This window comes from Triticum aestivum, chromosome 3B (genome assembly GCF_018294505.1).
Source record: "Triticum aestivum cultivar Chinese Spring chromosome 3B, IWGSC CS RefSeq v2.1, whole genome shotgun sequence".
Classification (NCBI taxonomy): domain Eukaryota; kingdom Viridiplantae; phylum Streptophyta; class Magnoliopsida; order Poales; family Poaceae; genus Triticum; species Triticum aestivum.
This window is the reverse complement of record NC_057801.1, coordinates 781093416-781165504: the sequence shown is the minus strand read 5'-3', so window position 1 is coordinate 781165504 and position 72089 is coordinate 781093416. Positions and strand designations below refer to the sequence as shown.

At 44.7% G+C, this 72089-nt stretch overlaps 1 protein-coding gene across 1 annotated transcript in view; it reads left to right on the top strand.

The window, feature by feature from the left end:
• The first annotated feature begins 71169 nt into the window (after positions 1-71169).
• LOC123072381 (protein ACCELERATED CELL DEATH 6) overlaps positions 71170-72089 on the top strand; it is a 3167-nt gene continuing 2247 nt past the window's right edge. Inside the window, exon 1 of the mRNA XM_044495940.1 lies at positions 71170-71988. Within this exon, the coding sequence (XP_044351875.1) occupies positions 71313-71988 (676 nt within the window). The 5' untranslated portion in view covers positions 71170-71312. The remainder of the gene's footprint in view (positions 71989-72089) is intronic.

The window sequence follows — 72089 nt, the reverse complement described above, 5'->3', positions numbered from 1 at the left end:
GGCCACCGTAGCCTCCCGGTGCCGGGTGGTCCGTAGTGGGCCCTGCCCGCCTATTTGACTGGTGTGTGCATCACACCGACGCTCGATGGTAGTTCCAGCGTCTTCAAGGGCTCGCTCCCGAAGAACTTGACGCTGGTCGCGGTGGGTCCACGGATAGGACAACGCTACGGAGATATCATCACGAGCGTCATTGCAACGGATCGACACCCGCGGTGGCTGGCGTGGGGGAGGAGAATGCACCGTGGCTGCATCGCTCCCGGCCCTTCCACCGCTGGCTTGCGGTGGCCCGATGGAACGACGGCCTATGGGCCCCGCTGGTCGCGGCTTGTCTTTGTTGGCGATGCCGACAAGGCTCCGGATAGTGGCTCTCCATTCGTCGAGCCTCTCCGCAGCAGGAGGAAAGTCGAGGAGCAGTTGCGCGCGCGCCAGAGCTTCTGCTGGTGTGGGTGGCGGCAAAGGCTGTGTGGGCCTTGACGCGCTTCGACTTCTAACTATGTTAGAAGGAGCTCTACCACGGCCCTGCGGCTGTCCGCCATTTTCGCCAGCACCTCGGCGTGCATGATGGCCTTCCTCGTCCCGTGAAGGACGCGCGGGACTCTTCCTAGGGCGGCGCCCAGGGTCACCAGTGGGGTGGCACTGCTCATCGCGCACAACTTGGGAAGAGCGCGCCGTGGGTGCCGGTGTGGGTGTCTTGGCGGCTGCCGCGCCATCGTAGGGAGGCATGGAGACGCCCCTGGAGGGCCCCGTACCACCTGCGGGGGCCCCAACTCCGTCTCTGGAGTTTGCGGCGTGCGTCCCATCGCACGGCGCACGTACGACGCCGCTCGCCAGGTCTGGACTGCCTAGGTGATGTGGGTGTTCGCGGGCCACACCACGGGTTCTTTCCGCGACCGGCCCGCTACTGGTCCGCACAGGTACCGGCAGTCCGGTTCTAAACGAACCAATCACCGTGGTCGTCTTCCTCTTGGGAGCCATGGCGGCGAAGAGCCTTTCGGTTCCCAGCTAAACCAGATTCTCACAACTGCGCCCCCTACCTGGCACGCCAAAGATGTCGGTGGAAAATACACCTATGGGATCACAAGAATCCCTAGTACGGTTGCGGGGCGCGGGGTCATGAGAAGAGCGGGATCAGCAGTCAGCACAAGCACTCGGGTTGTTTACCCAGGTTCGGGCCGCAAGGATGCGCAATACCCTAGTCCTGCTTTGGTGTGTATATCAGTGTTCTTGGAATTCTTGAGCTAGCTATGATGGGTGTAACTTGTCCCAGGGTCATAATCCTTCTCCTGGACGCCTTGGCCCTCCTTTTGTAGTCAAGGGGATCGCCACAGTGGCACACAGGAGGTGGCATCGGTGTACTGCGGCTAAGCTTATCGTTTAGCCATTACGGGAAAAGACGCATTTAATGCGCCCCTTATGTGTCCCCCTTACTTTACCGCCGCCTTTCCCTACTTCGACACGCACCCGGGCCAGCGAGGTGGTCAGCACCGTGTAGAATGGCAGGCTGCTGAGGTGGTGCGGTGGTAGGGCCTTCACAAAGATTTGCATGCCACCACGTAGGCATGCACTGAGTTGGCTTGGAAGCCTCACGTCGACACGCAGGTGCCTGCCTAGCTGGTGGGCTGGTAGCTGCATGGGAGCGGTGGTGGAAACTTGGCGGGCGTGGGCCTGGCTGTGGCCCCGCGGATGTCCTTGGCAAGGGCCTTGTCGGGGCCCCGGCAAGGGTCTTGCCGTGGCGTTGTGGTCTTCCCCGGCAAGGATCTTGCCGGAGGTCTTGTGGGTTTTCTCGGCAGGGATCTCGCCGAGGTTCGTCGTCTTCTAATCCTCATCTGACTTGGAGTGTTTCTGATCTTCACAAACATCTGCATGCCATCACGGAGGCGCCTCCTGAGCCTTGGTCCCAATGTGGTTGGTGGTGTTGGAAATCCAAGGGCTCAAGGGTGGCGCGTTCTGCTGGCATTGGGCAAGCCGCCCCGGCATGGTTCTTGCCGTGGCTGCGAAGGCTGCCCCGGCAAGGGTCTTGCCGGGGGCGTCCACCTCGCCCTCTTGCTCTTTGTGTATCTGTCTTGGCGTTGCTTTGACCATATCGCGGCTTTGACCCCTCCCTCTGCCCTGCTAAGCATGGCTGCAGGCGCGGCTCTGACTGCCCGTGCACAAGTAAGGGGTACAAAGGAGTGCTCCTACTTTAGTACACCGACAAAGTAATCATGTGAACTTGATATGTATTCGATATTTTGATGATATGTATGTTGCCATTCTCTTAGTGGTGTCATGTGAACGTCGACTACATGACACTTCACCATATCATCTTTGGGCCTATGTGAATGCATTGTGGAGTAGTTATTAGATGGTGGTTTGCAAGAGTGACAGAAGCTTAAACCCCAGTTTATGCGCTATTCCGTAAGGGACCGATTGGATCCAACAATTTAATGCTATGGTTAGAATTTATTCTTAATATTTTTCTTGTAGTTGCGGATGCTTGCGAGAGGGTTAATCATAAGTAGGAGGTTTGTTCAAGTAAGAACAACACCTAAGCACCGGTCCACCCACATATCAAATTATCAAAGTACTGAACACGAATTAAGCCAACATGATGAAAGTGACTAGAGGAAATTCCCGTGTACCCTCAAGAACACTTTGCTTATCATAAGAAATCGTTTTGGCATTTCCTTTGCCTCAAAAGGATTGGGCTATCTTGCTGCACTTTTGTTACTACTATCGTTACTTGCATGTTACAAATTATCTTGGTATCAAACTACTACGCTACTTACAATTTTAGCACTTGTAGACAATACCTTGCTGAAACCACTTGCCATTTCCTTCTGCTCCTCGTCGGGTTCCACATTCTTACTTACCGAAAAGGCTACAATTGACCCCATATACTTGTGGGTCATCAATGGACAAGACCCATCCGTTAGCTTAGCATAATGACCGTTCAGCTTTATTGCTACTGCTTTCTTCATGTCAAATACATATTCCTCCGGCTATGAGATTATGCAACTCCCAGACACCGGAGGAATGCCTTGTGTGCTATCAAACATCACAACGTAACTGGGTGATTATAAAGATGCTCTACAGGTATCTCCGAAGGTGTTTGTTGGGTTAGCATAGATCAAGATTAGGATTTGTCACTCCAAGTATCGGAGAGGTATCTCTGGGCCCTCTTGGCAATGCACATCATGTGAAGCCTTGCAAGCAATGTGACTAATGAGTTAGTCACAGGGTGATGCATTATGGACGAGTTAAGAGACTTGCCGGTAACGAGATTGAACTAGGTATGGAGATACCGACGATCGAATCTCGGGCAAGTAACATACCGATGACAAAGGGAATAACATATGTTGACATTGTGGTTCGCCCGATAAAGATCTTCGTAGAATATGCGGGAATCAATATGAGCATCCATGTTACGCTATTGGTTATTGAACAGAGAGGTGTTTCGGTCATGTTTATATAGTTCTCGAACCCATAGGATCCGCACGCTTAACATTTGGTGACGATATGTATTATATAAGTTATGTGTTTTGGTGACCAAAGGTTGTTCAGAGTCCCGGATGAGATCACAGACATGACGAGGAGTCTCGAAATGATCGAGAGGTAAAGATTGATATATTGGAAGGTGGCATGCGGATACCGAAAGGGTTCCGGAGTGTATCGGGTACAAACCGGAGTACCGGAGGGGTTACCGGAACCTCCCGTTGGAAGATATGGGCCATTTGGGCCATAAGATGGAGGCTAACCAGCCCACAAGGGGCTGGTGCGCCCCCCCACAAGGGAGGAGGCCGAATTGGACTAGGGAAGGGGGCGCCACCCCCTTTCCTTCTCCCTCTCCCTCTCCTCCCCCCTTTTCCCCTTCGTTAGAAGGAAGGGGGCGACTAGGACTAGGAATCCTAGTAGAACTCGCCACCATTGCGCGCGCCCTAGGGTCGGCCTCCTCCCCTTTCCCTCCTTTATATACGGGGGCGGGGGGGGGGGGGGCACCTCTAGGCACAATAGTTGTTTCTTAGCCGTGTGCGGTGCCCCCCTCCACCGTTTACTCCTCCGATCATATTGTCGTAGTGCTTAGGCGAAGCTCTGCGTGGATCACTTCACCAACACCATCACCACGCCGTCGTGCTGACGGAACTCATCGACTCCTTCGTACCTCTACTGGATCAGGAGTTCGAGGGACTTCATTGAGCTAAACGTGTGCAGAACTCGGAGGTGTCGTATGTTCAGTACTTGATCGGTTGATTCGAGAAGACGTTCGACTACATCAACCACGTTAAGTTAAGGCTTCCGCTTTCGGTCTACGAGGGTACGTGGACACACTCTCCCCCTCTCATTCCTATGCATCTCCTAGGTAGATCTTGCGTGAGCGTACGATTTTTTTTTGAAATTGCATGCTATGTTTCCCAACAATGACAATCAAAGATTGGAAAAAATGTATGGTCATTCATAGGGAGCTACTTGGAAGCAACATTGTGCGAAGCGCAAGAATTGGAGACATGATAATCTCCATTCTCCATAATGGTGAGTCATGGCCTATCTTGTTTTATGCTATTTTACCTAAGAGAGGGTAGTAGGTCATATGAGAGAGGAGTAGGTCCTAGGTACAATGTGTTATTATGTGCTACAATGTGTTAGAGTTGATGATGATGAGGAGGAGGAGTTGTGATTATGACTAGTGACCAACTTGCTATATGATGTCTCATTGACGAAAATGATGATCATGAGGAGTTGTTATATGACAATGATGTATTATGATGATAAGTTGTTAATGATATGATGATGATGATGATTTATTATATCATTGGGTAGTGATGTAATAACTCATTATGATGTAAAAACAATCTCTAAATTGTTACTGTATGAAAACTTGTATAATGGTGTATGAATACGACATAAAATGAAAAATAAATAGAATACACAATAATAGTAGTAGCATGGGCACAGAGGCGCGTTGCTAGTATTTACCAGTAGCGCTTCCTACGAAACACGCTACTACTAAATGCGTATAGAAGTAGCGTGTTTAAACCAATGCTACTGCTAACCTTTAGTTGTGGTGCCGTATCAGTAGCCCAGCACCCCGCGCTACTGATAGGCCAAAAACCAGCGCTATTGCTAGGCTTTTCCCTAATAGTATTCTGTGAGTCCACGACCAATGGAGTTGAGCAAAGCATGCCATTGGTCCTTTGTTTATATGTGATGATTATTAGCCAGAAGACGTGCTATAGTAATAATAGCTAATGGTATGCCGCCTCATTTCCTTAGAATGTCTTCACATACTTGCAACAATTCTTGGGGACACCCTTCCTCTTGGGAAAATACTCTTTTCAAGAAGAGTCTTCTTGATACAACATCAGAAAGGGGTTCCATTCTGTAAATATCATTCCGAGAAGAGCAACATGCTTCAGAGACAATAACAATGCGGGTTGTCATGACTAGTCGACTTCCAGGACTTCTCTTGGAGAAAGCACACTTAATTAACTCCCACACTTTTCATTCCATACATTATCAATTACGATGACGTATCTTCATGAATACATTTCGTCATAATTAACAAATCAATCGATGAAGATATATAAAATAAGATTATTATATTAGTATGGGTAAAATATTTGTAAGCAAACTCGACCAAAGTGCATACTCTGAGACCCCCCCCCCCTCAAAAAAAACATCCCCAACACACAAAGACACACAATTGATATCGTCGACTTAGAATAAGAATTTCTTAGTTGCCTTAAATATTTGCACTACCTAGCTAGTTTTTAAACACTTCTGCTTCGGTACACCCTCCTTAAACACATCAAGGGCTGAGATCTGCCCATACCCCTTCGTTGTCAGGGGCATGATCGTCTTATGTAAAAAATCCCCCCCCCCCGCGCGTCCACGCTGATACCCCCCGCGCGCCTGTGTATACGGGGCTGCCGCACGAGCCGAGCCGCTTGGCAGCGAGGACGCGAGCCGAGCCGAGCCGTTAGCATCCATGGGCCCACAATGTCAGATGCAGGGCGTGTCGGTGGGGGCGTACGTGCGATCGTGGCGCGGTCGTGCAGTTAACTACGCACTAATTGCGGCGCTAACTGCTCGCGGCCGATCTCCTGCCGCCAGCCTTCTGCCGTCGTAGTCCGTGCCCTCCATTGCCGCGCGTGCGGCGACCGGGCGCCTTCCACCTCGGGCCGGCAGCTGACGCGACCGGTCGGCTGGCGCCGCCGCAGCGACCGCCCGCCCGCCTTCAGATGCCACCAGCGCTTCGACTGCCGCGCGTGCCGTCCCCGCACCTTCCCACACCACCGATGCCTCGCCTGCCGCGTCGCGCCGCCTTCACACGCCACTGATGCCTCGCCTGCCGCGTCGCACCTTCACACGCCGCCGCTGCCTCGCTTTCACACGGCACCGCTGTCGCGCGTGCCGCCAGCCGCCCGCCTCTCCCTCGGGGCGTGCACCACCGACGGCTCGCCCGCCTACCTCCCTCCCCCGCCATCTATAAAAGTCCGCACCAGCCCTGAGCAGGCCATGCCATCTCCCTCGCCCCGCCCATCTCTCTTCCTCTCCTCACACGCCCATCTCCCTCTCCTCGCCGGTAATATCTTCCAGTGACTCCGACGAGGGCGCGTGGCCGACCGGCGTTTGGCCGCTAAGCCTCACCGTCGGCGACACGGAGGATCTGGCCCGGTACGGCGTGATGGTGCCGCCGGCAGCCAAAGTGCCGCGGCCGTGGCGGATCGGGGCGGACAGCATCCCCACCATGGGACCGCCGCCGACGAGGCAGCAACTCCACGCGTTCCCTGGCGGCCGCTACAACCGGAGGGCCCGGTGCAGGTTCTGGCGCGGAAAGAACTTCGACATCGTCCTCGGCGCGTTCAGGGACGCGCCGGCCGGCCGCACCGTCGGGGGCATTACCGGCGAGGCCGACACTTCCTGTGGTCGCCGCCGCCACGACCCACCTCCAGCCGCCCCCACTGCCCCGGCAAAGCAGGCGCCCCCTGACCCGACGCTGGTCGAGATCCCGCCGGCGCAGGCCGCCCTCGCGCAAGACGGAGACCCCGATGACACGCCGGGGCTACTTGCGGTGCTGGCCCAGTCGGCAGAGGAGGCGGCGGCGGCCACTCGTGAGGAACGAGAGCGGCTGGCGGCCATAGCGGCGGTGCAGGAGCAGCAGGCGCGGGAAGACAACTGGTGGGATTTCAGCGACGACGACGACGAAGATGACGGTGGCGACGATGGCGGCGACGGCGGCAAAGGAGAGGCCGGCGGTATGGCGCCAGTCGTCGACCGCACCGGCGCCAGCGACGACGAGTAGTCTAGTTTTAGGGTTTTTATTTAAAGTTCGGTCTAAGTTATGTAAGAGCAGTGCTCGGTTATGTTTAGTGTTATGTAAGGTAGTTTGAATTATGAATGAACTCGGAATGGCTTATCTAAAAAAAACCGTATGTTTAATTTGATATTAGTCGTGCAACTTCAAAAAATAAACGGAAACATGCATTTCAACGTTACGAGAAAAATCAGTGCTCGGTTACGCATGCATGGGGCCTTCACTCGTACTCGAACGGTCTCTCTGAAGAATTCTTAAAGCGATAAAAAAGCCAGAAAACTTTTCATGCATCCTAATGATGATGGTGGAACACTATAAAAAATGTGGGTACATTTGAAGGTTGTCGGAAAAAACTCCTTTCAGACGGGGCCTTCGGTCCTGCCCAAACGGGGTCTGGAGAAGGAGGCCAACTTGTTGACATATTCGGAGAAATTATAGAACATTCATAAAGCGATGAAAAATACAAAAAACTTGGCATGCATCCTACTAATAATGGTGGAACACTATAAGAAAAATTTATAGAAGGAAAAAAAACAATTATAAGAAAAATTTATAGAAGAAAAAAAAACAATGATAAAAAAATTGCCTCCTGTGCTTGCAGGCCACAACTGCGCTTAATCGGTCCGGCCAGATCAAGCCGGGCGGCGAAACGGCCGGCCTTTCGGCCCAGCTACGGCCTGCAGCACAGTCAATCGGGGCAGTGGCAGGACGGGGCGGGAATCAGAGGAGTTCGAAAGGGAGGTGGGAGGCAGGTATATAAGGCGGTCGCGGCATCGTTCGGCGGGCGAGGTGGGACTAAACTTTAGTCCTCACACCCGCCGACCCTGCCCCCGCACCGCGCGCAGAGTCAATGGGCCGGCCCACGCGCGTCGTCGCGCATTGTCACTGTGCCGGCCGATGCACGCTGTCGAAGACTTTTTTGTTTTTTGTTTTAAAAATAATATTAATAAAAATCCATACATAATATAGAATTGTCAACTATATTTATTATAATAATAATGAGTTCTTTATTAAAATTTATACGAAAAACTAATGAGTTTTTATAATTAATTGCTAAAACAATAATGAGTTTTTTGATAATTAATTGATAATGAGTTTTTTTGTAATGAATATTTTAATCAGTTATTTCTGTCAATTAGTAATTACATTTTTAATATTTATGTAAGGTTAATTAATGTCTAAATAATATTTAAAATATATGCAAAGTTTAGTACTGTAATGTGTTGCATTAACGGCTAAATGTGTTTACATAATAATAATGTGTTGTTTTTTTAATTTATAAGTAAGAATAATGAGTTTTTATTACAATTTATAGGTAAAAATAATCAGTATCTTTTTAATTTTTTATGAGTTTTGTGTAAATGCCTAACATTTTGCAGCTTATTAAAAATTATTAATTAGTTTATTGATATAACTAATAATTTGGAAACGACCGTTCCTAAAAAACTGTATTTGACATAGAATTTATTAAGTAGTTAAATTAAAAACAGTACTTCATACAAAATTTATTAAGTAATTATATTAAAAAGAGTACTTAATAGGGAATTTATTTCGTGTTGAAAAATATACATATGAAAAATTTAATATTGTTATTTCTGCACGAATTGACAAGCTTATATTAAAAAATAAGATAGTAATAATGTCAGTTGACTTTAGTTAAAGTCACATGGCATTATTACTACCTATTTCAATAAATATCTCAAAGGCGGCTATATAAGCCAGTCCTGGCGTCCCTCGGCGCGCGAGGTTGGACAAAAAAGTGCCCCTTCCACCTCTCCCCGCGCCGTGAGTCGTAGAAGGAAAAAAAATATTGATGCAAAAAAAAGCCCACCTGTGCTTGCACGCCACAACTGCGCTTAATCGGTCCGGCCCGATCAAGCCGGGTAGCGAAAGGGCCGGCCTTTCGGCCCAACTACGGCCTGCAGCACAGACAAACGAGGTAGAGGCGGGGCGGGGCGGGAACCAGAGGACTTCGAAACGGTGGTGGAGCTTGGTATATAAGCCGGTCGCGGCGTCGTTCGGCGGGCGAGGTGGGACTAAACTTTAGTCCTCACCCCCTGACCCTGCCCCCGCACCGCGCGCACACTCAATGGGCCAGCCCACGCGCGACGTCGCGCACTGTCACTGGGCCATGGCGCACAGTCAACACTTTTTTAGTTATTTATGCCTGGCTTATAGTATACAGAAATTCTATAATTAATAAAAAACCATACATAATATAGAATTGTAACTATATTACTTATAATAATAATGAGTTGTTTATTTAAATTTATACGAAAAACTAATGAGTATTTTATAAGTAATTGCTAAAACAATAATGAGTTTTTTGATAATTGATTGATAATGAGTTTTTTTGTAATGAATTTTGTAATAAGTTATTTGTGTAGATTAGTAATTACATTGTTAATATTTATGTAATGTTAATTAATGTCTAAAATATATTTAAAATATATGCAAAGTTTAGTACTGTAATGTGTTGCATTAAGGGCTAAATGTGTTTACATAATAATAATGCGTTGTTTTTTCAATTTATAAGTAAGAATAATGAGTTTTTTGTAATGTGTTTTCGTGCGTTTCACGGAGACCAAACGCACGTTGCGTCACGCCCGGTCAGTGTTTTCGGTGCGTTTCACGGAGAAACCATAGAAAATTCATACGGTGCCGGAAAATTATGAAAACTTGCAGGCATGATGGCCCTGCCGATGAGTGCGTGTGGAAAAAGTTAGAGGTCCACCGGCTGAGTAAGAAAAAAGAACGCAGTTCGGGGCTGACATCGTTCATATTCGATCAGTGCCGGTTGCATGGGAGGTACGAGGTGCACACATGAAACGTCACCAAAATTTGGGATGCAGTGGGCATGCCCATCTTAGGGCCCCACGCAAAAGTTGAATGAATTCAGACACCAACAGCACGTTGCGTCACGCCCGGTCAGTGTTTTCGGTGCGTTTCACGGAGAAAACCATAGGAAATTCATACGGTGCCAAAAATTATGAAAACTTGCAGGCATGATGGCCCTGCCGATGAGTGCGTGTGGAAAAAGTTAGGGGTCCACCGGCTGAGTAAGAAAAGAGAACGCAGTTCGGGGCTGACATCGTTCATATCCGATCAGTGTCGGTTGCATGGGAGGTATGAGGTGGCACGCACGAAACATCACCCAAATTTGGGATGCAGTGGGCATGACCATCTTAGGGCCCCACGCAAAAGTTGAACCAATTCGGACACCAAGCGCACGTTGCGTCACGCCCAGTCAGTCTTTTCGGTGCGTTTCATGGAGAAAACCATAGGAAATTCATACGGTGCCGGAAAATTATGAAAACTTGCAGGCATGATGGCCCTGCCGATGAGTGCATGTGGAAAAAGTTAGGGATCAACCGGCTGAGTAAGAAAAGAGAACGCAGTTCGGGGCTGACATCGTTCATATCCGATCAGTGCCGTTTGCATGGGAGGTACGAGGTGGCACCCACGAAACGTCACCCAAATTTGGGATGCAGTGGGCATGCCCATCTTAGGGACCCACACAAAAGTTGAACGAATTCGGACACCAAACACACGTTGCGTCACGCCCGGTCAGTGTTTTCGGTGCGTTTCGTGGAGAAAACCATAGGAAATTCATACGGTGCTGGAAAATTATGAAAACTTGCAGGCATGATGGCCCTGCCGATGAGTGCGTGTGGAAAAAGTTAGGGGTCCACCGGCTGAGTAAGAAAAGAGAACGCAGTTCGGGGCTGACATCGTTCATATCCGATCAGTGTCGGTTGCATGGGAGGTATGAGGTGGCACTCACGAAACATCACCCAAATTTGGGATGCAGTGGGCATGACCATCTTAGGGCCCCACGCAAAAGTTGAACCAATTCGGACACCAAGCGCACGTTGCGTCACGCCCGGTCAGTGTTTTCGGTGCGTTTCACGGAGAAAACCATAGGAAATTCCTACGGCGCCGGAAAATTATGAAAACTTGCAGGCATGATGGCCCTGCCAATGAGTGCGTGTGGAAAAAGTTAGGGGTCCACCGGCTGAGTAAGAAAAGAGAACGCAGTTCGGGGCTGACATCGTTCATATCCGATCAGTGCAGGTTGCATGGGAGGTACGAGGTGGCACGCACGAAACGTCACCCATATTTGGAAGGCAGTGAGCATGCCCATCTTAGGGCCCCACACAAAAGTTGAACGAATTCAAACACCAAACGCACGTTGCGTCACGCCCGATCAGTGTTTTCAGTGCGTTTCACGAAAACAACCATAGGAAATTCATACGGTGCCGGAAAATTATGAAAACTTGCAGGCATGATGGCCCTGCCGATGAGTGCATGTGGAAAAGTTAGGGGCCCACCGGCTGAGTAAGAAAAGAAATCATAGGAAATTCAAACCATAGGAAAATAATGAATGTTGCATTAAAAAATGCACAAATATTTTTTGAAATGTCAAAGTAGAATGCATGTTTTTAATAAATGCACCGTGGGCCAGCTGGCAGTAGTTATACGGGACGGGCGTAGTGGCCCACTATGACCGTGACCACGTATATGACGACGTACGTGCGTGCATAGCATGGAAACCACGCCGCCATTACCTTTCCCCAGGACCGCCTAACCCCGCCGCTTTCACGCACGCCCTCCCCCCGATCCGACGGTGACACCGCCGTGGCCGTCCCAACTCCCGTCCCTACCGGCCTGACGGCGGCCATACAGTCCGGCATCTGCGCGTGCGACTTGGATCTCAGTCCCGGCCGTGCCGTCTCGGCAAAGTCGCCCGCACCCAAAACCCTAGGACGGGCCGTCGGCCAGTGCGCTGGTGTGGGCAGAGGGCGCGTGGCTGCCAGGAGTAACCCACACCGGGTGGGGTTAGGCAACGTGGGCTGCCGGTGCTCGTCGAGACGTAGGAAGGTATGGTATTAAACCATCACTTCTGTAATGTTTTTTGAATCTCGTAACTAGTTAGGTCACTGTCATCTTATGTAGAATGCAAGAATTGGGAGATGTGTACTGCTCGGTTGATAAGTGGTGCGAATTGGTGGGAAAATTCACACCCAGACAGCGCATGATGCTACGTGGCACAAATTTGGACTGTATGTTGAGAATTCCTTCAGTGAAAATGAGGAAAAATTTATTGGAATTTATGATTACAACTTATGATAGTAGTAGAAAGCGATTTATCATTCGTCCAAATACTGACGACATCAGTGTTCTTAATGAAGATGTCTATGACATATTCGGGCTACGTAACGAGGGTGATGATGTCATTAGCATGATAGCAACAGTACAACTAGGGATGGCAACGGGTCGGGTTTGGGGCGGGTGGAGCTGGTCCAAATCCAACCCATGATCCATCTTCCTACTCTTTGTCCATCCACCAAATTATCCATGGGCACAACTTGTGCCCATGCCCAAACCCGCTGGATACCCACATACCCATGGAGCTCCATGGGCATAGAAAAGTCAGCATGAAGCCTTCCCAAAGATCAAATTAGCTCATCATCATTCACTCACAAATGACAACATAAGCTACATGCATAAGTAGGCAACAAGTAATACGATGAGTCCTTAAGTGTGACACACTAGAGGTTGAATATAGCTTATGGCACCAGTTGCATATTGCCTGCCATTTCCCATTGGTTCGCTCTTTCTACTGTCACTGGCATATGGCCCCACATGTCATGCGGGTATCCATTGGATATCCATGGAGCACAAATTATAACCGTGCCCAACCCGACTGTTCATGTGTATTCATATCCACAGACCCATGGGCAGAAATGCGCTCCATACCCTTGCCCAACCGGGTCGAGTATCCATGGGTATCCAGATCCATGGATAAAATTGCAATCCCTAATTACAACTAGATGCCAAAAAATTATTCCGAATCGGTTTCTAGACAAAAGAACAGGCCCAATCCTCATCGATGATTTGGTAAAAAATATTGTTGATACTCAGTCATATGATGATGATTTTGTGAGAAGGGTCGTACTGGTTCTTTTGGGTACAGTCTTAGCACCACAATCCACCAAGTTTGTTCCTTATCGTTATTACAAAATGGTGGAGGACGTGAACGCTATCAAGTCATACAATTGGAACGATTTCATGTTGGGGGTGTGCATGGATGCTATTAAAAAATCAGTCGAAGATCTTGAAAAATTCAAGTGGCCTATCGGGAACTTGGCTCTTCTTCAGGTACAAGTCATTTCGTAAAAGTTGTATGTACATATAATTTTTATGTGATCTATGTGTCTGACTAATTGTGTTTACAATCTTGCAATATATATACTGGGAAAAAGTTGAGCCAATTGGTGTGGATACATTTGATCCATTGTCTCGTGAATACCCACTAATGCTTAATTGGCCAGAAACGGAAGGGAAAAAGCGAGACGACTATGACAACATGCACGGGCGTGGCACCGGCAATGTGAGTCAATAAGTATAGTCCTTATTGGTTGCACATACTAATTAAGTATATTTGGTATTTAATTTATTTTTTTGTTTGTTGTACAGATTGAAAACTGCGTTAGCAAAGAGTACAGACGTGCTAAGGTAGCACGTGAAGGGACCCTGAGGAAGAAACGAAGAAACCTAAACGGAAAGGTGGTGGCAGGAGTAGAAAGCCAAGCACGTGCGCGGTTTCCTCGAGCACGACTTATAGTATGGACCGTGTGATGACATACATAAAGCTACTTCACAAGGAGGTTCTAAATATACCCGAAAGATGTGCACAGGTAATTTAGAAGTTGTATTGAACATGTTATAATTGTTCAACTACTTATCGTGTTTCTTTTGTGTTTGCGGATGGTAATGGAAAGGTTGAACACGGATGGTGTGCTGTACAAACCCAATAAGAGGGACAACAATGACGAATTTGATAATGTAGGTGAAAGAGTTGGGATGGAGAATGGCCAGTACAAGTCATTAAAATATTGGCCAGATATTGATTCACCTACCGATGTAAAGATAGAAACATCTTTCACAGGTATCAATGATACATCCGTGCCCGTTGATGACACGGGTGCTCCGGCGACGACACCGGGTAAAGGTGAAGCTACTGATCATTTCATTATAGACGATAATGGAAACTCTCCATCTTTGGCATCAACTGTACGTACAAAAGACTGTCCTTCTTTGTCCCGAACCCCGCAGAATGCTGATATTTCTGGTGAGTCTATGGATGCTTTGTCACCAACTAAGTCTGAAGACACGTTCGAGAGTTACCCGGCAGAGAGCAACATAGGTAATGGTGAAGGCAGTCAGGAAAATGATGGTAAGCGCAAAAGAAAAAAGTCGAAATATTGCCAATCCCCCTACGACATTCTCGTTACCCGCAAGAAACGTGTTAAAAAAGTAAGTCAAGTACTATTTTATAATTCGTTCACGCGTTATGTAAATTTTGTTATTATTTTAAATGACTGCAGCTGCATTGTTTTAGATCTCTTTGCATCGTCATCACATTCAATTCTAGCAAGTTCTCTTAATATGACTCCGGATCACATAGAGGCAGCCAGAGTTTTTGTTGACACTCTCGCATCGTCAAAGAAGCATGCACACCGAACCGTGGTCGATGTGCCGCCACCAGATGGGGACATATGCACGCCAGCTATGCTTCACGATGTCCTCACGTTTAAATGGTTGGATGGCGCTGTAAGTATGAGTTTGGTTTTAACAAAACTCTCATTTGTACTTCACAACTTGATAGAATTTTTTTGTTTATGTATGCAGATCATCAATGCATATTTTAAACACCTGCAACACCGTGATTTTTCTGATCGTTACATATCAACAACGTGGTTCCCCAAATTTATGTTGAGTAGGGCAAGGGGAAAGACCAAGTCAGTAAATGATTTAGACTCAGAACATGTTACAAAGAAAACAAAATTCATCACAAGAGTAATGGATGAGTATTTTAGACGGGACAAGGTATTGCTTTCACATTTATTTGTTTTTATTAGTCATTGCAATTTAATTCAAATAACGTCATTTGGTTACTATGTAGGCGTATTTTCCTATGGACGTTAATGATAATCATTGGATAACCATAGTGATGCACACCGTCAAAGAGGAGTTTCAAGTTCTTGACTCAAATTCTAAAGGCGCAATTAGCCAAAGAATTCGCAATATGATTACCACCCTGGTACGCTATATTTTCCACACTCGTATTCAGAAAAATATTGAGGCATACATTAAATTCTGGTTTTGTTATTTTGTTTCAAAGAGCTGAAATATCTAAGGATATTATGGAGGCCAACTCAACTCTTGAATCAAAAAAAATTCCAGATGTCTCAACGTGGCCAATTAATGAGTATAAAATGCCGAGACAAAAAGATGGGTAAGTTAAACGAGTACAAGCAAGTGCATTCTATATCGTAAGTTGATCACACATGTTTATTGCAGAGTGTCTTGTGGACTTTTTGTGATGTGGTGCATAAAATACTGGGACGGAGATCGCTGGACACATGAATTTGACCAGGAACAGATTAATGAGTCAAGGCCACGTATTGTCGCGGAAATCATTTTTTCAGAGGTGAATAAATTAGAGAAGGTCAAGATGAAGATTGTTAAAATCATGGAGAAGGAATAGGTATTAGCATTGGTAGGGTTTTAGTCCCGTAGAAGGTTTCCCTACCTTTGTTGGATACTTTGATCAATTGTAATGCGACATGGCACTCCGACAGATTTCGACAATTTTTCACGTTTTATTTATCGCTTTCATGTGAGACTAAACATTTAAATGCGTGTGGGCAAGTAATATTATTGCTGTCCTAAAATGTATCACTTTGCGGCTGCGATGCTATATGTATTTTTGTTGTTTCAACTCATGGCGGTCATTTATTTAATAAAAAATATCCCCGCTGTCCTGACTTGGCGTGATGTGGACAAAACCTGCACAAATTCCCACGTCGATTCTGGTGGCAGCAGCGGCGCTGGATCCGACTAATATTCTAGCCCAGCCCGTGCGGTCGCCGACAGCCGAGGCAGTGGCGGGCCCGCGCACTCCAGCTAGTGCGGGCTGGCGTGATTCAGCGGGCGCCACGCGCGGGTCTGCTGGCCCAGCAGCCGACCGACCGACAGCCGCACGCCCGGTGGAATACGTCTCGTCCCGCCCCACCCAGCGGGCAACGATCCCGAGGGGGAATATGGCGATCTGTCGGGTCTTAAACGACGCGCCTCGGGCTCGTGGGCCGATCCTCTTCGTGTGCGGATGGGGACGCTGGCGCCTGTGCCGACTAGGTTTTGTCCCACCTTGCCCGCGGAGAGACGTGCCGATCGGTTTATATTCCCGTGTCGTCGCCTTCTCATAAGCTCACTACAGGAATATATGACGCCGTGCGCCCGCCCTGTTGTACGCCATGCCCTCCCCGCTCGGTGGCCTAAACGCCCCCCAGGAAGGCGTTGTAGTATATGACGCCGTGCGCCCGCCCGGCCACGGAGTGGCCTTTTTTTCAAATAGTTTTTACACTTACATTAAATTTTACAAATGTAAATCAGTTGACAAATTCATGTTTCACACATAATAATAAAAATCTGAGGCATGTCTCATAACATCGAACAAGGTGGCATAAAGATTAACTCATAATGCCACGTCTCTTATGCAAAGAAACAAATAAACTGAAAGTGCCAGTGCCTTCCATCGAACAAGTTGGCTTAAAGAATAAACTCAAAGTGCCATGTCTCTTATCCTTAAACAAATAAACTAAAATTGCCAGTGCCTTCAATTGATTATGAATACTTCATCTTTATGCCCGATTCCTACATAATAAATTGTAAACAACTCATCATACAATTGTAAATAGAGAAACAAAAAATAATTAAAATAATGTAAAACTTACTTTTCATTCTCAGGGCACGTTTGCCGTCTATGCCCCTCGTTCTTACAAATGCCACAAAGAGGACCGGGTTTTTTCCTCAGAAAATGATTTTGGTCTTCCATTTTTTGTAACATTTGGATCTTTCTTTGCCCGCCCTGTCATGTTCTGTTTAGGGGCGCCCTTCATGGAAACTTTCACGGGATCACCTATGACATCAACATGTTGTTCCGGCTGACGTGGCTCTTCATGCACATTTCTTCTACTACCAACAACATCATTTTCAGGGACCTTTTTCTTCGCTATTATATTATGCAGACACTGCATCAACCCATCAAAGACGAATGGATCATTTGAAGCAACATGAAAAGCTTCAGCTCCTGTTATACTGAGTTGACTATAGGGAGCACGCTGCTCTTCCCCTGTCCAACCCCAGCCAAACATGTCACTCTTCCGTTGTGCAGGCAATCCACCTCTCGCAACTTTTGACATCCTCTTAAGGATGCAACACTTAGGTATTTTAGATATTTTCAGATGAACCAACACATACAGAATGTGTTTGCAAGGCAATCCTTTCCGAAGCATTCGTCCACAACTGCAGTCTATCGTATTCTTAGAGTTTTCAGCTCGATAATTCACGCTGAACTGAAATTTGCGGTTATTTCTCCATGTCACGATGAAGGTGTGGCAGTCAACTCCCACTAGCGTCTCAAAAATCTCAATCTCTCCCATCTTCTTCAGATCTTGTTGAAGAATATAAAAATTGGAATGAGTGAATACTTTGGCAGCATGCTTCTCAATATCCTTATATTCTGTGACTGATGGTGGCAAAGACTGATTTGAAACACAATCATCATGCGCCTCGTTCTCACGTAGTTGAACTATGCAATTCTCATAATGCACAACTAGGTTAACAATAGTCATACCGCCGTCCAGGTGAATGTGAAGACAAGAGTTAAGGCTTTCACTCGTCTGATTACTGCGCATACCCAGAAAAAAACCATCTGACAGATATGATGCTGCCCACAGACTCCTCTTCATGTACATCCTATTCAGCCACTCTTCTGTTTTATCAGTCTTCCATTTACGGACAAAAGCGTGCCATCTCGCCTCAAAGTTAGCTGGAGAGGTGGAGTAGTACAAGAGTGACCTGAACTCATTTAGCGATTTGTAATTAAGGTGCTTCTGCATGTTTTTTTCAATGTGCCATGAGTAGAGACGGTGCAACACATCAACCAAAACCAACAGAATGGCTCGTATCATTGCAGCATCTCCATCTGTGATGATTGACCTTGGCTTTTTCTGACAATTGGCCTTCAGGAATGTCTGGAGCAGCCACACGTACGTCGCTTCGGTCTCGTCGGACACAATGGCACAACCGAAAACTGTGGTGCAACAGTGGTTATTTACACCAACAAAGGGGATGAACGGCATACCATATCTGTTCATCTTATACGTGTTGTCGAACGCAGTCACATCTCCATACAACTGATAGTCCCGCCGCGACTGTGCATCACACCAGAACATGCTCTTCAGACGACCCTCCTTATCGAGCACATACTCAAAGAAAAAGTCTGGATCCTTCTCCTTTCTGCTCCTCATAATACCGATTGCTGTGTTAGCATCACCCTTCGCAATCAACTTCATTTTTTCTCGGCAACATAGGTTGTACACGTCTCGTCTCAGAAACCCACACTTATCATACCAGCCATACCTGCTAATGAAGTTGTCGACGATGATATGCTTTCTGATCCCAGCTCCTTCCATCGCCAAGATCTCAGCTATCTGGTGATCTCCCATCACTCGATGGGACCGCAGAAATACCACCTCATCTGGTCTAACCAACAAATGGTTGTGATCATCCATAAAATCTGCCACGAACCAAACTCCACGTCCTTTGTCCAACTTCACAACTAAATGTGCGCCACACTCGCAACGAGTCTCAGGTCTTAGCCTGCGGGTACGGCCCTCCTGGTCGTTTCACCTTATCTTTTCTAATACTGAATCCACGGTCTTTGGCGTAGTTATTAAAGACCATGTAGGCCTCCCATTGTGATGCAAATGTCATACCCATAATCTTCAACTGTGTCTCCAGCGCACATTGCTGGATTTCAGCTTCCTCAATGTCCATATTCGCTCCATCCTCATGCTCATATCCATCATCACCACTACAACCATCAAAGTTAGCCTATAATATTCCACATAAGCAAGTGTAAGTTGTCATTAACAAGTTTTTATTATTCAATGACATCTTAAATTTTGGACCGAACCTGACTTATGTTATCCGTGAAAGATTCAACACCATGATTTGTCTCGTTCTGGACGTCAATATCCTCCTGCACATAAAAAAAAATCATATACACATGTAAGTACCATATGGATCTTCATCCGACGAAAAGAATGTACACGTCACTTACGTTTTCACTACAAGCACCCTCCTCATTCTTTTGAAAATCCTCCTCAGGTAAATTATCGTACGACGACCAGGATTCATTGTCGCTGCTATCATCATCATTTTTACTATCATCACCATTAGTACGATCAACAGTATCGCTACCATCGCACTCACTCGTGTCCAAAAACAGATCCGTAAATGCAGTTTCTTTATCCATTGAATGATCTCACAACCAACACTGCAATATCATAATAAAAAATGATCTATCAATTTTAAATCAAATTAAATGTACTACGATCATACAGATGAGAACTTCTTATCTAACAAGTGATTTTTACACTAGTATAAAAACACCTAATAGTCCCGGTTCATAAGGGCCTTTAGTCCCGGTTCATGAACCGGGACTAATGGGTCGTTACTAATACCTCCACCCATTAGTCCCGGTTCAAACATGAACCGGGACCAATGTGCCTCCACATGGCCCTATGCGCCGAGCCCAGGCACCAACCGGGACCAAAAGTCCATGTTTTTTTAGAAAAGTGGCTGCTTTAGGGGTTTTGGGGGTTATTTTTAGGTTGTTATTAGCTAGATAATAGAGAGAAGTGTCCTCTCTTATTTCTTCGTCCTTGGTTTACCAACGTTGCTGCTATATATGTTCATTTCACCAGCTGATATAATAACTCATGCATGCTCGCATCATACATCATCATATATAATAACAAGTCCTACTAATCATGCATCATCATACAACTTCTACTCGTTATTAATAATAAGTCATACGATCATCATCCTCATAGTCATCGAACCCAACCCTACATAATTGTTCTTAGCACATGATCATCAGTATCAGGTAGGACACACACCCTTAAGGTAAAATAGCATAAAACAATATAGACCCGGACTCTCCATTATGAAGAATGGCGATCATCCTGTCTCCAATTTTTGCCCTTTGCTGATTGTTGCTTCCAAGAAGCTCCTTACGACTGTCCATACATTTTTTTCATTCTTTGATTGTCATGTCTCCACTTATTTTAGAAACCCGGTATGGACAGTTCAGATTCGTAGGAAGACCTGGTTGTATGTTCAAAACATGAAGGCTACAGTGTGTATACATCAGATGAGGCACACAATAATTCGGGATTATCTGTTGAAAAACATAGTAATAACTTCGTAGTTAGCAATGATGTACTAGTTTTAGAAGTGTGCAAAAAGATGCACGGATGTCGTAATAGTAAAAAATCTTACCAGGGTATCTCCATGGTAGTTACCGTAGTTCAACACGTGCACTAGTGGCACGTATTGACCATAATGTTGGGGAGTTTGATTGTAGACATTGTAATTCTCAAGATCAGTACAAAATCCGACCAGATGATTTTTCTCCTGATAAGTTAGTTCGGAGCCTTCGGTGTAGTAGGTTTTGTCTACCATCTTCCGCACATTCTTTGAAGAATGAAAATAAGCTGTCAATGGAAATAAGTTGTCAACTATTTTGAAATAAACAATATAAATTACTTAATAACTATGTTAAGCTCACATGGCTCGCATGGGGGAAGAGTTGGAGGTGTATCCACAAGGACGAAAATCGTAGGTCTCTCTTGCGCGATTGTAGGATCACCAAGATCCATGGTGACAAGCATACCCTCATCAAAACCATACATCTTGCAAAGTGATTCCCAATTTTTGCAACCAAAATGGGTTACACTCTGAGCATTGTATAGCTTTACTTGAAAATCCACACCATGATGGGTACTTAGGATAATTTTTTTGGTTTCCATACTTTTATGGTCTTCAAAACCCATCCTCTCCAAGACATAGCATCTTGCAAAGCATGGGATAAGCTAGTCGAATTGGAAAAGATGAAAAATACACGTTAAAATAGTTGAAGTCGTGCTCAATTACGAAAAAAAACTATTGTTGTCGTTGCGTACCGTATAAACATCGCAGGTCTCCTCGAGCTTAATGCTGAAGCGCCGATCTTCGTCCAGCTCAATGGACCTGTCGCAGATACCTCGGTCGTCGTGGCACCAGTCGCACTCCCCCGGGCGGTTTTCGTCGTCCGATGAGTACGACATTTTAGGCCTATGTTCATAATTCAAATATTAAATATATGTACTAAAAAACCGAAATTAGATCATTATTATTAATCACGGGTTGACTATCGGTGATGGTATGTAGCTCCTCCTTTCATTCCTGAGTGCATTATTACAACAAATTGTCTAGCACACGGGAATGAAGGAGAAGCTACCCCCACGACGGCGTGGATGATGGAGGGGGCTCCTAGATTTCTGCATGGAGTGCTCTTCAATTTTAGCATTCAAAGTAGGAGTACTTCTCCAATATGAGCATTCAATAAGCAAAACCAAATCGTAAAATAAAGTAGTATTCAAATTAGCATGCATTCAATTATAACCAAAAGTACATCATCTCTTGTGTCCGTACATCGTCGAATACTCCTCGAATACTATCATACATATAGCATCGCTAATTTATACAGCTAGAACCGTAGCGCCCGACGGGTATCGTCGCAGGCGATGGACACCCAAAGATAAGGAACGATCACAGGATCATAGCTCCAGTGAGATCCCTGAAGAACCTGCCAGGTATTGTTGAACCTGCCCTCCAACGCAACCATGTAGCGACGGACGTGCTCGTCCTCCTCGCTGACACAGTGACGTACCACCTCCGCGATATGCGGAAGCCTCGGCACCGTCACTGGCCCACGCGACCGCCACCAAACAAGGATCGGGTCAACAACGGGCTGTCTCCTCACCAACCTACGTCCCCCAGAAGGTAGCACCTCCCAATACCAGCCCGGCGGAGCCCAGTCCCGAACATGGCCCTGATCAAGCAGGCCTCCACCGCCGAGTCGACGACGACGAGGATGCGGGATAAGCATCGCCGACGTCGATGCGGGAACTACGTACTTCTATATATAGTTAAATAAAGTAGTTTTATTAATTAAATCAACTATCTAGTTCAACTACTAAGTACTTACTAAAAACAAAGTAGCACTTACTATATTGTACTTACTAAAAATAAACTAGTATTTTTCTAACTAACTAATATTTTTCTAACTAACTATATTACCAAAAAAATCTAAATAAAATAGTAATTATATTTTTCTAACTAGCTAGTTCAATTATAGTACTTACTAACACAATCTAAATATCACCAAAGAAATCTATTAACAATAATATCACCAAACATACTATGAACAAATTAATAGAAAAAAAATCTATTAACAGAAAAAATCTAACACAATATGAACAAATTAATTACACCAAAAAATCTATTAACAGAAAAAAAATCTAACACAATATGAACAAATTTATTACACAAAAAAATCTATTAACAGAAAAAAATCTAACACAATATGAACAAATTAATTACACCAAAAAAATCTATTAACAGAAAAAAATCTAACACAATATGAACAAATTAATTACACAATCTAAATTAACATACTATGAACTACATATCTAAATTACTACACATCTAATCTAACAAAAAAATCTATAAACTACAAAAAAATCTAAAAGAATCTAACAAAAATCATAAAACGTTGCTCACGGCGAGGTCGACGGCGACGGCGAAGGCGAGGTGCGGCGCGGGGCGGCGCGGGGCGGCGACGGCGTCGGGGCGGGGCGGCGACGGTGTCGGGGCGGGGCGGCGACGGGGCGGCGACGGCGAGGTGGCGGCAGGCGATGGCGTCGGGAGATCGAGAGGAGGAGGAGAGATCAAAGTGGGGACGCGGTTCTGAAATGTTCCTTATATAGCAAAGCATTTAGTCCCGGTTGGTGGCACCAACCGGGACCAATGACCCCCTTTAGTCCCGGTTGGTACCACCAAACGGGACCAAAGGTCACTTTTCAGCAGCCCAAAGGGCGGGAAGCAGAGGGCTTTGGTCCCGGTTGGTGCCACCAACCGGGACTAAAGGGTAGGCATTGGTCCCGGTTGGAGCCACGAACCGGGACCAATGGTCATGTGCTGGCACAGTGCGGCACGAAAGTTTAGTCCCACCTCGCTAGCTGAGAGGGACGCGCAGTGGTTTATAAGCCCCACTGCTGCACCCCTCTCGAGCTCCTCTCCACTGCAGGCTTACGGGCCTACTTACTACCGCGTTGCCTGATGGGCCTACTGGACCACCTGCGGGCCTGAATCCTGGCCCATGGTGGGTTTCTAGTCGTATTCAGGCCGTGGGGGCCCAGTAGGAGGCACTTTTTTTCTCTTTACTTATTGTTTCTATTTTTATTTTTTCCTAGATTTTTTGTTTTGTTTTCTGCAATATTTATTTTTTTTTGTTTTTTGCTTTATTTTTTAATTCTTTTTTGCTTTTAGTTTTAGAACAATTTTAAACTTTCTGTTAGTGCCATTAGTTCTCAAATTTGAAAACACTTTTTTTGTTTTTTTGTTTTGTTTCGTGCTTTATTTATTTTATTTTGTTTTTACTTATTGTTGCTTTTTTTTTCCCAGATTTTTTGTTTTGTTTTCTGCATTATTTATTTTCTTTTGTTTTTTTGCTTTATCTTTTAATTCTTTTTGCTTTTAGTTTTAGAAAAATTATAAACTTTCTGTTAGTGCCATTAGTTTTCAAATTTGAATACACTTTTTTTGTTTTCTTTTTGCTTTATTTATTTTATTTTATTTCCAGTTTTTTTGTTTTGTTTTCTGCATTATTTATTTTCTTTTGTTTTCTGCATTAAAGCATTTCAAATGAACTCTGAAAAAGTTGAAAGTTGAAAGTTGGCATAGTATCACGAGTGCCGAACCATAAGACTAAAGAGGGGCATTTGTCCTGTTTGTAGCCACCAACCGGTACCAATGGACGCGTCTAATTACTTATCTACGGTGGTTTCACTAGTGGGTTTTTTTAGTCCCACCTCGCCAAGCGAGAGGCACTCGCAGCTGTTTATAAGCGCTGAGTGCAGAGACGATGAAGAAGATGCTCAATGCTCACCTGCACGTTGGTTCGCTTCAAGCCTTGAGGAATAGGGTAGACTGCACGGAGCTATGTGCTGTGCAGTTTACACTATTTTGAAAGGCTTGAAGCGAATTAACTAGCATTGCGCCTCTTTTTTATTTTTAATGACTTATTACCACACAGAAATAAATAGAAAAAATAAATATAGCAGAAAAGAAAAAAACTATATAAAAAACTACTCAGAAATAAATAGAAGAAAAAATAGTTGTGATTAACTTTACTAAAATATTTTTTATTTTTAATGACTTATTACAACTCAGAAAAAAATAGAAAAAAATAAATATAGCAGAAAAGAAAAAAACTATATAAAAAACTACTCAGAAATGAGAATAGATGCGCTTATAGAGAAAATTCAACCTAAATTCATAATAAATTTCTACTAACTTCAGAGAAATTCAGTATGAATTTAGGTCAAATTTCCTGTATAAGGGCATCTATTTTCATTTCGAGAGGAGCTCAATAAGGCAGAGAGGGAGGGGCTTATAAACCGGTGTGAGCACTCTTCGGTTGGCGAGGTGGGACTAAACTCTGATCCCAACGAGGACCAACACTTTAGTCCCGGTTGGTGGTATGAACCGGGACTAAAGGGAAACCTTTGGTCCCGGTTCGTGGCACCAACCGAGACCAATGGTGGTGGCCCAGGAGCAAGGTACATTGGTACCGGTTCGTCCCACCAACCGGGACCAAAAGGTCCAAACGAACCGGGACCAATGGCCCACGTGGCCCGGCCGGCCCCCGGGGCTCACGAACCGGGTCCAATGCCCCCATTGGTCCCGGTTCTCGATTGAACCGGGACTAATGGGCTGACCCGGCCTGGACCAATACCCCCTTTTCTACTAGTGTTATTGACAGATACAACTTTTTTTAACATACTAGACGGCTTACATGGCATGCACGTGCACTTCGGCCGGCCTGGCGTGGCTGCGGACGGCGAGGACGTTCCCGGAGAGGTTGATCACGGAGTTGCGGGCGGCGACGGCTTCCACGTAGGCCACGTCACCACGAAGACCTGCACGGAGGCGACACCACGTACGGCGGGCGACTCCAACAACGTCCGCGCCGGCCAGATCCCGAGTGAAGACGGGGAGAATGGTCGGCGATCGGCGGGGAAAGGCGGCGATCGGACGGACGGGTAGACGTTGGAATTGGCAGCGTGATCACGGCTAGATCAGCGGGGAAATGCGGCGATCGGCGGGTAAGGGCGGCGATCGGCAGGGCGGGGCGACGTTGGATTGGGCGGCGTGATCAACGCAGGTCGTGGGTATTTTTTTTTCGCGCGACGGGGAGAGGGTACATGCGAGCCGGCCGTATCGGCTCGAGCCGTGCGCTCGGCTCTACCCGTATGGGCACGCCGCATACGGCGCGGGATACGTTAAGCACCGTATGCCCAAAATGCCCTTATACGTTAGGGGGGGTGTACCGAAGCAGACCTCATTTTTAAATGATAGGTTACGTAATAAGTATAGAAATTTACACACTAAAAATAAATTAACAACATGCTATCAAGGTGCATATGCACTAGTATAAAATGATGTCATTGTTTTACTAGGCGAAATGAATTAACAACATGCTATCAAGGTGCATATGCGCTAGTATAAAATTTGCACTGCCTTTTTTATTTCAGAATTTTGTAAAACCGAGCGAGATCCGCCTTGCCTGCTGGCTCCACTGCTTCTCCCCTCCTGTCGTAGCCAAGCTTTGTGGGCTGAACATCGTCGGCCCGATTAGCCGCTTGGCGGGGATGTGGAAGCGGACACCTTTACTTCGCCGGGCTCCGGAGGCGGAAGAGGAGAAAGGGCTCATGGCCGGACACGGGAAATGGGCGCCGACGATCATAAATTAGGTAAATTAATTATACCTCTAGAGCCGGACGAACACCATTTTTAGTTGAAGTATGGCCGAAACGTAATGAATTTCGTCAGGAGCCGGACGAGCACTGCTTTTAGCTGAAGTATGTCTAAAATGTAATGAATTTCGTCAGGTTTATATGAAATCCTGTCATGTTTGCACGAATTCCGTCCGGTTATTAGTTTGAATAGTAGTTGAAATATATGCGGGCAACGTTGGATGGCCGCACAAGGTATGAGTGTCTGCGAATGGATGCGGGAGAAAATTTACGGTTCGCCGTTGGAGACGCCCTAGCATTCGATGGCTGGATCTCTCTACTTGCGAGATTGCGGTAATGTGGGGAGGAAGAAAGCTGGTGTCTCCGTGGTGTTACTACGATGGCCTCTCCTCGCGGTGTGTTCGCTCGTCGTTCTGGAGAAGATGAGCTGGGTTCAGGTTAATGATTGTTTGTTCGATGTAAGGAAGAGATAAATGTTGTGAGCAGCGCAAAGCTTCAATTTTGCCAGGAACCGACCGGGCAGAGACATGACTGGACTGGTCTGGTCATGTGGAGGTGCATCACATGCTGGCATGCTGCGACTGTGCCCAAAAGTTGAGCCCAAAAGTGAAGGAGAGATTCACACTGTGGCAAGTGAAGTAAAACTGCTATCATTGCCAAGATCGTTCACACTGTGGTAAGTCAAGTAAAGGAGAGATTCCTGCCCAATGCAACTGTGGCATCACGCGTTGTTGTTGGCAGAACTGCAGCTCGATTAAACGGATCAGAGAGTCTAGTCCACATAAACCATAATAAGACCTCAAAAGAGCATGCCTATATTCTGCATGCGGCCAAAGCTGTTACATGCACCGGGTACCCATCGAGTAGAGGCATCCGGCTTTATAAATCAATACAGCCACAAACGGCCCATCCAGTAGTTTTCTTATTTTTCAAACTAAACTAATTTCAAGAGTGGTGACTGATCTAAACTCCGGGTCAACGTTGCCATCGCTAACTTGTATGGCAAATATATTACTCGAGGAGAGTGTATCAAACCGCAGTTGTTACAAAGAGATACATAGGCTTGTTTCCAGGTGAGGACAGGAAAGCACGCCACGAGAAGACAGCTTCCTTATCGTCAGATGTGGAGAGGCGATTAGACCACAGGTCTAAATCTACGATGATCTGTTTTACCGAGAGGAAACAGTTATTTTCCACAGGATAGCCAGAAGGACGAATGGCCACAAGACGTGTGGGGCACCCGTTGGCATTGGCGCCACCCATAGCCGCTTAATGTCGATCGTCTAAACGTAGGCAGAATCCGAGGCGCTGCCAGATCCTGACCGCGAGCGGGCAGGTGAGGAAGAGGTGCACGACATCTTCGTGAGAGGCACCACATCTTGGGCCAGGGCAGTTGTCGTCTGAAATGATGTGGTTGCGAGCCTGATTGACACAAGTGTTGAGGCAGAAATGATGTGCTTGCGAACCTGATGGACGCCAGTGTGTTAAGACGGTTGTTGAACAGCAACCATGCGAATATTTTGACCTTGTTTGGCACCCTCAAGCACCACATCGAGAGGGCGTTGCTTGTCAAGTTGTGGCATACGTGTCAAGTTGAAAGGCTTAGGATGTATGAGAAACAGTCGCTAACCCTTTTTTTACCCATCTCTCTATTTGGTTTTAATTTTTAAACACAGTACAGACGCAAGCACTCATATATATACACGTATACACTCACTTCTATGAACGCATACACACATCCTATCCCTATGAGCAATTCCGAAAGACCGAGCCGGCATATCATCTTGAAATTTTACGAAATCATCGTACGGCCTCGTGGTCGATGGGAACGTCTCCTCCCAGTGAGGGTGCATCGCCGAAAATCCTGAAATAAATTCAGGATAAATGCGAACATCAGGACTTGAATCCGTGATGGGCTAGGATACCACTGTCCATCTAACCATACAACCACATGTTGGTTCACATATTTTTATTTGGTTGGAGGTATGTGAATGAAATAGACTAATATCAGAAAATATAATAAGAAATTAGGAATAGGCTATTTTGGTCGGACGCCAACTTCGTGAATACGACAACAATCATCTTACGTACTTATTTTCATAAATACTTGGCTACTTATTCATGTAAATTAAATTAACACTCAAAATTGCTTACCAGATGTCGTGCAAAATGCAATGTTATCAACATATACCTTAATTAAAATGGGTGGGTAAATAGTTAGTGCGCTCAATGGTGTACCTATTATTAATTAGCATATCATTGTATTAACTACCTACGACTACGAACTCGTGCATTAGCATCGATCACTTCTGCTTCGGTTCAAACCCACCCCCTAAACACATCAACTATAGAGATCGATCCGTATCCCTTCATAATTAAGGGGACGATGGACATTAAGAGATTTTTTACTGTTACATAACCATTATTTATCGGGCACCGCTCAAAAAGGGTTCTAATTAGAGTGTTCCAGGTGTATAGGTGCTAAGACTGCCACATAGTCAAAAAGCTATGTGGCAAAGCAATTAAAAAGGAGAGAGAGAGCACTTTGACGACCTTAGAAAGAAACGATACTAAGCACGCTGACCTATGTAAAATGCGTAGCCACCAATGCTAGGAGTTTAGTTGCTAAACAATTAAAAGAATGAAGCTTAGCGACAAAATCTAAGCACCTAGATATTGGGAAGATTTGTTGGTAAGCCCTTTAATGCACTTAACACCTTACCTAAGCACCAATTCATTGGAAGAGGTTTTACCGGACGTGAATGGATGTTTTGGAAAACATACGAAATTATGGGCATCTTCAACATTGACCTTCCAACCGCCCGCATCCGTCTGGACCATGCTGTCTGGACATGTGTTGTAATCCAATGGAGTACCCCATCCGTTCGCCGGCTGGTCTGGACCGCTTTCCCGTAGACCCAAGCAAACTACGGGGCTTTGCAGGCGTCTGAACCGCTGCCACACATGCGTCTGACACCCCAGACCGACCCAGACCCTCTCCCTCACCCCGTGCCCTTTCCTGACCGAAGTGGTTATCACGCATTCATGCCGCTCGAGAGCGCCAGCGCGGTATTCATGTCGGACCAGAGCAGACGCAACCTCTCATGTCGCTCCGGCATTGACAGGCACGCCGACCGATAGTGCCACCTGTGTCGCGTCCCAGTCCCGAGCATGTTTAATGCCGGAGGGACATGAGAGGATGGGACGAGAGGGATATCTACCACATTGAAAAGTACAACCCATTCGCCTTCCGGCATTTAACAGGCACGCTGGCTGAAAACAAACTCCGGTGCCCACACTGACATACCCCATCGCATGGCCTCACTGGCATCCAGTATTTAAACGAGGCCATTCCCGGCATAAACTGCACCACAAGATGGCTGCTCCACATCCTCCTCCCGTGCACCAGATCCACCATGACCGCGAGTGTTAACGCTTTGTGAAAAAACCCTCTCGATAGAGCCGAAGCACATGGTAGCCGCCCTTGCTGCCGGTTGTCCGAGTCATCGCGACAGGCGGATAAAGGCCATCGTGCCGTCCAGCTTCCTAGAGGTCTACGACGATGATCCAACGATGGAGACAGGCTCCGACGACGACTCTATTGGGAAACATAGTATAAAGCATAAATTCGGCCTATGGATCAAGTTCCCAGGATCACTATAAAGATGCATACAAAGTTAGATCGGATCGTTACCAACTTTGAGCTGCACCGGAAGAATAGTATGTGTAGATCAAATTTGAAGCCCCTCGAAACGTCCCATGAACGAATCCTCGAACAAAGATCGAAATCATGATCTCTGTATGGATTGCACACATAAGGGCTTGATGATTCGGCAGTGCATCATTGTCCAGAGCACGCATAAGGACTTCTCTATTATCTGGGACTAGAAAAAAACTAGAGAGAAAGAGGGGTCGCCTCCATCAAGAGAACTTTTGTGTTCAATAGGGGCACCCCCTTAAGTATATATAGGTGGAGAGGGAGGGGTGGCCGACTTAGGGAGGGGGCTTCCCTCCCTTGGCGTGCCAGACAGGGATGAGGAGTCCTCCTCCAACTCTCCTGCACCCCGTTAGCTTGTCTAATAAGCTAAAGGGGGAGCGCCGCCGCTTACTGGGACTTTAGGCCCATTTGTTTACCGCCTTAATAAGCTTTAGCCTATTGGGGCAGCCCATGTAGTCTAGAATAATCTCAAGGGGCTCCCGGTAAATCCCAAAGCCCTCCTATATTATTTTAGGTCCTTGGAACTTTTTCCACCTTCCGTTTTAATTCGGTTTTCTACAAACGCTTTTGTTCTCTCTCGAAACTATTTTTTTTATTCCTGAAACTTTTTCAGTAAAATTTTCTCATATTCTTAACCTCTATAGAGCTCAATAGATCATAAACCGTTAAGTGCGTGACCATGCAGGTTTGGTGAAATATAGACATGAATGAAACACATTTTTCTCAATGATTAATGGAGGAACTGTGGACATCCATATTGATACTCACATGAATCATATTCAAGTGAACCTTTGGTTATCATATGTTATTCCTTTTGCTACGCGATACTTTAAAAATCCAAGGTGAGATATATCAGTATCCCCGTGAGAACAACACATGTCCGCTATACTGGTCTCAACGTTATCGATTTTGTTTCCTTTTCTTGTTCTTGTGTTCCAACATCCCCATGATCAATTCACAGTTTGTTTGGCTAGACGATGATGGATGGCGTCACACGGAGAGGGCCCTAAGAATATCTCTCTATCGTCGGAGGAGAAAAATCCCAGTCTTGGGCTATCTAGTCCCTCATCATACGTTTCCGACGAACCTGTAACGGATGACATTAGAAGAACCCCAAAATTCATCATCCGGTATGGAGTGACTCGATACTCTTACTGTCTAAGGAATCATGCATACATTAACTTCCCGTGTTATGGACTATAGAATTTTGATGATTTCATCTCTAAGTATAACATATAACTTAGATCAATTCAACACAAGTGCCCTACCAACATCGTGATCGCAAATGTTGCTTGCATTATTGTTATGGCAATGATCAGGAAAACATAATCATCAATGAACACTTTAGCTAGTCCTAGAGGCAAGACTAGGAATCGTGTTTACTGTTTATAAATCTACCCGTGCTCATGAGTTTTCTTCTGAATCGCATATTCAAGAACCATAGCAGTTATATCATAGAATACAAACATTAATCATAAACCTGGAAATAAATAATAACTCAATTATTATTGCCTCTAGCACATATTTCAATAGTCTCCCACTTACACTAGAATAATCTATTTAACACTAATGCACTTTACATGACATACCGGTGTACATTATGCTTCTCTTGTGGTATAGACTTCGTCCAACTGATCTGACAAGTCCCGTCCATATGTAACTATGCATACCCATGTGTCTATACACGTTCACAAAATTTGTGATTTTTGTGGAATTGGCTTTGTATACATTGAATCAAGGGTAGGACCTTTGATTCCATAGACTATGTTATAGAGTCAGTATCTACAATCGAAACTACTATGCAGACGATGCACTACATGCACGACAGCTGCACGATGTCAATCTTGCCGGCTCCACTTTGATAAAATGAATGGACTCACTAATATGTTCTATCGTCCGGAAATCGTCTGCGGTGCATAGTGTGTGTAGCGGTTGCAGTGTTCCGTTGGCACTAGTCATCTTCAAATCATACCAAGTTTATGAATGAACTATTTGGCCCATCACCCTCTATTGTTACTTCTGAAGAAACAATATACTTAGCCTTTGTTTACATAATTCACTATAGTAACCAGTTTGGAATGATTACATTTACTGCGCTACCATTTAACGTATTTACACAAAATCCTTAATAGAGGTCAAAATCGCTTGGAGCACTGATAAAGACTGCATTAATATAATTACTTACAACGAGCCGGCATTGATGTAATCTATTTACAACAATTTCTTTATTTTCTCTATATATGAGAAACATGTCGTCACTCCTACTTTAGCAACTTTTTCACTGTTCTCCTATGATCAATACTGTATTATGTATGAATTGCACGATGTATTGCTCATGTGCAAAGGAACGAATATATGTTGTACAAGAGGTGAGCCACTACCTCAACTATACAAGGAACTAGGAGGTGGGCCCAATACATAGATATGCACAACACATATACTCAACTCCCCCCCCCCCCCCCCCCCCCCCCGCGCAGTCGAAGGGGCACCGCTGCTAACACAAAGACAGGACCGGAACTCCTCAAATGACGCCGTATAGGCAAGCCCCTGGTCATGATATCTGCAAATTGTTGGGAAGTAGGGACGTGAAGAACACGAATATGGCCGAGGGCCACCTGTTCCCGAACAAAATGAATATCCAACTCAATATGCTTGGTTCGACGATGATGTACCGGGTTGGCAGAAAGGTAGACCGCAGAGACATTGTCACAGTAGACTACCATAGAATGATCCACAGGACAAGAGAGCTCCTGAAGAAGCTGGCGAAGCCACGAACACTCGGCGACGACGTTGGCCACCGCACGATACTCAGCCTCAGCACTGGAGCGAGAGACCGTAGGCTGTCGCTTGGATGACCACGAGATGAGTGAGGGTCCAAGGAAGACCCAATAGCCCGAGGTGGAGCGACGAGTGTCAGGGCAGCCCGCCCAGTCGGCATTGGAGTAGGCGGTGAGGGTGGTGTCGGCGGAGGCGTAGAGCATGACGTCAAGATCCATAGTGCCACAGATATAGCGAAGAATCCGCTTGACAGCGGCCCAGTGAACGTCCCGAGGAGCATGCATATGGAGACACACCTGCTGCACGGCATACTGGATCTCCGGTCGAGTCAGAGTGAGGTACTGGAGAGCACCAACAATAGACCGGTAGATTGCAACATTCAAAGCTGGAGAACCATCCGTGGCAGAGAGCTTGGCCTTCGTATCAACAGGCGTAGTAGCGGGCTTGCATTTAAGCATTCCAGCATGATCCAAGAGCTCATGACCGTACTTCCATTGATGAAGAAAGAAGCCATACGGATGGCGCACCACCTCAACACCAAGGAAGTAGTGCAAAGGACCCAAGTCCTTGATGGCGAACTCAGCGCGAAGACGATCAGTGAGCTGACTGAGAAGGCCAGCCGTACATGCCGTCAGGATGATGTCGTCGACATAGAGCAGCAAGTAGGCCGTGTCGGAGCCCTGGTGATAGACAAAGAGCAATGCATCCGAGCGGGTGGAGTGGAACCCGAGCTGGTGTAGAAACGCTGTGATGCGCTGGTACCAAGCGCGCGGAGCCTGCTTGAGTCCGTACAAGGACCGCGAAAGCAGGCACACGTAGTCGGGCAGTGCGGGATCAACGAACCCCGTGGGCTGCTGGCAGAAGACCTGCTCCTCGAGGTGACCGTGAAGGAAGGCATTGGAGACGTCCATCTGGTGCACCGGCCAAGCACGGGAGACCGCAAGGTGGAGTACCGTGCGAATCGTGCCGGGCTAAACAACTGGAGCGAAGGTGTCGGTGAAGTCGATGCCAACACGCTGCCGAAAGCCACGAACAAACCAGCGCGCTTTATGGCGATCAAGGGTACCATCAGGCGGAGCTTGTGTTTGAAGACCCACTTCCCGGTAATCACGTTGGCGTGCTGGGGACGGGGAACAAGCTGCCACGTCTGATTGCGCAGCAGGGCGTCAAACTCCTCTTGCATCGCAGCCATCCAGAGCGGGTCACGAAGAGCGGATCGAACGGAGGACGACAATGGTGATGGAATAGAGGTGGAGGCCACGTGGACGTAGTCATCCGAGGCGTAGCTTGAGCTCGGGCAAAAAATGCCCGTACGGGCACGGGTGACCGGACCGGCCACATGCGTCGGTGAGGAGGGTGTCGAGACGGGCGCCGAGGCTGCGGGCGCCGAGCGGGCGGCAGAGGTACAGACGCCGAGGCGGTGGCGGAGGCCGCGGGCACCGAGGGTGCCGAGGCCGTGGGCACCGAGGGGGCGGCGGAGGCCGCGGGCGTTAGGGCCGTGGGAGGAGGGGGCGTCGAGGCCGCCAGCGCCGCGGTCGTAGGGGGCGCCACATGCGGGGGGGTGCGCCTCAAAGCCAGGGTGGGCCAGAGGCACGCAAGCGCCCTGGGAGAGGCGTCGAGGAGCCCGCGTCATCGGTGACTGGAGGAACAGCCAGGGGTACCTGCTGAAACGGAAACACATGCTCATCACAGTAAACGTGCTGGAAAGTGAACACACGGTGGGAGATAGGAACATAGCACCTATATCCCTTGGAGTTAGAGGGATAGCCGATGAAGATGCAAGTGACAGAACGGGGTGCAAGTTTGTGGGGAGCGGTGTCGGCAGTGCTAGGATTGCAAAAGCACCCAAAAATACGCAAGCCATCGTAAGATGGGGGCGTACCAAAGAGAAGGTGGTGAGGTGCGTAGTTCCACCGTGGGCAGCAGGGTCGAGGGTTAAGGAGAAGTGAAGCAGTAGCAAGTGCGTCCGGCCAAAAGTGAGGCGGCATGTTAGCATGGAACAGGAGCATGTGAACGCAGTCGTTCAGAGTGCGAAGGACGTGTTCGGCTCGACGGTTCTGCTGTGAAGTATACAGGCATGTGAGACAAAAAAATTGTGCCGTGGTGTGACAGAAAAGTGCGGAAAGCAAGATTGTCGAACTCTTTTCCATTGTCAGTCTGAAGAGCAAGAATGGGACGCCCAAACTGCGTGCTGACATAGGAGTAAAAAGCCGTCAAAGTGGAGAGTGCATCCGACTTTCGCCGCAAAGGAAAAGTCCACACATAGTGAGAATAATCACCAAGGATAACCAGATAGCATAAATAACCCAAATTACTAGGAACCAGAGAGGTCCACACATCGGTATGAATCAACTGAAAGGGAAAAGAGCTATGGTGGTGGAGTTATTAAACGGAAGGCGAACATGTTTGCCGACACGACAGGCATGACATGTGTGATCCTCTATCTTATTACAACTGAAACTGAAACTCCTAAGAATATGACGAAGAGTGACGGTGTTGGGATGACCCAAACAAGCATGCCAGAGATTGACCCCAGAGAGAGCAACTGGTGCGGTGGTGGAGGTGGATGGCGGATGCACCGGACAGAGCTCGTCAGGGCTGTCACATCGGTGAAGTACCATCCTGGTTTGAGCCTCCTTGACACAAAAACCAAGCTCGCCATATTCAACAGTAACATGATTTTCACGAGTTAAACAACGAACAGAAACATGATTCTTCATAAGATGAGGTGACACAAGTATGTTAGACAAAGTTAAAGGCATGAAATTAGAAGGAAAAGAAGTGTGCCTGACATGTGTGATAGGAAGTGTGGAACCGTTGCCGACAATGATGTGGCCGGTGGTGATGGGAGTGAAGGAGGCCAGATTACCAGGATGAGCAAACATGTGAGCCGTAGCCCCGGTGTCCATGTACCAATCACCTCCTCCAGTGTAGGTGTTCGTTGTAGGCGCGGTGTGTAGTGCAGTGAGGAGCGCCGGTGGCAGGGCCGCCGAAGGCCACGGTGGTGCCACAGGGAGGCCGTAGCCACCGCTCAGCTGTGACGGTGGGTACTCTCCATAGGGTTGCGGAGCCGCGTAGTACGCCTGGTGAGCCAGCAGGCGCGGCACGGGAAGGGTCTGTGCAGGGGCCGGTGGAACCGGTATGGTGTAGGCATGAACAACACCGGTCTACGGGTTGTAGCCGGAGGCCCACGGATGGGACACTTGGAACTGATGCTGCTGACGGGGCGGGCTGGTGCCCTGCGGCTGCTGCTGCTGGCCACCGCGGCAGCCCAACCGCGCCGTTCGGCAGGAGGGGCGGGAGGGGTGGGCGGGCCGTACATCAGCGGGAGTAGCTCCTACTGTTGGGGCGTCGGGTGCTGCGGCGGCGCGGGAAGGGTGTCAGGTGGCGCTGCTGCGGGGGCGTGGCCGGGGCAGCGGGAGGTGCTGAGGGCCCGCCGTGGTGTTGCCAGCAAGGAGGGCGGTGTGGATGGCCCGTGCCTTCACCTGCTTCATCCGCCGCTCCTCCAATCGGAGGTACACAACGAACTTGGTGAAGGAAGGGTTGGGGATGAGGCTGAGGTTCGCCGCGGCATTGTCGAAGTCCTCGTTGAGCCCGGCGGTGAGCATGCTGAGGAGAAGCTCATCATCATTCCTCGCGCCAATGTTGCGCAGCTCGTCAGCGAGAGTCTTGAGGCGACAACAGTAATCGTCAACGGAGGTGCTTTCTTGGTGCCACCCAAAAAACTCTCGCTCCAAACAAACGCGCCACTGGATTTGGTTGTCGGTGAAGAGCCTGTTCAGCTTGGACCATGATAGTCTCCAACGTAGCTACTTTTCCAAACCCTTTTCGCTTGTTTTGGACTCTAATTTGCATGATTTGAATGGAACTAACCCGGACTGACGCTGTTTTCAGCAAAATTGCCATGATGTTATTTTTGTGCAGAAATAAAAGTTCTCGGAATGACCTGAAACTTCATGGAGGTACGTTTTGGAATTAATAAAAAATATTGGCGAAAGAATCAGTAGAAGGGGGCCCACACCCTAGCCAAAAGGGTCGGGGGGCGCCCCCTAGGGCGCACCCCCTGCCTCGTGGGCCCCCCTGGAGCTCCACCGACCTCAACTCCAACTCCATTTATTCACGTTCGGGGAGAAAATATCAGAGAGAAGGATTCATCGCGTTTTACGATATGGAGCCGCCGCCAAGCCCTGTTCTTGCTCGGGAGGACTGATCTGGAGTCTGTTCGGGGCTCCGGAGAGGGGAATCCATCACCATCGTCATCCTCAACCATCCTCCATCACCAATTTAATGATGCTCACCATCGCGCGTGAGTAATCCCATCATAGGCTTGTTGGACGGTGATGGGTTGGATGAGATTTACCATGTAATCGAGTTAGTTTTGTTAGGGTTTGATCCCTAGTATCCATTATGTTCTAAGATTGATGTTGGTATGACTTTGCCATGCTTAATGCTTGTCACTAGGGCCCGAGTGCCATGATTTCAGATATGAACCTATTATGTTTTCATGAATATATGAGTTTCTTGATCCTATCTTGCAAGTTATGGTCACCTACTATGTGTTATGATCCGGCAACCCCGAAGTGACAATAATCGGGACCACTCTCGGTGATGACCGTAGTTTGAGGAGTTCATGTATTCACTAAGTGCTAATGCTTTGGTCTGGTACTCTATTTAAAGGAGGCCTTAATATCCCTTAGTTTCCAATAGGACCCCACTGCCACGGGAGGGTAGGCCAAAAGATGTCATGCAAGTTCTTTTCCATAAGCACGTATGACTATATTCGAAATACATGCCTACATTATATTGATGAACCGGAGCTAGTCCTGTGTCACCCTATGTTATAACTGTTGCATGCTGAATTACATCCGACATAATTACCCATCATTGATCCATTGCCTATGAGCTCGTTTCATATTGATCTTTGCTAAGTTACTTCTCCGTTGCCACTGTTACGATTGCTACAAAACTTCTACTATTACTTTTGCTACAGTTACCGTTACTTCCATACTACTTTGCTACTAAACACTTTGCTACAGATATTAAGTATTTCAGGTCTGGTTGAATTGATAACTCGGCTACTAATACTTGAGAATATTCTTTGGCTCCCCTTGTGTCGAATCAATAAATTTGGGTTGAATACTCTACCCTAAAAAACTCGTTGTGATCCCCTATACTTGTGGGTTATCAAGACCTTTTTCTGGCGCCGTTGCCGGGGATCATAGCTCTATTCTCCGAGTCACTTGGGATTTATATCTGTTGATTACTATGAGGAATTTGAAAGATCAAAGAACCAAGATTTCTCCCTCAACTTCGAGGGGAGGTAAGGAACTGCCATCTAGCTCTGCACTTGATTCACCTTCTGTTTTGAGTAAACTTGTGACACCTACACCTACTATTGATTTTGATATGTCGCTTGTTATTGATGATGCCACTTCTGCTATGCATGATGCTTATGATGATACTACCTCTCTGCTTGATAATAATATGCCACTAGGTGAATTTCTTGATGAACAAGTTGCTAGGGTTAGAGAGAATGAAATTACTGAAATTGATGATATTAATGAAAGTGATGATGAAGATTCTCCCCATAGATATGAATTTCCTGTTGTACCTAAGGGTTATGTTATGGATGACGAAACTGCTAGAGACTTCTTTGCTTGCAATGAAAGATATGATCTTAAGAAACTGTTAGCTAAGCTGAAAGAAAAGTCTTTGAATGCTAGAATGAAATATGACCTTGCTTTTGCTACTTCACCTATTTGTGGTACTGATAAGGATTATGAATTCTTTGTCGATCCTGAGTTAATTACTTTGGTTGAATTTGATCCTTTCTATGGCTATGAATCTGAAACTGTTGTGGCACATCTTACTAAACTGAATGACATTGCCACCCTATTTACTCATGAAGAAAAAATTATCTATTACTATATTCTTAAATTGTTTCCTTTCTCGTTAAAGGGTGATGCTAAAGTATTATATTTACTAATTGGAGGCACCTTTAAAGCCTTCTCATTAATCCACATCTACAAAATTATTTACACCGTTGGATTGTATAATTTAAGTCTAAGATAAAAGAAACTTACGTAACACAGATGGTCCAAAAAATTCATCTGGCACGTTTAACATTGGTGAAAGAAAACAAAAAAATCAGCCACGGTTCCATAAAAAAGATAGGCTCCTTCCATAAAAATTGGGCACTGAAAAAGAAAAAGAAACAAGGAAAGAGTCCACATTTCCCTCACAAAAGGATAATCTCCTTCCATTAAAACTCCAACGATCAAAACAAGGAAATAAAATAAGGAAAGAGTCCACAGTTTCCTAAAAAAGGGATAATCTCCTTCCATAAAAACCCCAGCGATGAGAAAAAAATCAGATCTGTTTGATTACACTTTAAAGTTCATTGGTAAAATCTTCCTTTTTCCCGATTGAAAAGAAAAAAAAGTCACGCAAAAATGAAAAATATCTGTCTCACGACTCCTCACGGCTGAAACTTATATGTAACATATATATGGCATGGCCAAAAAAACACCTACACGTAATGTTAGTGAGAGGAAAGAAAGAAATCATCAATGGGTTCCTTATATAAAAAGGATAGCATCCTTCCATAGATATTCCATCGATTTAAAGAAAAAGAAACATATTGCTAATATTTTGCAAATATAGTACGTATCATGTATTTTTTATCCTAATAAAAAGATAGAAATAATAGTTATTAAAACATAATTATTTACATATAACTTGCTGAATTATTAATAACAAAAGATTTTGATTGTATCATGTGGCACAAATATCTCATATAAACAGTACTGTTTTTCTACAGCCACTACTTTCCCTCTCATATTAACATGATTGCCTGTGCGATATAGATATGTATAGTATGGATATAAAATATTAAAATCTTCCTTTGCTGATTAATCACAAAAGAAATTCTTTAAAAAGTTGCCGGTACATACAAGAACTTATAATCGGAATATCTATGGTGCTTATAGTATAATAAGAATATACAACAACCCCCAACCCCCGCAAAAAAAGAGAATATACAACTGCCTCCTTTTTAAATATGTACATTATTCACTATGATAGTTTATGTGTCCATTATTCTATATAGAAACAAAGCTTTTTAATTCTACCATGCTTCCATTGCAAAAAGGAAGATGTATGTCTTTTTTTGATTGAATAAGAAAGTAAGATATATGCTACAATAGGGCACTTCATCATTATACCTTTTAGAAAATTTTAAATCACGAGTACATATGATACATGCAACAACTTCTGCGTTTGTAACCATGTTTTGTAGCAACATAACACATATACTTTTATGTAATCTTGATAAAATAGGACATCCATATTTCCACATATCAGCCATAAATATGACGTGGTTCGCCATCACATAGCGATATTACTTATACTGTGTGACACAATTCGATGCAAACAATCCAATCACAAAATAGTCGAAGCAATGTAACTTCATTGGACCGTATGTGCATGTGTGGTAATAATAACCTATACCAACATATGTAAATCAGTGTTTCAAATTTCCATTTTCTCAAAACTTTGTTTTATCTAATATTAAGATTGCTAGCCCGTGCAGGTGCACGGGTTGACGACTAGTATGGTTTAACTCTCTTGCTCTTGGTTGTGTGCGTAGTCCCCAGGATATGATTTATGACTTCTCTGCAAAATACTTCCCTGCTCATAAGAAACAAGTTGCCCTACGGGAAATATTTAATTTTGTGCAAATTGAAAAAGAGAGTCTCCAACAATCTTGAGGGAGGCTTCTCCAATTATTTAATGCTTTGCCTGATCATCCTCTCATGAAAAATTAAATACTTGATATCTTTTATAATGGACTAACCGGTGCTTCCAGAGACCACCTGGATAGTTGTGCTGGTGGTGTTTTCAGGGAAAGAACTATTGAGCAAGCTGGATTGCTACTGAATAATATACCGAGTAATGATAATGATTGGACACTTCCTGAACCAACTCCTAAGCCAACTCCAAAGAAAAGGGGTATTCTATTTCTCAGTCCTGAAGATATGCAAGAGGCAAAGAAATCTATGAAAGAAAAAGGTATTAAAGATGAAGATGTTACGAATTTACTGCCTATTGAAGAGATACATGGTCTTGATAACCCGACATAGGTAGTAAAGGTAAATTCTCTCTATTGATAAGGGTGAAATCCCATCTACAAAGTTTGCTAGTCAATGCTTGGATGATTTTGATAATTTTATTGTTAAACAAGAAGACTTCAATGCTTATTTTAGTAGACAATTAAACACAATGCTTATATGGTTGAACAATTGAGTGATTATATGTGAAGAGTTAAAAGTGGTCTTAAGCTTACTAGTAAACATGCTTCCATGGTTACCACTCAAGTAGAACAAGTACTTAAGACACATGATGATTTGCTTAATGAGTTGAATAACAAGAATAATGATAATGCTGTTAGAGTTATGACTAGAGGTGGTAAAATGACCCAGGAACCTTTGTATCCTGAGGGCCATCCTAAGAGAGCTGAGGAAGACTCTCAAAGAATTAATACTGATACACCTAGTCCTTCTAATAAAAAGAAAAAATAATAAGGATAGGACTTTGCATGCTTCTAGTGAACCTGTTATTGACACACCTGAGAATCCCAATGATATTTCTATCTCTGATGCTGAAACACAATCTGGTGATGAACATGAACCTAGTGGTAATGTTAATGATGATGTTCATGTTGATGCTCAACCTAGTAATAATAATGATGTAGATATTGAACCTGCTGTTGATCTTGATAACCCACAATCAAAGAATCAACATTATGATAAGAGAGACTTTGTTGCTAGGAAGCACGGTAAAGATAGATAACCATGGGTTCAGAAACCCATGCCTTTTCCTCCTAAGCCATCCAAGAAAAAGGATGATGAGGATTTTGAGCGCTTTGCTAAAATGATTAGACCTATCTTGTTTGCGTATGCGTTTGACTGATATGCTTAAAATGAATCCCTATGCTAAGTATATGAAAGATATTGTTACAAATAAAAGAAAGATACCGAAAGCTGAAATTTCCACCATGCTTGCTAATTATCTTTTAAGGGTGGAATACCAAAGAAACTTGGAGATCCAGGAGTACTAACTATACCATGCTCCATTAAAAGAAAGTATGTTAAAACTGCTTTATGTGATCTTGGAGCTGGTATTAGTGTTATGCCTTTCTCTTTATATCGTAGACTTGATTTGATAAGTTGACACCTATTGAAATCTCCTTACAAATGGCTGATAAATCAACTGATATACCCATTGGTATTTGTGAGGATGTGCATGTTGTGGTTGCAAACATTACTATTCTAACAGACTTTGTTATTCTTGATATTCCCGAGGACGATAGTATGTCGATCATCCTTGGCTGACCTTTTCTGAATACCGCAGGGGCTGTTATTGATTGCAATAAAGGCAATGTCACTTTTCATGTTGATGGTAATGAGTATACGGTACACTTTCCGAAGAAACAACCTCAAGTTCATAGTATCAATTTTATTGGAAAAATTTCAACTATTACTATTGGAGGTTTTGAATTCCCTCTTCCTACTGTCAAAAGATCTTATTGTTGGGGACATGCATATCCCCGTTGAGGTAACTTAGGGTTATTCGAAAATTCTCCGGTTTCATGTTATTGGAAGAAGTTTGTTAACAAGACTTGATCAACCTTGTTAGTGGATTCCTTTGGATAAGCATGCCTATGCATCGGAAGTATGTTAGACTTAGATGTGTTTGTCACATGTTTCATGATACTCTCTTTGTGCTTCAATTCTTGTCTTTCATGTGAGCATCATCGAAATCTCAATGCCTAGCTAGGGGCATTAAACGATAGCGCTTGTTGGAAGGCAACCCAATTTTATTTTTGTTCTTTGCTTCTTGATCTTGTTTAGTAATAAATAATTCATCTACTTAGGGTTATATGTAGTTTTATGTTTTAATTAGTGTTTGTGCCAAGTAGAACCTTTGGGAAGACTTGGGTGAAGTCTTTGCGATCTTGCTGTAAAAAACAGAAACTTATGCACTCACGAGATTAGCTGTCATGTTTTACTGGAGAGTGATTTTAGGTTGATTATTTTTTCAGATGATTAATAGACAAATTACTCACGTCCACCAATTTATTTAAGAATTTGTAGAGTTACATACGTATTCGAAAGTTACAGATTTCTACAGACTATTCTGTTTTTGACAGATTCTCTTTTTCGTGTGTTGTTTGCTTATTTTGATGAATCTATGAGTAGTATCGGGGGGTATGAACCATAGAGAAGATGGAATACAGTAGGTTTAACACCAAAATAAATAAAGAATGAGTTCATTACAGTACCTTAAAGTGATGGTTTATTTTTTTATACAAACAGAGCTCATGAGATTTTCTGTTGAAGTTTTGTGTTGTGAAGTTTTCAAGTTTTTGGGTAAAGATTTGATGCATTTTGGAATGAGAAGTGGCAAGAGCCTAAGATTGGGTATGCCCAAGGCACCCCAAGGTAATTCAAGGACAACCAAAATCCTAAGCTTGGGGATGCCCCGGAAGGCATCTCCTCTTTTGTCTTCGTTTATCGGTAACTTTACTTGAGGCTATATTTTTATTCACCACATGGTATGTGTTTTGCTTGGAGTGTCTTGTATGATTTGAGTCTGTGCTTTTTGTTTACCACGATCATCCTTGTTGTACACACCTTTCGGGAGATACACACATGAATCGGAATTTATTAGAATGCTCTATGTGCTTCACTTATATCATTTGAGCTAGACAATTTTGCTCTAGTGCTTCACTTATATATTTTTAGAGCACGGTGGTGGTTTTATTTTATAGAAATTATTGATCTCTCATGCTTCACTTATATTATTTTGAGAGTCTTTTATAACAGCATGGTAATTTGCTTTGGTTATAAAATTAGTCCTATTATGATGGGCATCCAAGATGGGTATAATAAAAACTTTCATATGAAGTGCATTGAATACTATGAGAAGTTTGATGCTTGATGATTATTTTGAGATATGATGATGGTGATATTAGAGACATGCTAGTTGATTAATTGTGAATTTAAAGAAAACTTGTGTTAAAGTCTGTGATTCCCGTAGCATGCACATATGGTGAACCGTTATGTGATGAAGTTGGAGTATGATTTATTTATTGATTGCCTTCCTTATGTGTGGAGGTCGGGATCGCGCAATAGTTAACTCCTACCAACCGTTCCCCTAGGAGCATGCATGTAGTAATTTGTTTTGATTACTTGTAGACTTTTGCAACAAGTATGTGAGTTCTTTATGACTAATGTTGAGTCCATGGATTATACGCACTCTCACCCTTCCATCATTGCTAGCCTGTCTAGTACCGCGCAACATTCGCCGGTACCATACACCCACCATATACCTTCCTCAAAACAGCCACCATACCTACCTATTATGGCATTTCCATAGCCATTCTGATGATGGGCTTCCTCAAAAGTGCCCTAGGTCTTCGTGAGCAAGCAAGTTGGATGCACACCCACTTAGTTTCTTTTGTTGAGCTTTCATAAACTTATAGCTCTAGTGCATCTGTCGCATGGCAATCCCTACTCATTCACATTGATATCTATTGATGGGCTTCTCCATAGCCCGTTGATACGCCTAGTTAATGTGAGACTATCTTCTTCTTTTTGTCTTCTCCACAACCACCATTCTATTCCACCTATAGTGCTATGTCCATGGCTCACGCTCATGTATTGCGTGAAGATTGAAAAAGTTTGAAAATACTAAAGTATGAAACAATTGCTTGGCTGAAACCGGGGTTGTGCATGATTAAATACTTTGTGTGATGAAGATAGAGCATAGCCAGACTATATGATTTTGTAGGGATAACTTTCTTTGGCCACGTTATTTTTAGAAGACATGATTGCTTTGTTAGTATGCTTGAAGTATTATTGTTTTTATGTTAATATTAAACTTTTGTCATGAATCTTTCGGATCTGAACATTCATGCCATAATAAAGAAAATTACATTGAGAAATATGCTAGGTAGCATTCCACATCAAAAAATCTTTTTTATCATTTACCTTCTCGAGGACGAGCAGGAATTAAGTTGGGGATGCTTGATACGTCTCTAACGTATCTATAATTTTTTATTGTTCCATGCTATTATATTATCTGTTTTTGATGTTTAATGGGCTTTATACGCTGTTTTATATTATTTTTTGGACTAACCTATTAACCGGAGGCCCAGTGCCAGTTTTTGTTTTTTTGCCTATTTTAGAGTTTTGAAGAAAAGGAATATCAAACGGAGTCCAAATGGAATGAAACGGAGTCCGAAGAAATATGATATTCTTGTTGTTGGGGACATGCATATCCCCGTTGAGGTAACTTAGTGTTATTCAAAAATTCTCCAGTTTCATGTTATTCAGAAGAAGTTTGTTAATAAGACTTGATCAACCTTGTTAGTGGATTCCTTTGGATAAGCATGAGATGGATAAATTTAGGAAGAACAACTTTCTGTACCCTCCTTTTACTTTTTGTTATTTAGAATAAATAATGCAAATATAGTATTTTCTGTCTGTTTTCTAAATTATCCTTGCAATAAAAAAATACCCCGAAAATAAAAGTTCTCCAAATGCCCTGGAAACTGAGTATGATTTTTTGTAGAATATTTGAGAATTTTTGGCACCTAGAACACATCAGGGGGATACATGATACCTCTCCAACGTAACTATAATTGTTGATTCTTTCATGCTATTATATTATCTGTTTTGGATGTTTAATGAGCTTTCATTTGCTCTTTTATATTATTTTTGTGACTAACCTATTAACCGGAAGCCCAGTGCCAGTTTCGTTTTTTTGCCAATTTTAGAGTTTTGCAGAAAAGGAATATCAAATGGAGTCCAAACGGAATGAAACCTTCACGAGGATCATTCTTGGACCAAAAGCAATCCAGAAGACTTAGAGTTGAGGTCTGGGACTCTACGAGGAGGCCACGAGGCAGGAGGGCGCGCCCGCACCCTTGTGGGCCCCTCATAGCTCCATCGACATACTTCTTTCGCCTATATATACTCTTATACCCTAGAAACATCACGGGAGCCACGAAACCACTTTTCCACCGCTGCAACCTTCTGTACCCGTGAGATCCCATCTTGGGGCCTTTTCCGGCGATTTGTCGGAGGGGGAATCGATCACGGAGGGCTTCTACAACAACACCATTGCCTCTACGATGAAGCGTGGGTAGTTTACCACACACCTTTGGGTCCATAGTTATTAGCTAGATGGCTTCTTCTCTCTCTTTGATTCTCAATACAATGTTCTCCTCGATGTTCTTGGAGATCTATTCGATGTAATATTCTTTTGCGGTGTGTTTGCTGAGATCTGATGAATTGTGGATTTATGAACTTGATTATCTATGAATATTATTTGGTTCTTCTCTGAATTCTTATATGCATGATTTGATATCTTTGCAAGTCTCTTCGAATTATCGGTTTAGTTTGGCCTACTAGATTGATCTTTCTTGCAATAGGAGAAGTGCTTAGCTTTCGGTTCAATCTTGCGGTGTCCTTTCCCTGTGACAGTAGGGGAAGCAAGGCACATATTGTATTGTTGCCATCGAGGATAAAAAGATAGGGTTTATATAATATTTCTTGAGTTTATCCCTCTACATCATGTCATCTTGCTTAATGCGTTACTCCGTTCTTACGAACTTAATACTCTAGATGCATGCTGGATAGCGGTCGATGTGTGGAGTAATAGTAGTAGATGCAGAATCGTTTCGGTCTACTTGACACGAACGTGATGCCTATGTTCATGATCATTGCCTTAGATGTCTTCATAATTATGCACTTTTCTATCAATTGCTTGGCAGTAATTTGTTCACCCACCGTAATACATGTTATCTTGAGAGAAGCCACTAGTGAAACCTACGGCCCCCGGGTCTCTTTTATATTATATTACATATCTTTTGTTTACATCGCATCTTGTTTACTATTTCACAATCTTTACTTTCCAATCTATACAATAAAAATACCAAAAATATTTACTTTACTATCTTTATTAGATCTCACTTTTGCAAGTGACTATGAAGGGATTGACAACCTCTTTATCACGTTGGTTGCAAGGTCCTTGATTGTTTCTGCAGGTACTAGGTGACTTGTGTGTCGTCTCCTTCTGGATTGATACCTTGGTTCTCAAAAAACTGAGGGAAATACTTACGCTACTTTGCTGCATCACCCTTTCCTCCTCAAGGGAAAACCAAAGCATGCTCAAGAGGTAGCAATACACCAGTTGGCCACGAGGGTGGAGGGCGCCCCCCTACCTTGTGGGCCCCACGTGGCCCCCTCCCCTTATTACAGTACCCACACACTTCGTCTTCCTCCAGAAAAAATCATCTCATAGCTCAAACTCGTGTTCTTGCTCGTTTTGCTGCCATTTTTTATCTCCTTGCTCAAAGCTCCATTCACAAAACTGCTTTGGGGGATTGTTCTTTGATATGTGACTAATCCAATGGTCCAATTTCTTTTTGTTCTAGTGCTTTATTTATTGCAAATTTTTGGTGCTGAGGTGACCCTGTTCTTGAGCTTGCATGTCAAATTTATATGGTCCAAAGTAGTTTTAATGCAAGATATAGCCTCTAGGCACTTGTGGGAGTAGTTGCTATCAATCTTGTTGAGTTTGGTTCACTTTTATTTTGAGTCACTAAAAATTTCAGAAATTTTTCAGAGGAAGAAAAATGTTTAGGAAAATGTACCAAGGTGGTTCTTCAAGGAAGCAGGCACCGAGGCTCGCGATACGTGAGCCGGATCTCGAAGCACGAAGAGGAGCTCCAGGTGCAGCCTTGCGAATGGCCGTCGGATGAATTTATGATCCAAGTAGGCTTCAAGGATAAATTTTATGTGTATGTGTGTAATGCTGATCTTGAGGACTTCGTATCAGATAAGTGCCGCCGATACTATCACCTCACTGATTCTTTTGTGCGGAGGTTTAACTTTTCATCTAAGCGCAACACTCACACTGTTATATTTGACCTCTATGATAAATCATATACCATGGACCTTGAAGATTTTAACACTACTTGCAAAATCCCACAGTGGGGCATCTTTAGTGAACCTCACAATCTGAATATAATGATTTCCTTGCTAGCATCACTGTCGGAGAAACTAGAAATATCACACAAGCTACCATAGGGAGCATTCATTTTCCTGACATACATTACTTTGCTCTCTTTATAGGTAGATGCATTAATGGTAAGCATGATCATAGCCACATTTGCGTCCCCGGTCTTAGTGTCCTCAAGAGTGCGGTATTAGGTGATAAGCGATATAACTTGGGGGCCATTGTTGCATGGAGGTTACATCCTAATGCTAAAGACGGAGATTTATGTGGTGGGATTTATGCAACTCGTTTAGCTGATTATCTTGGTGTATCCATAAGCAAAAATAATATTGAGTTGCCACCTGCTTTTCTAGATTATAATGCTATGGAGCGCTATCAGTTTCTTGAGAGGAGCGAACAATCCCTCCAGTACCGACTAATCTTTGATAGACAATGTGTTGTCCATATTACCCTTCCTGCTCCTGCCTTCTTTAACTTTCACGTAAATGGGAGATATTTTATAACCAGAGAGGAGGCAAATGAATATGAGAGGGAGATGGATGCTCCTCGCCTCCATGATGCAACCCTTCAGGCAGTAGCTGCTGCATCTCAGTACAACCCCGACTACAACTTTGGATATATGCCAGGCCAGCCGTGGGCGTAGACAACCTTAGGCCGAAAGCCTAAGCTTGGGGGAGTACGTATTTCTCACCAACATTACATTCATGTTCACACACTTATTCTAGTTGTCGGTGTTCATACTTTTTCATTTTATTATCCATGCTAGTTTTATTTTTTTCTTTTCCTGCTTTCTTCTTGTGTGTTTGAAAAACTTTGAGAAAAAATAAAAAAATTAGTTATAGCTTTTAGCTAGTTTACCTTCCATGCTTGTAGTAGTAGTAATTGAAAAATAAAACCCAAAAAGATTTCTCGTCCTTCTTTTGCTTGTTCGGAGCTTTCCCGTGTAAATAGTTTTTCTCGTTCTTGTTTAATTCCTTCAAAAAAAACTCCAGAAATATTTCAGTGTATTTCTTTGAAATTCTTTTCTTTTCTTTGAGGGTTGAGAGGAGAAGACCACGATGAAAATGATGAGTGGCTCTCATATGCATTATTGTTGATCTAACAAAGAGCCCATATTACCTTGTCTTCTCCTTTAAAATAAATGTTTGCAAATTCCAGCTTAGTCCAATGCACGTGCACTATTATTATTATACACATCGTTTGGTCATGCAAGTGAAAGGCAATAATGACGATATGTGATGAAATGATTGAGATAGGGAAAGCTGGTATGAACTCGATCTATCTTATTTTTGTAAATATGATTAGTTCATTGTTCCTAATTCAGCCTATTATGAATGAAACATGTTTGCAATGACAATTAGAGAATATAGTTACTCATGTCATGCTTAATTAGCTAGGAGTTTATAATGGTTTACCTTGCGTGCCAACATGCTATTAAAATGGTTGTGATGTAGTATGATAGGGTGGTATCCTCCTTTGAATGATTCGAGTGGCTTGACTTGGCACATGTTCACGCATGTAGTTGAAACAAAATCAACATAGCCTCCACGATATTTATGTTCATGGTGATTTATATTCTACTCATGCTTGCACTCATTGTTGGTTAATCTTAATGCATGTTTATGACTGTGTCGCTCTCTAGTTAGTCGCTTCCCAGTCTCTTTCTAGCCCTCACTTGTACTAAGCGGGAATACTGCTTGTACATCCACTTCCATAAACCCCAGAGTTATTCCATATGAGTACACCATACCTACCTATATGCGGTATTTACCTGTCGTTCCAAGTAAATTTGCATGTGCCAAACTCTAAACCTTCAAATGAAATTATGTTTTGTATGCTCGAATAGCTCATTTATAAACTAGGGCTGTCTATATATTCCATGGTAGGTGGGTTATTCTCACGTTGAGTGGACTCCGCTCATCATTCACGAGAAAATGGCCGGTAACCGGGATGCCCAGTCCCATGCTCAAATCAAATCAAAATAATTGCAAACAAAACTCTCTCAGGATTGTTGTTAGTTGGACGGTACCCATTGTTTTGGACTAGTCATGGAATGTGCTTGTTCGTGGGGGGGGGGGGAGTATAAACTTTACCATTCTATTTGGGAACCGCCTATAATGTATGTAGCATGGAAGATATCGATATCTCTTGGTTGTTATGTTGAAAATGAAAGTATGCTGCTCAAAATATTATTTATCTCTGTTTCAAAATTCGAGCTCTGGCACCTCTGCAAATCCCATCTATTTATTTTTATGCTGAGTCATCATCCCCTTACAAAAGGCACCAGTTGGAGAGCACCACTTCCATTTGTATGCATTGTTATTAATTGTTATTGAGTATGACTATGACTGGATCTCTTTTGCCATGAATTACAATGTCTAGTCAGTCCTTGATCTTCAGGGGTGCTCCGCGTTTATGTTTTGCAGTCTCAGAAAGGGCTAGCGAGATATCATCTTGTTATATCATATCATGATTGTTTTGGGAAAGTGTTGTCATCCGAGATTTATTATTATTACACGCTAGTTGATTATGCCATTGATATGAGTAAACATGAGACCTAAATGTTATTGTGAATAGGGTTAGTTCATAATCTTTGCTGAAAACTTGAATGCTGGCTTTACATATTTGCAACAACAAGATCAAACAGAGTTTGTCAAAGTTTTTCTTTATCACTTTCAGTTTGTCAACTGAATTGCTTGAGGACAAGCAAAGGTTTAAGCTTGGGGGAGTTCATACATCTTCAACGTATCTACTTTTCCAAACAATTTTGCCCTTGTTTTGGACTCTAATTTGCATCATATGAATGGAACTAATCCGGACTGACAATGTTTTCAGCAGAATTGCCATGGTGTTATTTTTGTGCAGAAATAGAAGTTCTCGGAATGACCTGAAACTTCATGGAGGCACGTTTTGGAATTAATAAAAAATATTGGTGAAAGAATTAGCAGAAGGGGGCCCACACCCTAGACACGAGAGTGCCCCCCCTAGGGCGCGCCCCTGCCTCATGGGCCCCCTGGAGCTCCACCGACCTCAACTCCAACTCCATATATTCATGTTCTGTGAGAAAAAAAATTAAAGAGAAGGATTCATCGCGTTTTACGATACGGAGCCGCCGCCAAGCCCTGTTCTTCCTCGGGAAGGCTGATCCGGAGTCCGTTCAGGGCTCCAAAGAGGGGAATCCATTGCCATCGTCATCATCAACCATCCTCCATCACCAATTTCATGATGCTCACCACCAGGCGTGAGTAATCCCATTATAGGCTTGCTGGACGGTGATGGGTTGGATGAGATTTACCATGTAATCGAGTTAGTTTTGTTAGGCTTTGATCCCTAGTATCCACTATGTTATAAGATTGATGTTGCTATGACTTTGCCATGCTTAATGCTTGTCACTGTGGCCCGAGTGCCATGATTTCAGATATGAACCTATTATGTTTTCATGAATATATGAGTGTTCTTGATCCTATCTTGCAAGTTATAGTCACCTACTATGTGTTATGATCCGGCAACCCCGAAGTGACAATAATCGGGACCACTCCCGATGATGACCGTAGTTTGTGGAGTTCATGTATTCACTAAGTGCTAATGCTTTGGTCCGATACTCTATTAAAATGAGGCCTTAATATCACTTAGTTTCCAATAGGACCCCACTGCCATGGGAGGGTAGGACAAAATATGTCATGCAAGTTCTTTTCCATAAGCACGTATGACTATATTCGGAATACATGCCTACATTATATTAATGAACTAGAGCTAGTTCTGTGTCACCCTATGTTATAACTGTTGCATGATGAATTACATCCGACATAATTATCCATCATTGATCCTTTGACTAATAGCTCGTTTCATATTGATCTTTGTTGTTACTTCTCCATTGCCACTGTTACGATTGCTACAAAACTGCTACTATTACTTTTGCTACCGTTACCGTTACTTCCATACTATGTTGTGTTGGGGAACGTAGTAATGTCAAAAAAAAATCCTACGACACGCAAGATCATGGTGATGCATAGCAACGAGAGGGGAGAGTGTTGTCCATGTACCCTCCTAGAACGAAAGCGGAAGCGTTAGCACAACGCGATTGATGTAGTCGTACGTCTTCACGGCCCGTCCGATCAAGCACCGAAAACACGACACCTCCGAGTTCTTGCATACGTTCAGCTCGATGACGTCCCTCGAACTCCGATCCAGCCGAGTGTCCAGGGAGAGTTTCGTCAGCATGATGGCGTGGTGAGGATGATGATGTTCTACCGACGCAGGGCTTCGCCTAAGCACCGCTACGATATTATCGAGGTGGAATATGGTGGAGGGGGGACACCGCACATGGCTAATAGATCTCAAGGATCAATTGTTGTTGTTTCTAGAGGTTCCCCCTGCCCCCGTATATAAAGGAGCAAGGGGGAGGGGGCGGCCGGCCAGGATGGGGCACGCCAGCAGGAGTCCTACTCCCTTCCTTGTCCAAGTAGGAGAGGGGGCAGGAAGGGAGAGAGGGGAGGAAGGAAAGGGGGGCGCCGCCCCCCCTCCTTGTCCTATTCATACTAGAGGGGAGGGGGCGCGCGGCCTGCCCTGGCCGCCCCTCCTCTTCTTCACTTTGGGCCCATGAGGCCCATTAACCCCCCAGGGGGTTCCGGTAACCCCCCGGTACTCCGGTATATATTCGATAATCCCCGGAACCATTCCGGTGTCCGAATATAGTCGTCCAATATATCAATCTTCATGTCTCGACCATTTCGAGACTCCTCGTCATGTCTGTGATCACATCCAGGACTCCGAACTATCTTCGGTACATCAAAACACATGAACTCATAATATAACTGTCATCTAACTTTAAGCATGCGGACCCTGCGGGTTTGAGAACTATGTAGACATGACCGAGACACGTCTCCGGTCAATAACCAATAGCAGAACCAGGATGCTCATATTGGCTCCTACATATTCTACGAAGATCTTTATCGGTCAAACCGTATAACAACATACGTTGTTCCCTTTGTCATTGGTATGTTACTTGCCCGAGATTCGATCGTCGGTATCTCAATACCTAGTTCAATCTCGTTACCGGCAAGTCTCTTTACTCGTTATGTAATGCATCATTCCATAACTAACTCATTAGCTACATTGCTTGCAAGCCTTATAGTGATGTGCATTACCGAGAGGGCCCAGAGATACCTCTCTGACAATCGGAGTGACAAAACCTAATCTCGAAATACGCCAACTCAACATGTACCTTTGGATACACCTGTAGAGATCCTCTATAATCACCTAGTTACGTTGTTACGTTTGGTAGCACACAAAGTGTTCCTCCGGTAAACGGGAGTTGCATAATCTCATAGCTGTAGGAACATGTATAAGTCATGAAGAAAGCAATAGCAATATAGTAAACGATCAAGTGCTAAGCTGACGGAATGGGTCAAGTCAATCACATCATTCTCCTAATGATGTGATCCCGTTAATCAAATGACAACTCATGTCTATGGTTAGGAAACTTAACCATCTTTGATTCAACGAGCTAGTCAAGTAGAGGCATACTAGTGACACTATGTTTGTCTATGTATTCACACATGTATTATGTTTCCGGTTAATACAATTCTAGCATGAATAATAAACATTTATCATGAAATAAGGAAATAAATAATAACTTTATTATTGCCTCTAGGGCATATTTCCTTAAGTCTCCCACTTGCACTAGAGTCAATAATCTAGTTCACATCATCATGTGATTTAACACCAATATTCATATCTGTATATGATTAACATCCATAGTTCACATCGTCATGTGACCAACACCCAAAGGGTTTACTAGAGTCAATAATCTAGTTCACCTTGCTATGTGATTAATACCCAAAGAGTATTAAGGTATGATCATGTTTTTGCTCACGAGAGAAGTTTAGTCAACGGGTCTATTACATTCAGAGCCGTATGTATTTTGCAAATATTCTATGTCTACAATGCTCTGCATGAAGCTACTCTAGCTAATTGCTCCCACTTTCAATATGTATCCAGATTGAGACTTGGAGTCATCTGGATTAGTGTAAAAGCTTGCATCGATGTAACTCTTTACGATGAACTCTTTTATCACCTCTATAATCGAGAAACATCTCCTTAGTCCTTAGTAAGGATATTCTTGACCGCTGTCTAGTGATCTACTCTTAGATTAAAATTGTACTCCCTTGCCAAACTCAAAGCGAGGTATACAATAGGTCTGGTACACAGCATAGCATACTTTATAGAACCTATGACTTAGGCATAGGGAATGACTTCTCATTCTCTTTCTATTTTCTGTCGTGGTCGGGATTTGAGTCTTACTCAATTTCACACCTTTGCAACACAGGCAAGAATTCTTTCTTTGACTATTCCATTTTGAACTACTTCAAAAACATTATCAAGGTATGTGCTTTGTGAAAGTCCAATTAAGTGTCTTGATCTATCTCTATAGATCTTGATGCCTAATATATAAGCAGCTTCACCGAGGTCTTTCATTGAAAAACTTTTATTCAAGTATCATTTTATGCTATCCAGAAATTCTATATCATTTTCCAATTAACAATATGTCGTCTACATATAATATCAGAAATGCTACAGAGCTCCCACTCACTTTCTTGTAAATACAGGCTTCTCCAAAAGTCTGTATAAAACCATATGCTTTGATCACACTATCAAAGCGTTTATTCCAACTCCGAGAGGCTTGCACCAGTCCATAAATGGATCGCTGGAGCTTGCACACTTTGTTAACACCTTTTGGATTGACAAAACCTTCAGGTTGTATAATATACAATTCTTCTTCTAGAAATCCATTCAGGAATGAAGTTTTGACATCCATTTGCCATATTTCATAATCATAAAATGCGGCAATTGCTAACATGATTCGGACAGACTTAAGCATCGCTACGGGTGAGAAAGTCTCATCATAGTCAACCCCTTGAACTTGTCAAAAACCTTTCGCAACAAGTTGAGCTTTGTAGACAGTAACATTACCATCAGCGTCAGTCTTCTTCTTGAAGATCCATTTATTCTCGATGGCTTGCCGATCATCGGGCAAGTCAACCAAAGTCCATACTTTGTTCTCATACATGGATCCCATCTCAGATTTCATGGCCTCAAGCCATTTTTCGGAATCTGGGCTCATCATTGCTTCCTCATAGTTCATAGGTTCGCCATGGTCAAGTAACATGACCTCTAGAATAGGATTACCGTACCACTCTAGTGCGGATCTTACTCTAGCTGACCTACGAGGTTCGGTAGTAACTTGATCTGAAGTTTCATGATCAATATCATTAGCTTCCTAACTAATTGGTGTAGTTGTCAGATGAACCGTACACTTTCCAATAAGGGAGCAGGTAGAGTTACCTCATCAAGTTCTACTTTCCTCCCACTCACTTCTTTCGAGAGAAATTCCTTCTCTAGAAAGGATCCAAATTTAGCAACAAAAGTCTTGCCTTCAGATCGGTGATAGAAGGTGTACCCAATAGTCTCCTTTTGGTATCCTATGAAGAAACATTTCTCCGATTTGGGTTCAAGATTATCTGGTTGAAGTTTCTTCACATAAGCATCGCATCCCCAAACTTTAAGAAACGACAACTTTGGTTTCTTGCCAACCACAGTTCATAAGGCGTCGTCTCAATGAATTTTGATGGTGCCCTATTTAAAGTGAATGCAGCTATCTCTAATGCATAACCCCAAAATGATTGTGGTAAATCGGTAAGATACATCATAGATCGCACTATATCCAATAAAGTGCGGTTATGACATTCAGACACACCATAACGCTGTGGTGTACCAGGTGGTGTGAGCTTGTGAAACTATTCCACATTGTTTTAATTGAAGACCAAACTAACTCAGAATATTCGTCTCCGTGATCAAATCACAGAAAACTTTATTTTCTTGTTATGATGATTTTCCACTTCACTCCGAAATTCTTTGAACTTTTTCAAATGTTTCAGACTGATGTTTCATCAAGTAGATATACCCATATCTGCTCAAATCATCTGTGAATGTCAGAAAATAACGATACTCGCCACGAGCATCAACACTCATTGGATCTCATACATCACTATATTATTTTGAACAAGTCAGTAGCTCGTTCCATTGTTCCGGAGAACGGAGTTTTAGTCATCTTGCCCGTAAGGCACGGTTCACAAGCATCAAATGATTCATAATCAAGTGATTCCAAAAGTCCATCTTTATGGAGTCTCTTCTTGCGCTTTACACTGATTTGACCCAAATGGCAGTGCCATAAATAAGTTGCACTATCATTATCAACTTTGCATCTTTTGGCATCAATATAATGAATATGTGTATCACTACGATCGAGATCCAACAAACTATTTTCATTGGGTGTATGACCATTGCAGGTTTTATTCATGTAAACAGAACAACAGTTATTCTTTGACTTTAAATGAATAATAGTATTGCAAAAAACATGATCAAATCATATCCATGCTCAACGCAAACGCCAAATAACATTTTTTTAGGTTCAACACTAATCTCGAAAGTATAGGGAGTGTGCGATGATGATCATATCATTCTTGGAACCACTTCCAACACACATCGTCACTTCACCCTCAACTAGTCTCTGTTTATTCTGTAACTCCTATTTCGAGTTACTAATTTTTAGCAACCGAACAAGTATCAAATACCCAGGGGCTACTATAAACACTAGTAAGGTACACATCAATAACCTGTATATCAAATATACCCTTGTTCATTTTGCCATCCTACTTATCCACCAAATATTCAGGGTATTTCCGCTTCCAGTGACCATTTCCTTTGCAGTAGAAGCACTCAGTTTCAGGTTAGGTCCAGACTTGGGCTTCTTCACTTGAGTAGCAACTTGCTTGCTGTTCTTCTTGAAGTTCCCCTTCTATCCCTTTGCCCTTTTCTTGAAACTAGTGATCTTGTTAACCATCAACACTTGATGCTCTTTCTTGATTTCTACCTTCGTCGATTTCAGCATCACGAAGAGCTTGGGAATCTTTTCCGCTATCCCTTGCATATTATAGTTCATCACGAAGTTCTACTAACTTGGTGATGGTGACTAGAGAACTCTGCAATCACTATCTTATCTGGAAGATTAACTCCCACTTGATTCAAGCGATTGTAGTACCCAGACAATTTGAGCACATGCTCACTAGTTGAGCAATTCTCCTCCATCTTTTAGCCACAGAACTTGTTGGAGACTTCATATCTCTCAACTCGGGTATTTGCTTGAAATATTAACTTCACCTCCTGGAACATCTCACATGGTCCATGACGTTCAAAACGTCTTTGAAGTCCCGATTCTAAGCCGTCAAGCATGGTGCACTAAACTATCAAGTAGTCATCATATTGAGCTAGCCAAGCATTCATAACGTCTGCATCTGCTCTTGCAATAGGTCTGTCACCTAGCAGTGCATCAAGGACATAATTCTTCTATGCAGCAATGAGGATAAACCTCAGATCACGGACCCAGTCCTCATCATTGCTACTTTCATTTTCAACTTAGTTTTCTCTAGGAACACATATAAAGCATAGGGAAGTAACAACGCGAGCTATTGATCTACAACATAATTTGCAAAATACTATCGGGACTAAGTTCATGATAAATTAAAGTTTAATTAATCATATTACTTAAGAACTCCCACTTAGATAGACATCCCTCTAATCATCTAAGTGATCACGTGATCCAAATCAACTAAACCATGTCCGATCATCACGTGAGATGGAGTAGTTTTCAATGGTGAACATCATTATGTTGATCATATCTACTATATGATTCACACTCGACCTTTCGGTCTCAGTGTTCCGAGGCCATATCTATATATGCTAGGCTCGTCAAGTTTAACCTGAGTGTTCCGAGGCCATATCTGTATATGATTCACCCATTGTATTTGAACGTAGAGCCTATCACACCCGATCATCACGTGGTGTCTCAGCACGAAGAACTTTCGCAACGGTGCATACTCAGTGAGAACACTTATACCTTGAAATCTAGTGAGAGATCATCTTATAAAGCTACCGTCAAACTAAGCAAAATATGATGTATAAAAGATAAACATCACATGCAATCAAAATATGTGACATGATATGGCCATGATCATCTTGCGCCTTTGATCTCCATCTCCAAAAGTACTGTCATGATCTCTATCGTCACCGGCACGACACCATGATCTCCATCATCTTGATCTATATCAATGTATCGTCACATGGTCGTCTCGCCAACTATTGCTCTTGCAACTATTGCTATCGCATAGTGATAAAGTCAAGCAATTATTTGGCGCTTGCATCTTATGCAATAAAGAGACAACCATAAGGTTTCTGCCAGTTGCCAATAACTTTAACAAAACATGATCATCTCATACAAAAACTTATATCTCATCACGTCTTGACCATATCACATCACAACATGCCCTGCAAAAACAAGTTAGACGTCCTCTACTTTGTTGTTGCAAATTTTACGTGGCTACTACGGGCTGAGCAAAAACCTTCTTACCTACGCATCAAAACCACAACGATAGTTCGTCAAGTTAGTGTTGTTTTAACCTTCTCAAGTACCGGGTGTAGCCACACTCGGTTCAACTAAAGTTGGAGAAACTGACACCCGCCGGCCACCTATGTGCAAAGCACGTCGGTAGAACCAGTCTCGCGTAAGCGTACGCGTAATGTCGGTCCGGGCCGCTTCATCCAACAATACCGTCGAACCAAAGTATGACATGCTGGTAAGCAGTATGACTTGTATCGCCCACAACTCACTTGTGTTCTACTCGTGCATATAACATCTACGCATAAAACCTGGCTCGGATGCCACTGTTGGGGAACGTAGTAATTTTAAAAAAAAATCCTACGCACACGCAAGATCATGGTGATGCATAGCAACGAGAGGGGAGAGTGTTGTCCACGTACCCTCGTAGACCGAAAGCGGAAGCGTTAGCACAACGCGGTTGATGTAGTCATACATCTTCACAGCCCGACCGATCAAGCACCGAAAACACGGCACCTCCGAGTTCTTGCACACGTTCAGCTCGATGACGTCCCTCGAACTCCGATCCAGCCGAGTGTCGAGGGAGAGTTCCGTCATCATGACGGCGTGGTGACGATGATGATGTTCTACCGACGCAGGGCTTTGCCTAAGCACCGCTATGATATTATCGAGGTGGAATATGGTGGAGGGGGGCACCGCACACGGCTAATAGATCTCAAGGATCAATTGTTGTTGTGTCTAGAGGTGCCCCCCTGCCCCCGTATATAAGGAGCAAGGGGGGGGCGGCCAGGAGTCCTACTCCCACCGGGATTAAGACTCCCTCCTTTCCTTATCCAAGTAGGAGAGGGGGGAGGAAGGGAGAGAGAGGACGAAGGAAAGGGGGGCGCCCCCCCTCCTTGTCCTATTCAGACTAGAGGGGGAGGGGGGGCGCGGCCTACCCTGGCCGCCCCTCCTCTTCTCCACTTTGGGCCCATGAGGCCCATTAACCAACCCGGGGGGTTCCGGTAACCCCCCAGTACTCCGGTATATATCCGATAACCCCCGAAACCATTCCGTTGTCCGAATATAGTCGTCCAATATATCAGTCTTCATGTCTCGACCATTTAGAGACTCCTCGTCATGTCCGTGATCACATCCGGGACTCCGAACTATATTCCGTACATCAAAACACATGAACTCATAATATAACTGTCATCTAACTTTAAGCGTGCGGACCCTACGGGTTCGAGAACTATGTAGACATGACCGAGACACGTCTCCGGTCAATAAACAATAGCGGAACCTGGATGCTCATATTGGCTCCTACATATTCTACGAAGATCTTTATCGGTCAAACCGTATAACTATTGGAGAACATTGCAGAAAACAAAAAAAAAATCCTACGGTTTCACCAAGATCAATCTATGAGTTCATCTAGCAATGAGAGAGAGGAGTGCATCTACATACCCTTGTAGATCGAGCGGAAGCGTTCAAGAGAACGGGGTTGAGGGAGTCGTACTCGTCGTGATCCAAATCACCGGAGATCCTAGCGCCGAACGGACGACACCTCCGCGTTCAACACACGTACGGTCAGCATGATGTCTCCTCCTTCTTGATCCAGCAAGGGGGAAGGAGAGGTTGATGAAGATCCAGCAGCACGACGGCGTGGTGGTGGATGCGGCAGGGATCCCAGCAGGGCTTCACCAAGCGTCTGCGGGAGGGAGAGGTGTAGCAAAGGGGAAGGGAGGCGCCAAGTGCAAGGGTGCGGCTGCCCTCCCTCCACCCCTCTATATATAGGGTCCCCAGGGGGGCGCCGGCCCTAGGAGATGGGATCTCCTAGGGGAGGGGCGCGGAGGCCAAGGGGGGTGCCTTGCCCCCCAAGGCAAGTGGAGGCGCCCCCTCCCCTAGGGATCCCAACCCTAGGCGCAGGGGGCCCAAGGGGGGGGGCGCACCAGCCCACCAGGGGCTGGTTCCCCTCCCACTTCCGCCCATGGGGCCCTCTGGGATAGGTGGCCCCACCCGGTGGACCCCCGGGACCCTTTCCGGTGGTCCCGGTACAATACCGGTGACCCCCGAAACTTTCCCGATGGCCGAAACTCGACTTCCCATATATAATTCTTTACCTCCGAACCATTCCGGAACTCCTCGTGACGTCCGGGATATCATCCGGGACTCCGAACAACTTTCGGTTTGCTACATACTAATATCTCTACAACCCTAGCGTCACCGAACCTTAAGTGTGTAGACCCTATGGGTTCGGGAGACACGTAGACATGACCGAGACGGCTCTCCGGCCAATAACCAACAGCGGGATCTGGATACCCATGTTGGCTCCCACATTCTCCTCGATGATCTCATCGGATGAACCATGATGTCGAGGATTCAAGCAACCCCGTATACAATTCCCTTTGTCAATCGGTATGTTACTTGCCCGAGATTCGATCGTCGGTATCCCAATACCTCGTTCAATCTCGTTACCGGCAAGTCACTTTAATCATACCGTAATGCATGATCCCGTGACCAGACACTTGGTCACTTTGAGCTCATTATGCTGATGCATTACCGAGTGGGCCCAGAGATACCTCTTCGTCATACGGAGTGACAAATCCCAGTCTCGATCCGTGTCAACCCAACAGACACTTTCGGAGATACCCGTAGTATACCTTTATAGTCACCCAGTTATGTTGTGACGTTTGGTATACCCAAAGCACTCCTACGGTGTCCGGGAGTTACACGATCTCATGGTCTAAGGAAAAGATACTTGACATTGGAAAAGCTCTAGCAAACGAACTACACGATCTTGTGCTATGCTTAGGATTGGGTCTTGTCCATCACATTATTCTCCTAATGATGTGATCTCATTATCAATGACATCCAATGTCCATAGTCAGGAAACCATGACTATCTGTTGATCAACGGGCTAGTCAACTAGAGGCTCACTAGGGATATGTTGTGGTCTATGTATTCACACATGTATTATGATTTCCGGATAACACAATTATAGCATGAATAAAAGACAATTATCATGAACAAGGAAATATAATAATAATCCTTTATTATTGCCTCTAGGGCATATTTCCAATAGTCTCCCACTTGCACTAGAGTCAATAATCTAGTTACATTGTGATGAATCAAACACCCATAGAGTTCTGGTGTTGATCTTGTTTTGCTCGCGGAAGAGGTTTAGTCAATGGATCTGCGACATTCAGATCCGTATGTACTTTGCAAATATCTATGTCTCCATCTTGAACATTTCCACGGATGGAGTTGAAACGACGCTTGATATGCCTGGTCTTCTTGTGAAACCTGGGCTCCTGGGCAAGGGCAATAGGTCCAGTGTTGTCACAGAAGAGAGTGATTGTCCCCAACGCATTGGGTATGACTCCTAGGTCGGTGATGAACTCCTTCATCCATATTGCTTCATGCGCTGCCTCTGAGGCTGCCATGTACTCCGCTTCACATGTAGATCCTGCCACGACGCTCTGCTTGCAACTGCACCATCTTACTATTCCACGATTCAACATATATATGTATCCGGTTTGTGACTTAGAGTCATCCAGATTTGTGTCGAAGCTAGCATCGATGTAGCCCTTTACGACGAGCTCTTTGTCACCTCCATAAACGAGAAACATGTCCTTTGTCCTTTTCAGGTACTACAGGATATTCTTGACCGCTGTCCAGTGTTCCTTGCCGGGATTACTTTGGTACTTTCCTACCAAACTTATGGCAAGGCTTACATCAGGTCTGGTACATAGCATGGCATACATAATAGATCCTATGGCTGAGGCATAGGGGATGACACTTATCTCTTCTATATCTTCTGCCGTGGTCGGGCATTGAGCCGAGCTCAATCTCACACCTTGCAATACAGGCAAGAACCCTTTCTTGGACTGATCCATATTGAACTTCTTCAATATATTATCAAGGTATGTGCTTTGTGAAAGACCTATGAGGCGTCTTGATCTATCCCTATAGATCTTGATGCCTAATATGTAAGCAGCTTCTCCAAGGTCCTTCATTGAAAAACACTTATTCAAGTAGGCCTTAATGCTGTCCAAAAGTTCTATATCATTTCCTATCAGAAGTATGTCATCTACATATAATATGAGAAATGCTACAGAGCTCCCACTCGCTTTCTTGTAAATGCAGGCTTCTCCATAAGTCTGCATAAACCCAAACGCTTTGATCATCTCATCAAAGTGAATGTTCCAACTCCGAGATGCTTGCACCAGCCCATGAATGGATCGCTGGAGCTTGCACACCTTGTTAGCATTCTTAGGATCGACAAAACCTTCCGGCTGCATCATATACAGTTCTTCCTTAAGATAGTCGTTAAGGAATGCCGTTTTGACATCCATCTGCCATATCTCATAATCATAGTATGCGGCAATTGCTAACATGATTCGGACGGACTTCAGCTTTGCTATGGGAGAGAAAGTCTCATCGTAGTCAACCCCTTGAACTTGCCGATAACCCTTAGCGACAAGTCGAGCTTTATAGATGGTAACATTACCATCCGCGTCCGTCTTCTTCTTAAAGATCCATTTATTTTCTATCGCTCGCTGATCATCGGGCAAGTCTGCCAAAGTCCATACTTTGTTTTCATACATGGATCCTATCTCGGATTGCATGGCTTCAAGCCATTTGTTGGAATCTGGGCCCGCCATCGCTTCTTCATAGTTCGAAGGTTCACCGTTGTCTAACAACATGATTTCCAGGACAGGGTTGCCATACCACTCTGGTGTGGAACGTGTCCTTGTGGACCTACGAAGTTCAGTAGCAACTTGATCCGAAGTACCTTGATCATCATCATTAATTTCCTCTCCAGTCGGTGTAGGCACCACAGGAACATTTTCCTAAGCTGCACTACTTTCCGGTTCAAGAGGTAGTACTTCATCGAGTTCTACTTTCCTCCCACTTACTCCTTTCGAGAGAAACACTTTTTCCAGAAAGGATCCGTTCTTGGCAACAAAGATCTTTCCTTCGAATCTAAGGTAGAAGGTATACCCAATGGTTTCCTTAGGTATCCTATGAAGACGCATTTTTCCGACTTGGGTTCGAGCTTTTCAGGTTGAAGTTTCTTGACATAAGCATCGCATCCCCAAACTTTTAGAAATGACAGCTTAGGTTTCTTCCCAAACCATAATTCATACGGTGTCGTCTCAACGGATTTAGACGGAGCCCTATTTAAAGTGAATGTAACTGTCTCTAGAGCGTATCCCCAAAATGATAGCGGTAAATCGGTAAGAGACATCATAGATCGCACCATATCCAATAGAGCGCAGTTATGATGTTCGGACACACCGTTATGCTGAGGTGTTCCAGGCGGCATGAGTTGTGAAACGATTCCACATTTCCTTAAGTCCGTACCAAATTCGTGACTTAAATATTCTCCTCCACGATCTGATCGTAAGAACTTTATCTTTCGGTCACGTTGATTCTCTACCTCATTCTGAAATTCCTTGAACTTTTCAAAGGTCTCAGACTTGTGTTTCATCAAGTAGACATACCCATATCTACTCAAGTCATCAGTGAGAGTGAGAACATAACGATATCCTCCGCGAGCCTCAACGCTCATTGGACCGCACACATCGGTATGTATGATTTCCAATAAGTTGGTTGCTCGCTCCATTGTTCTGGAGAACGAGTCTTGGTCATTTTGCCCATGAGGCATGGTTCACATGTGTCAAATGATTCATAATCGAGAGACTCTAAAAGCCCATCAGCATGGAGCTTCTTCATGCGCTTGACACCAATGTGACCAAGGCGGCAGTGCCACAAGTATGTGGGACTATCGTTATCAACCTTACATCTTTTGGTATTCACATTATGAATATGTGTAACATTACGTTCGAGATTCACTAAGAATAAACCATTGACCATCGGGGCATGACCATAAAACATATCTCTCATATAAATAGAACAACCATTATTCTCGGATTTAAATGAGTAGCCATCTCGTATTAAATGAGATCCAGATACAATGTTCATGCTCAAACTTGGCAATAAATAACAATTATTGAGGTTTAAAACTAATCCCGTAGGTAAATGTAGAGGTAGCGTGCCGATAGCGATCACATCGACCTTGGAACCATTCCTGACGCGCATTGTTACCTCGTCCTTCGCCAGTCTCCGCTTATTTCGCAGCTCCTGCTTTGAGTTACAAATATGAGCAACGGCACCGGTATCAAATACCCAGGAGCTACTACGAGTACTGATAAGGTACACATCAATTACATGTATATCACATATACCTTTAGTGTTGCCGGCCTTCTTGTCCGCTAAGTATTTGGGCAGTTCCGCTTCCAGTGACCCTTCCCTTTGCAATAAAAGCACTCAGTCTCAGGCTTGGGTCCATTCTTTGACTTCTTCCCGGCAACTGGCTTACCGGGCGCGGCAACATCCTTGCCGTCCTTCTTGAAGTTCTTCTTACCCTTGCCTTTCTTGAACTTAGTGGTTTTATTGACCATCAACACTTGATGTTCCTTTTTGATTTCTACCTCTGCTGACTTCAACATTGAAAATACTTCAGGAATAGTTTTCACCATCCCCTGCATATTGTAGTGCATCACAAAGCTCTTGTAGCTCGGTGGGAGCGACTGAAGAATTCTATCAATGACTGCCTCGTCCGGGAGGTTAATGTCCAGCTGGGACAGGCGGTTGTGCAACCCAGACATTTTGAGTATGTGCTCACTGACAGAACTATTTTCCTCCATCTTACAATTATAGAACTTGTCGGAGACTTCATATCTCTCGACCCGGGCATGAGCTTGGAAAACCATTTTCAGCTCCTCGAACATCTCATATGCTCCGTGTTGCTCAAAACGCTTTTGGAGCCCCGGTTCTAAGCTGTAAAGCATGCCGCACTGAACGAGGGAGTAATCATCAGCACGTGACTGCCAAGCGTTCATAAAGTCTTGGTTCTCTGGGATGGGTACTTCACCTAGCGGTCATTCTAGGACATATGCTTTCTTGGCAGCTATGAGGATGATCCTCGGGTTCCGGACCCAGTCCGTATAGTTGCTGCCATCATCTTTCAGCTTGGTTTTCTCTAGGAACGCGTTGAAGTTCATGTTGACATGAGCGTTGGCCATTTGATCTACAAGACATTTTGCAAAGATTTTAAACTAAGTTCATGATAATTAAGTTCATCTAATCAAATTATTTAATGAACTCCCACTCATATTAGACATCCCTCTAGTCATCTAAGTGTTACATGATCCGAGTCGACTAGGTCGTGTCCGATCATCACGTGAGACGGACTAGTCATCATCGGTGAACATCTCCATGTTGATCGTATCTTTCATACGACTCGTGTTTGACCTTTCGGTCTCTTGTGTTTCGAGGCCATGTCTGTACATGCTAGGCTTGTCAAGTTAACCTAAGTGTTTTGCATGTGTAAATCTATCTTACACCCGTTGTATGTGAACGTTAGAATCTATCACACCCGATCATCACGTGGTACTTCGAAACAACGAACTGTCGCAACGATGCACAGTTAGGGGGAACACTTTCTTGAAATTATTATGAGGGATCATCTTATTTACTACCGTCGTTCTAAGTAAACAAGATGCAAAAACATGATAAACATCACATGCAATCAAATAGTAGTGACACTATATGGCCAATATCATATAGCTCCTTTGATCTCCATCTTCGGGGCTCCATGATCATCTTCGTCACCGGCATGACACCATGATCTCTATCATCATGATCTCCATCATCATGATCTCCATCATCGTGTCTCCATGAAGTTGCTCGCCAACTATTACTTCTACTACTATAGCTAACGGTTTAGCAATAAAGTAAAGTAATTACATTGCGTTAAATCATTGACACGCAGGTCATACAATAATTAAGACAACTCCTATGGCTCCTGCCGGTTGTCATACTCATCGACATGCAAGTCGTGATTCCTATTACAAGAACATGATCTCATACATCACAATATATCATTCATCATTCATCACAACTTTTGGCCATAGCACATCACAAAGCAATTGCTGCAAAAACAAGTTAGACGTCCTCTAATTGTTGTTGCATCTTTTACGTGGCTGCAATAGGGTTCTAGCAAGAATGTTTTCTTACCTACGAAAAAGCCACAATGTGATTTGTCAACTTCTATTTACCCTTCATAAGGACCCTTTTCATCGAATCCGCTCCAACTAAAGTGGGAGAGACAGGCACCCGCTAGCCACCTTATGCAACTAGTGCATGTCAGTCGGTGGAACCTGTCTCACATAAGCGTACGTGTAAGGTCGGTCCGGACCGCTTCATCCCACAATATCGCTGAAGCAAAATAAGACTAGTAGTGGCAAGAAAGTTGACAACATCTACGCCCACAACAGATTTGTGTTCTACTCGTGCAAAGAGAACTACGCATACACCTAGCTCATGATGCCACTGTTGGAGAACGTTGCAGAAAACAAAAAAATTCCTACGGTTTCACCAAGATCAATCTATGAGTTCATCTAGCAACGAGAGAGAGGAGTGCATCTACATACCCTTGTAGATCGAGCGGAAGCGTTCAAGACAACGGGGTTGAGGGAGTCGTACTCGTCGTGAACCAAATCACCGGAGATCCTAGCGCCGAACGGACGGCACCTCCGTGTTCAACACACATACGGTCAGCATGACATCTCCTCCTTCTTGATCTAGCAAGGGGGAAGGAGAGGTTGATGAAGATCTAGCAGCACGATGGCGTGGTGGTGGATGCAGCAGGGATCCCGGCAGGGCTTCGCCAAGCGTCTGCGGGAGGGAGAGGTGTAGCAAGGGGGAAGGGAGGCGCCAAGTGTAAGGGTGCGGCTGCCCTCCCTCCACCCCTCTATATATAGGGTCCCCAAGGGGGGCGCCGGCCCTAGGCGATGGGATCTCCTGGGGGGCGGCGGCCAAGGGGGGTGCCTTGCCCCCCAAGGCAAGTGGAGGCGCCCCCTCCCCTAGGGTTCCCAACCCTAGGCGCAGGGGGCCCAAGGGGGGGTGCACCAGCCCACCAGGGGCTGGTTCCCCTCCCACTTCAGCCCATGGGGCCCTCCGGGATAGGTGGCCCCACCCGATGGACCCCCGGGACCCTTTCCGGTGGTCCCGGTACAATACCGGTGACCCCCGAAACTTTCCCGATGGCCGAAACTCGACTTCCCATATATAATTCTTTACCTCCGGACCATTCCGGAACTCCTCGTGACGTCCGGGATCTCATCTGGGACTCCGAACAACTTTCGGTTTGCTGCATACTAATATCTCTACAACCCTAGCGTCCCTGAACCTTAAGTGTGTAGACCCTATGGGTTCGGGAGACACGTAGACATGACCGAGACGGCTCTCCGGTCAATAACCAACAGCGGGATCTGGATACCCATGTTGGCTCCCACATGCTCCTCGATGATCTCATCGAATGAACCATGATGTCGAGGATTCAAGCAACCCCGTATACAATTCCCTTTGTCAATCGGTATGTTACTTGCCCGAGATTCAATCATCGATATCCCAATACCTCGTTCAATCTCGTTACCGGCAAGTCACTTTACTCATACCGTAATGCATGATCCCGTGACCAGACACTTGGTCACTTTGAGCTCATTATGATGATGCATTACCGAGTGGGCCCAGAGATACCTCTCCGTCATACGGAGTGACAAATCCCAGTCTCGATCTGTGTCAACCCAACAGACACTTTCGGAGATACCCGTAGTATACCTTTATAGTCACCCAGTTACGTTGTGACGTTTGGTACACCCAAAGCACTCCTACGGTGTCCGGGAGTTACACGATCTCATGGTCTAAGGAAAAGATACTTGACATTGGAAAAGCTCTAGCAAACGAACTACACGATCTTGTGCTATGCTTAGGATTGGGTCTTGTCCATCACATCATTCTCCTAATGATGTGATCTCGTTATCAATGACATCCAATGTCCGTAGTCAGGAAACCATGACTATCTGTTGATAAACGGGCTTGTCAACTAGAGGCTCACTAGGGACATGTTGTGGTCTATGTATTCACACATGTATTACGATTTCCGGATAACACAATTATAGCATGAATAAAAGACAATCATCATGAACAAGGAAATATAATAATAATCCTTTATTATTGCCTCTAGGGCATATTTCCAACAATAACAACATACGTTGTTCCCTTCGTCATTGGTATGTTACTTGCCCGAGATTCGATCGTCGGTATCTCAATACCTAGTTCAATCTCGTTACCGGCAAGTCTCTTTACTCGTTATGTAATGCATCATTCCGTAACTAACTCATTAGCTACATTTCTTGCAAGGCTTATAGTGATGTGCATTACCGAGAGGGCCCAGAGATACCTCTCTGACAATCGGAGTGACAAAACCTAATCTCGAAATACACCAACTCAACATGTACCTTTGGATACACCTAGAGCTCCTTTATAATCACCCAGTTACATTGTGACGTTTGGTAGCACACAAAGTGTTCCTCCGGTAAACGGGAGTTGCATAATCTCATAGCTGTAGGAACATGTATAAGTCATGAAGAAAGCAATAGCAACATATTAAACGATCAAGTGCTAAGCTAACGGAATGGGTCAAGTCAATCACATCATTCTCTTAATGATGTGATCCCGTTAATCAAATGACAACTCATGTCTATGGTAGGAAACTTAACCATCTTTGATTCAATGAGCTAGTCAAGTAGAGGCATAATAGTGACACTATGTTTGTCTATGTATTCACACATGTATTATGTTTCCGGTTAATACAATTCTAGCATGAATAATAAACATTTATCATGAAATAAGGAAATAAATAATAACTTTATTATTGCCTCTAGGGCATATTTCCTTCACTTTGCTACTAAACACTTTGCTGCGAATATTAAGTCTTTCAGGTGTGGTTGAATTGACAACTCAGTTGCTACTACTTGAGAATATTCTTTGGCTCCCTTGGTGTCGAATCTATAAATATGGGTTGAATACTCTACCCTCGAAAACTGTTGTGATCCCCTATACTTGTGGGTTATCAGTCCACACGGCGCAGGCATCATCACCGTCCTGCACGACCGTCTGGAAGAGGTTCGGCGAGATGGTGAGGAAGAACCAGCGGATGATCGTGGTGTCGATGGTGAACCAGTCATGGAACTCGGGGACGAGGTTGAAGTCGACGGTGCCGTCCACATGGTCGATAAGATGATACTCCCGAAACACGTGGGAGAAATACGTCTTCCACGGGTAGTAGGATGAGTCCTTCTGGGAGAGACGAACCGGCACCCACTCGAAGATGTTCAGGTTGCGGATGTCGTTCACGTCGGGAGGGTTGGCGTCGGCGGACAGATTGGAGTTGGTGGACGCGGTGGAGGTGACGGACGACATGACGGCTAGGGCGGCTCGGGGTGGCGCGCGGGTGTAGCGGGTTAGGGTTTTGGACGGGCGGCGGCAGCGGGACTTGGGCGGCGGGAACGGGTGACTCGGGCGGCGGGGTAGCGTGGTGCGGGCGATCGCGGGTTGGTGTGGGTGGCAGCGGCAGGTAGCGCGGGCGGCGTGGGCGCGGTGAGGCAGCGGTGGCGGCTGCAATGGAGTTGGCGGCGGCGCGGGTAGGGAGGAGGGTGCGGTGGCGGCGGGGAGAGGGTAAGGACAGCGGCGACTGGCGCGGGGAGGCGCGCAAGCGGCGGCGGCGGCGGCGGAAGACTAGGATTTAGAACCCGGAAACTGATGCCATGTATTATGTATGAATTGCGCGATGTATTGCTCATGTGCAAAGGCACGAATATATGATGTACAAGAGGTGGGCCACGACCTCAACTATACAAGGAACTAGGAGGTGGACCTAATACACAGATATACACAACACATATACTCAACAAATACCTTGATCAATTTACGCACAATCTGTTTGGAGTATTGGACATATCTGGTTGTTTTACATACATGGAATACATGATTAATTTAAACACTATATAATGTGTGTGAAATCTCAATCATGTATTTTACTCGGTATTCTAGGATATTAATTCTTGCTTAAAACGCTTTCCATGTGACCTCGGCAAGAAACACTTTTTGGCGTTTTCCATACCAAACGACTTTACTAATTTGGGTCTGAAATGGATCGTGACAAAAAGAAGACACCCGTCCGTCTACATCGCCTCGTTGGGTCATGGTTTTTGTTCGCGTGAACCCAAACAAATGCGAGAGGATAAAATGGGTCGTCGCTCGCGTTGCATTTGGGCTGAATTATTGGCTTCTGTTCAAGTCAGGGGAGCCGGGTCCGGTTAAGAAGAGATAAATGCAGCGAGCAGTACAAGACTTCAATTTAGCCACTAACCGAACCAGGACATAACTGAGCCAGCTTTAATACGACACGGTACCTGCACCTTGATAGTACGAGTCAGACTGGGCACTGTCGGACCACTGCGTTGGGTTTTAAAGCTGCTACCAGTGTCAAGACCGTTCACATTATGATCAACCAAAGAAGAGATTCCTGCTCGACGCAACTGTGTGCAAAATTGCAGCTCGAGTTAAAGGGATCACATACATACAAAGTAGTATAAAATAAAACCTCAAAAGATATACCATGACAAAGTAAATGAAGATCATTACGTTTTTGCTGGGCGTTCATTGCGTGTTGGCGGATGCAAACAAGAGTATAGTTAATAGTACAACCAGGGGCTGACTATATAATATTTCGTGTCATCTATAGTCATCATTTACAGTCACTCATACAACAAGGTTAATTATAAGATTGACTATAACAATAGTAAGTTTTTCATCTTCTCTATATCTCTTTCCTCATATTGGTTGTATCTGCCTAGGACTACGCATATAGCTAAGCTCTTACATTAGAGTCCACTCCTTTTTTTCATATTTCTTTCCTCCACATAGATAAAATTACCATGTAAAGCTATAAGCATGTTATTGTACCTGCTCTGAGGCCTTGCAACCCAAGTCAAGTCAAGCATAGTTTACATTGCCTTTTGGCAATTCCTTACCTAGCTAGAGTCGTCACTTTGGTCTCACACACACAGAGAGCAAACCGGCAGCATGACTGCCGTGGCAAACGCACATACCATGCATCCCGAGCTTCTGAAGGCGGCATGCCATGGCAGCTGCACGGAACTGACGAACCTTCTGGACGGAGGAGCGGTCGACGAGCCTTCTGAGGTCGTCGTCGACATCGACCGCCACGGCCCCGCGCGCTCACCATCGCCGTCCTTGCTCCTGAAAGGGGTCACCCCAGACGGGGACTCTGCACTCCACATCGTAGCCGCCTACGGGGACCTGGATAAAGCCAGGACAGTCTACGGCAAGGCGCCACACCTCTTGGGCGCACGCAATAGCAGCGGCAGCACGCCCTTGCACTGCGCTGCCAGGGCCGGCCACGCCGCGATGGCCGCTCTCCTCGTTGAGCTGGCCAGAGGGGAAGAAGTCGCTGGTGAAGATGGAAGGGTGGAGAAGCTGGTGAGGAAGCAGAACGAGCTCGGGGAGACAGCCCTGCATGAGGCCATCCGCGCTGGTCACATGCTCACCGTGGATGAGCTGATGACGGCGGACCCGTTCCTCGCTCGTGTTCCGGAGAATGGAACCTCGCCGTTGTTCCTCGCCGTCTCTCTGCGACATGAAAAAATTGTGCGGGAGCTCTACGAGAGAGACAAGAAGTTGTCATACTCCGGGCCAGATGGACAGAATGCTCTTCATGCTGCAGTTCTTCGAAGCAGAGGTACCTTACTTACTCCCTTTGTTTCACAATATAAGTCGTTTTAGCAAGCTCTAAAACAGCTTGCTAAAACGACCTATATTTTGGAACAGAGCAAGTACTTT